The sequence below is a fragment of the Canis aureus genome, chromosome 6 (assembly GCF_053574225.1).
Source record: "Canis aureus isolate CA01 chromosome 6, VMU_Caureus_v.1.0, whole genome shotgun sequence".
Classification (NCBI taxonomy): domain Eukaryota; kingdom Metazoa; phylum Chordata; class Mammalia; order Carnivora; family Canidae; genus Canis; species Canis aureus.
This window is the reverse complement of record NC_135616.1, coordinates 34,333,794-34,405,882: the sequence shown is the minus strand read 5'-3', so window position 1 is coordinate 34,405,882 and position 72,089 is coordinate 34,333,794. Positions and strand designations below refer to the sequence as shown.

Below are 72,089 nucleotides of genomic sequence, written 5' to 3'. Positions count from 1 at the left end.
AAGCTGAAATCTGAAGACCACTTCTCAGGAATGTTGGAGGAAAGATCACTGCATGGGTGGCATGAATAACATCCAAGACTTTATCCAACTTATATTCTGTGATGAGACAGGATAACATTGAGGGAGATGATCCACATTCTTGATGTCATAGTCTTCAGGGTCAAATCTGGGCAACCCTGATGTGCTATGGAACCATGCAATTATAGTTCAAGCCTGGTATTTCTTGCAGAAGTTCCCTTTTAACAGATTTTCAGTTCAATTGACACATTAGAGTGGTTGAACATGATGGCCTGGAGCTCTGCCTTCTAAAATGTTTAAGATCTCTACCATTGATGCTCCTAAAAATACTATCACTTCAGGAACCATTAGATGTGGATATTTCCTATACAGAAATAGCACCTCAAATTGTGCCTTTTCATTTATTTTAAAGGCTTAAGAGTTCTCATTATATACACTCAAATAACTGATATAGAGGGGAGTGGGAATTGGGCAATTTGTTTAATGTGAAGTGAAATCAAATTTAAGAATCTTAGCATGGAATTATACATGGCTGAAGGGGAATCCAGATCTCTATATGTCCATACATCCATTTCTCACCTTTCTTTTCTACAACAGTGAAGCACAAAAATTCCCTTATTCATCTTGTGCATTTCCAAGAGAATGATTCTCCCCCCAGGGAGAATTTTACACCCTGAAATATTGTATTCCATGTGTAAGAGTCAAAAACTTTGAAGCTTTTCATAGGAGAGCCCATGGTGGTGTTTAAGCAACTTGTGGAGTCCTCTAAAGTGCCAGCAGATTTTATCCTGAACCTCACACAAGGGCAAGGTCATAAAACACCCAGACACTGAAGTCAACAAAAACAATTTTAGATCATTCCCAGGGCTCATTCTCCACTTCATTTCCTCCTGTTTGAGGAAATAGAGAGTTACAGTTACGTTTGATTTTTGGCTGAGTATAAAAATGTTATATAACAATGGCTAAATAACAATAATGGTTACATACGGTTTCTAATCCCCTGAGGCATCTTTTAAAGTAGATGTGGCAATCCTCATTTCATTAACTTAAGTAACTCTAAGCTTCCATTAATTACAAAAGATCAGTTCCCAACTGAATAATAAGAATTTTTCTATTATTTTAAGTGGTAGGAACTTCACTTGGCACTTTTTAAAAAGAGACCTAAACTATGGGAAAGGCTGCAGGTAAGCATCAATCAGTTCAGGAGCTACGGACTTAACTGCTGCCAGCATGTCTCATTTCCTCTTCATCTCATCTTGTCATCTGTTTATTCATCACTGCCAAACTGGGGCTCATACCCTCTTGACAGACAATATGACTTTTAAAATTTTAGCTCCAAATACCAGTCTTTTGTCATGTTTCCATATAGTGTAAGTTAAACAGGAATTTGTTATAATTTTCATAGGAAAATATTAGCTTAAATAGAATATTTCTAACTTAAGGGCTGTGTGTGTGTGTGTGTGTGTGTGTGTGTGTGTGTGTGTGTTGTATCATATCAAATCTGGGCAACCCCGATGTGCTATGGAATTGTTTTAATTTGGCTAGAAAATAATTTCTTTTTCTCTTTATTTTCCAAAGTAGTTTCTAAATTTTAGGTTGCCTTTTTGTTTTTTATTCTAATGTTTTCCTTTTAATATTTTGCCATTTCCTGTATAGAGCAGGTGCTTTGTTTCTTAATTTAATCCTGATAAATTATTTGGTGCTTTTGGAAATAGAATGATCTTTATTTTATTTTCTAATTATATGCTGTTAGTATATAAAACTACAATTGATATTGTATATACAGTTGATATACAAAGGTATATTGACCTTTTCTGATGCAGCTAATGAATTATTCTCGTGGGTCTTTTGTATGCTATTTGGGAGTCCTACATTGTCAGTCATGCAAATAGGGACAATTTTACTTCTCAGTCTTTAAGACTTTTACTTTCTTGACTTATTACTCTGAGACTTACTGAATTTTATCAAGTGGTTTTTCTATATCTACTGAGATCATTACATAAATTTTCCCTATTCTGTAAATGTAATAAAATACATTGATTTAAAAAAAATCATTGACATATACTTGGTATACAATATTATATTAATTTTAGGTGCACAGCATGGTAATCAATTCCATACATTACTCACTATTCACTACAATAAGTATGGTTATCTGTTACCATGCAACATAATTACAAAATTATTGACTATATACCCTATGCCATACTTTTTATCTCTTTTTTCTTAACTTATTTTAGAGAGAGAAAGGGAGAGAGCATGAGTGAGGAGAGAGAGAAGCAGACTCCCTGCTGAGCAGGGAGCCAGCACTTGGCTCCATCCCAGGACCCTGAGATTGTGACCCAAGTCAAAGGCAGATGCTTAACTAACTGAGCCATCAGGGCACCCCCGTGACTTATTTATGACTGGACATTTATACCTCATCATCCCCTTCACCTATTTTGCCCATATATCTATACTCCTCCCCTCTGGCAACCACCAATTCTCTGTGTTTTTGGATCTGTTACTGTTTTTGTTTTGTTTTCCAGATTCAACATAAATTATATGTTATGTGTCTTTCTCTGACCTATTTCACTTAGCATAATATTGTTTAGGCTCATCCAGGTTGTCATGAATGGCAAGATCTTATTCTGTTTTATTGCTGAGTAATATTCTATTATTATAATTTATATATTATATGTATATATACTTATATACATACATACTTATATGTGGTGTGTATATGTACACACACCACACACCAAACACTATTTGTCAACTCATCTATTGATGTACACAGTTTGCTTCCATATCTTGGCTATTGTAAAAAACATACTTCAGTAAACATGTGGTGCATTCATCTTTTCAAATTATTGTTTTTATTTTCTTTTTGTTTTGTTTTGTTTTGTTTTCATTTTCTTTGAGTAAATCCTTAGTAGTGGAATTACTGGATCAGATGGTATTTCTATTTTTAATTTCTTGAGGAATCTCTGTAATGTTTTTAATAGTGGCTGCACCATTTATATTCCCACCAACAGAGCATGAATGTTCCCTTTCTTCATTCTTTTCAAAAATTGTTAAAAAAAAATTGTTCTGTTTTTGACACTAGCCATTCTAACTAGTATGAGATGATACTTAATCATTTTGATTTGCATTTTCCTGATGATTAGTGATTTTGAACATCTGTTCATGTGTCTTTTGGCCATTTGTATGTACTTTTTTGGAAAAAAAATGTCTATTCAGGTCCTCCGTTCATTTGTTAATTGGATTTTTTGGTGTTGAGTGGTATGAGTTCTTTATATATTTTAGATATATCTTAGTGGATATATCAATAAAAATATTTTCTTCCATTCAATGGGTTGCTTTTTTGGTTGCTTCCTTTGCTGGCTAAAAACACTTTATTCTCATGTAGTCTCCATAGTTTACTTCGGCTTTTGTTATCCCTGCCCAAGGAGACCTATCCATAAATGTGTTGGTCAATGTCCAAGAAATTATTGCCTATGTCTTCTTTTAGGAGTTTTAGGATTTCCGGTCTCACATTTATGTCTTTAATCCATTTTTAGTTTATTTTTGTGTATGTTATAAGAAAGTAGTCCTGTTTTGTTCTTCTGTATGTAGCTATCCAGTTTTCTTTGCACCATTTATTGAAAAGAATGTCTTTTTCTCATTGCATATTCTTGTCTCTTTTGTCATAGATTAAATGACCATATAAATGCAAGCTTATTTCTGGGCCCTCTGTCCTATTCTAGTGATCTATTTTTGTGTCTGTATCATACTGTTTTGATTACTATAGCTTTATAGTATATCTTGAAATCTGGGATTGTGATGCCTCTAGCTTCATTCTTTCTCAAAAATGCTTTTGCTATATGGAGTCTTTTGTGGTTCCATACAAATTTTAGGATTATTTGATTTAGTTCTGTGAAAAAAAAATATTGGTATTTTGATAGAGATTGCATCAAATCTGTAATTACTTTGGGTAGCATGGACATTTTAACTATCAATTTATCCAATCCAGGAGTATGAAATACATTTCCCTTTATGTCACCTTCAATTTCTTTCATCAGTGTCTTACAGTTCTGAGTGTAGGTCTTTTGCCAACATTGGTTAAGTTTATTTCTAGGTAGACTTTTCTTTTTGGTGCTGTTTCCTGTTGATTTTCTGTCCAGATGATTTACCCATTGTGGGGTATTAAAGTCCTCTACTATTATTGTATTGCTTGTCATTTTCTCTGTTTATCTGTTAACATTTGTTTTACATATTATTCTTTTCTTGAATTGGTCCTTTTATCATTATGTAATGGCCTTCTTACAATCTTCATGTTAATATTTATATCAGACAAAACATACTTTAACATGGAATATCTTTTTCCATCCCTTCACTTTCAGTCTGTATGTCTTTAAATCTGATGTTTCTTGTAGACAGTATATGGAGGGGTCTTTTTTTTTTAACCTCTTCAGCCACACTCTGTCTTTTGATTGGAGAATTTAGTCCATTTACATTTAAATTAATTATTGATGGGTACTTATTGCCAATTGTTTTATGGTTATTTCTGTCTTTCTTCTCTGTTCCCTTCTTCTTTTCTCGGTGGTTTGATGATTTTCTTTAGTGTTGTATTCCTCTCTCGCTCTCTCTCTTAAGTGTATCTATTTAGGTTTTTTTTTTTTTTGGTTTGTGGTTACCATGATGTTCATTATCATTATAATATCATTGTAATAATCTCTATTTTAAGTTCATAGTCACTTATGTTTTTGATGTCATTTTACATCTTTTTATTTTGTACACCCCTTACCTAATTACTGTGATAGTTGATTTTGCTATTTTTTGTCTTCTAACCTTCATATTAGCATTATAAGCATCTGATCCGCTACCTTTATTATGTATTTGCCTTTACCATTTTTTTTCCTTTTATATATTTTCTTATATCTGTTGTAGCCTTTTCCTTTTAGCTTAAAGAAGTCCCTTTAATAGTTCTTGTAACAGTTTAGTGGTGATGAACTACCTTAGCCTTTGCTTATCAGGGAAGTTCTCTCTCCTTCAATTTTGACTGATAACCTTCTCTCGGATAGAGTATTCTTATGCCCCCTACTCTCACCCCCACCTCCCTCTTTCAGCACTTTAAATATATCCTGCCATTTTCTTCTAGACTACAAAATTTCTGCTATAAAATCAGCTGATAGTCTTATGGGATTTTCCATATACGTGAATATTTGTTTTTCTTTTGTTGCCTTTATGTTTAAAATTTGACATTTTAATTATGTCTTGGTGTAGATCTCGTTGGGCTCATTTTGTTTGGGACTCTGTGATTCCTGGACCTGGATGCTTGTTTCCTTCTCCAAGTTAGGTAAATTTCCAGCCATTATTTCTTCAAATAAGTTTTCTCCTTTCACTCTTCTCTTTCTGGGCCTTTATTATGTGAATGTGAGTTGATGTCTTAGAGTTTCCTTAAAATATCCTTAATTTTTAAAAGTTTTCTTTTTGCTGTTCTGTTTGGCTGTTTTCCACTACTGACAAGTCAGTGATCTATTCTTTTGTATAATAATAGTCTGATGTTGATACCCTTCTAGTGTATTTTTTTAGTTATTGTATTCTTCAGCTCTGTGGCTTATGGTTGTACTTTCTTTATACTTTCTCTTTGTTGAAGTTCTCACTGTATTTATCAATTTTCTCCCAAGTTCAGTTAGAGTTCCAAGTCATAAAGATGCTATCAGGTAAATTGCTTATCTTTATCTCTGTTTAAGTCCCACCCCTCCCTTTCAAGATTCTACCTTGTTCCTTTATTTAAAATATGTTCCTCTGTCTCCTGATTTTGCTTGATTCTGTGTTTGTTTCTATGTATTTTCCATAACAATTATCTATCCCTTTTTGAGAATAATTTTGTTTAGGACATAAACCTTAGTTTAACTCTGCCTTAGTAATGAGTTGTCTCCAGTACTGTCTTTTTGATGGTTTCAAACCTGTGGTGTTCTGAAACACAGTATCCCTGGAAACTTAAGCCTAATACTTAAGGTGTCCCTCCCTCTATGGGCTAAGCAGGCCCATTGGCTATTGTGGGTTGGTGCAATGGGGTAAGTCTGCTTACTGGTTGCCTAGGCTCTTCTGTGAGGGTGGAGAGGGTGTTTAAAAACACCAGGGAAGTTTTTAAAAAGAAATAAATGAATAAGTGCTTCATAAGTTAAATCCATTGTTTTCAGAGAACCAACCCTGTAATATTACAGTCTCTTAAAATTGAGTAGTTCTATATAATCCAGCATATCATCTCTCAGTTGCTGTTACATGTGCTCTAAAAAAGCCTGTATAATCCATACCTGTAGGTTTTGCTGTTCTATATCAATTTTGTCAGAGGTTTTGCTCATGTTATTCAGATTGTCTTAATCTGATTTTTCTTTTTGGTCTAGGTTTTATATAAATAGATCTGAAAGCCACATTAAAGTCGTCAGCTATGATTATGGATTGGTCTATTCTTTTATATTTGTCTGTTTTACTTTATATTTTTGAGTCCCTGTTATTAGACCTATGCCTATTTATAATCATTATGCATTTTTAGCTAGTTGATTTTTATTTATTTTTAATTTTTTAAATTTTAATTCCCACATAATTAACATACATTAGTTTCAAGTATACAATACAGTGATTCAACAATTCTATATCTTACTCAGTGCTCCTCACAATAAGTGTGTTATTAAATCCCTTCACCTATTTCACCTACCTTCTCTCTGGTAACCATCAGTATATTCTCTATATTTGAATGAAATAATGTATCTTTATCTGATTGACTTGCTTCACTTAGCATTACACCCTCTAGATCCATTGGCTGATTGATTCTAACATTAAGAAATACTTTTCACCTTTGTCCACACACTTGCTCATATTTTCTGTTAGAAATATAGACACTCCACTTATGTCTTTATTTGTGTAGTACATAATTTGCCAATTTTTAAAAGTAATCTCTATACCCAACATGGGGCACAAATTCACAACCCCAAGATTGAGTTGTATGCTCTACTGACTGAGTTAGCCAGCACTCCTTAATTGATCTAATTTCTTGTTTGGAATTTGTCCATATTATTTTGCTTCCTGTATACTTTATTATACCTGTGACATATTAATTTTTTTCCTGTAACATATTTATTCAAGTGTAATATGGATACAAAAAATTATAATTCTTCAAGATGAACAAACTCATAAATAGCTCCCAGATCAACAAAGAAAGTATTACCAGTGCCCTAAATCCCCCTCGAGCTTGTTTCAAGTTACTATCTCTTAGTGTAACCATTATCCTGACATTTTATACCACAAATTAGCTTTTTTTATTTGTTGTATTTCATGTAAAATGAATCATACCATACCTACTATTTGCGATGAGAGTCCTTTGTTAAACATTATGTTTGTGAGATTCATTTATGTAGTTCTTTGCAATTGTACATATGTATTTATTCTAGGATATTATTACATTGTATAAATATGCCAAAATAAACATATCCATTTTGCTGCTAAAGGCCATTTGGTAATTTCCAGATGCAGTAAAACTATTCACAAAGGAAGTTTTTGTTGTTATAGACTATTGTGCAGATCTTTTGTTGAACAAATGTTCATTTTTATGTTAAACATATACCCAGAAGTTAAATTGTAGCGTCACAGAAAATGTGTGTATTTAGATGCTATGAATGAGTTTTCTTAAGTGGTTGTACTGATTTACCCTCCCATTAGCAGTGCATGAAATTTCAGGTACTCCTTCTCTTCTTCAACAACACTGAGTTTTAAATAATGGTTTTAGTTTCTTTGATGAATATTGGACTATCAAATTTTTAATTTTTTTCTATGATAATTAAGTGGCTATTTAATTGATACATTTGCTGATTTCATCTGAAGTATCAAATTCATTGGCATAAAGATGCTCATCATAACCCCTTATTTTTAAGGTGTGTAGAATCAGTTATATTTTTTAGGTAACCTGCAAATAGTTTTTAATTTTGTTAATCATTTCGAAAAACCAATATTTGACTCTTGATTCTGTTTACACATCTGATTTCTATTTCACTATCAATTTAATTTCTTCCAATTTCTTTTTAATTTTCTGCTATTTCATGTTGATATTCAGGCTTCTTTCTCTTATTTTGCAGTATTTTCATTTAAAACAGGGTTTCTCAGCCCTGGCACTATTACTATTTTGGCACAAATAATTTTGTTGGAGGGAGTTGTCCTGTGCATTGCATTGTAGGATGTTTAACAGCAGCCCTATTCTCAATCTGTACATGCTAGTATTACCCCTCCAGTATGACAACTAAAAATCACTTCTGCTTGAGAATCACTGAATTAAGGCAATACATTTCCCTTTAAACACAAGTTTTGATATATCTTCAAAAATTTTGCAATTAATGTTATATAATTTCTAGTTTGATTTTTTTCTTCATTCCATGTATTATTTAGACACACATTTTCAGTTGTTGAGAATTTTCAACTTAATTTTATGGCAGTCAGAAAACACGATTGAAATCTTTTGAAATTTCTGAGGCTTTCTTCATGGTACAGCATGTAAGTTGACTTTGTATGTGTGAAAAAGAATGTAGACTCTTTTTGTTATGTGTAGTATTTTAACATGCCAGTAAGATCAAATTTATTGTGTTTTTCAAACCTTGTATTTTCAAGTCTCCCTAATGATTGTGATTTCTGGCATATGCAACTTTGAGTCTCTTTTAATGTGTTCCTATAGATCTGAAATATTCCTACATTAATCTCTAGAATTAAGAGATATCCATCTATTTCTAACAACACCTCTTGCATTAAAAAGTTCACTTTGTCTTATATTGTAAATATTTAATGTCCCATTTTCTCAACATTTGCCTAAATTTTCTGTCAATGTATTTAAATTTTTACACAATCTTTAATCAGTATTTAATTGGAATATTCAGTTGATTTATATAGTTACTGATAGACTTGTTTACATTTACCATTTAACAAGTGTTTTTTTTTTTTAACAAGTGTTTTAAATGTAACTTCTTTTAGGGCTTTTTGTTTGTTGGAATTATTCAGAGGTTTTTTGTTTTTTCTTTGTAACCTATCAGTTATACATTTTACTCTTGTTGATTAACCTCAAAATGAAAACATGTTCTTTTAACTTTTTATGCCTAATAATTATTTTTACTGCTTTTTAAAGACTAAAATTTATGAAAGTTTTAATCTCATATACTCAAATTTATTTGAATTTGGTTTTATGTAATTAATATTTTTAACCGATGTGTTTACTTTTATGTTTTCCATTTTGTACATCCAGGTTTCTGCCTAGGTTCCCTTGCCTTCTGTTTGATAAACTCATTTTAGTATTATCTTTATTTCTGGTCTATTAAAAATTTTCATTTGTTTATCTTTATTATTTTAAAGTACATTTTTGGTAAATATAGAAGTATAAGTTAGCAGGTTTTATTCCCCCTTAGCCTTATTAGAGATGCTAAACCACTTTCTTCTACTTTCAATGATTTCTTTTAGTAAGGTAATTCTCTTATTGCAGCTTAACAGCTTTATTGCAGTTCCATGAAAGTTAGTACTTTTTTTTTTTCCTCTAGATGCTTTTGTGATTTTTTTTTTTCTTTAGGCTCCATCAGTTTTACCAAGGAGTGCATATATGTGTGCACACCGATGCTGCTTTTCTTTATATTCTGTTTGGGGGATGGGATTTCAACAAGACTCAAAAATTGTAAAACTTATCAGCATTGGAAAATTTTGTCGTTTTCTGTCTTGATTACTACTTCTGCATATTTTTCCCTAACTTATATTATTCTAACTTTATATATTTATTTACCTTTATAATGTGTTTAATACTTCCATTTTTTTCTCCTTCTCTGTTTTTCTGTCCTTCAGTTTAGGTGTTTTTAACTGACCTACCTTTCAAATGCCCTCTATGTCTAATATGGCACAAGACACATCTGGAGAGTTTTTAATCTCATATTCTTCACTTATAAAATATCTATTATTTAAAATCCATTTCTTTTAACCCATTTTCTATAGTTTGAACATATTAAAGTCCTCTTCTAATAACCATTAAAGCTTTGTGTTGTTTTGCTAACCTAGGCTATCTTGACTATTACACAGTAAATCATTTCCTTTCACACTTGTTAAGTTTGCTTGGGAGATGTTTTTCCTTTTGTAACAGATTGTGAGATTCAAGTTTAATCATGGAGTTTTAATATTTAATAAACTTTATATTTTATATTTTTAGTTTGTATTAATAAACTTTGTCTTAGAATAGATTTGCAGAAAAGTTGCAAGAATATTGTAGAATTTTCATATACTCCACAGCCAGTCTAATAGTTAACGTTTTTCAAAATGTTTGAAGATCAGATGATTCTGTAGAAGTCTATGAAGAAAATATATTAATGACATCCACTGTACTGAGAGAAGTGTCTGGCATAAATTAGATCCTCAGTAAGTATTTCTTATGTTCACAAATGAAATGCAGATTGTGCTTAAATATTACAAGACCTTTGATGCAGGTAAAGTAAGATGTTTGTAATAAATTCTGTAGGCAATGGGAACCTTCTTTTTTTTTAAAAAAATTATTTGATACCCTGAAGAATAGTCAGTTTTTTTTAAATTAAAGAGATTATTCATATTTATCTTGGAAAACAACAAAAATAAACTCAAAAATTCAATACTGAGTTCCTCTCCTGAGACTTAAAATAACAAAAATTTCATGAGTCAATGTCATAAAATCTATAATCACAAATGTCAAACCCAGTTAATCTCAAATAGGGATAAAATGTGATTTGAATTTATTTTCTATTGGTTTCATAGTTTGGATGAGAAGTGTACTTCCTCCAGTTTATTTTCAGGTCATTAATGAAATGGCCATTTGAAATTTTTGCTTTAAGAGGAGGTAGCATTCCACATGGTATAGTTTTAGTGTCATTCAAAGGTCTTCCTAGCCGTTAAATTTCCTCCCAACCAGTATATAAAGGTAAACAAAGGGTGTGGTTTTGATAAAGGTAAGAAATTTATCCTCTCATTGCTTGTCCACATTTTAGGTACTGACCTAGTTAGTGGGTATAAAAAACTTTGTAGAGTCTATTGATAGTGAGTTGATTAGGTCCTGTATCAGGTCAGGCTAACCACACAGAAACAGGAAATAGAAATCTTGCATCTAAGACCTGGATTATATTAGGCTCCCCTTTGCTGGGGAAAAAATGAGACTGGCTAGCTGCCAGAACTATTTTCCTTCATGGTTCCCAAGAAAGATGTGCACAAAGAAGAAAAGGCCAGGCAAATCCTATACCATTTGTTGCTATAAGTCTTTGCCCCCAATCAATGTAGGCTCCTGGTGAGAAGTGTTTGGCCATGTGGAACTTGCAAGAATTTTTCTAATGAGACTAAGGCACTTCCTTTCCCATGGGAGTTGGCCTGGTTTCTGATAGCAATGGCTGTCTACATCTTACAAGAAATTAAGCATTAATGCCAGAACAAAGCAGGTCAGGCAGCCTCTATGGTTGCAGACCTACCTAATCAAACACCTCTATGGAAGAACAAAAAAAAAGAAAGGGAAATCCTAAAAGAGAAAATTTCCATCAAACATTCTATCCCTAGTACCTTGGCCTAAACCTAATTCGGCAGTATTGTCCTCTTCCTATACAAACTTCCCACCATTTGCTTCGACGTGGATGGAACTGAGGGTATTATGTTGAGTGAAATAAGTCAATCGGAGAAGGACAAACATTATATGGTCTCATTCATTTGGGGAATATAAAAAATAGTGAAAGAGAATAAAGGGGAAAGGAGAAAAAATGAGTGGGAAATATCAGAAAGGGAGACAGAACATGAAAGACTCCTAACTGTGGGAAGCGAACTAGGGGTGGTGGAAGGGGTGGTGGAAGGGGAGGTGGGCGGGGGGTGGAGGTGACTGGGTGACGGGCACTGAGGTGGGCACTTGATGGGATTAGCCCTGGGTGCTATTCTGTATGTTGGCAAATTGAACACCAATAAAAAATAAATTTATAAAAAATGAAGAAATAAAAAAAAAACTTCCAGTAAATTCCTCTTACTGCCCCTCCTCCTATTAATGACATCCTAAATCAGTGTTTTGGGTAATACTTGGTCTTTTGCTTTCATGTTCAATCAAGCACAATTTCTCCAACATTTATTAATCTAACTCTCGCTTTTTATTTACATAACAATCATGTTAGTTTGGCATTCAGTGTAATGGCTTCCTCACCTCATCATTTCAAAGTATCCCTAGAGCTCAGAATAGTGCTTTGCATGTAGTATATTCCTAATCAATATTTATTATATGACTGAATGAATGGATATCCCTCTCCCCATCCTAATCACAATCATTTTCCCCTGTCTGTATAATATACTAAAAGGATAGCTTTAATCTCTCAAGCTCAGAAATACTTTGTTTCTCATTCTATTTCCTCTCCTTTAATCACATTTTTGAAACAAAGTCTTATTACATTTTCCCAAATATCCTAATTCCACTACATTAACAAGCCCTGAATTCTCCTGCTTTTGTTTTTCCTCTAAAGCTAAATACAGGACAATATTTTTTATTCTTATTTGTATTCATTCCTCTTAACAGCATGGTGCCTTACACATTTATTAGCCACATAGTAAATGGCATATAGTAAATCTATTCATTTAATCAACATCAATTTTAAAGACCACAGTCGGAATCTCGGTGCACACATAGAACAATAAAGGACAAATCAAGGCATATTTTCAGTGATTTTCAGGGGGTTGATAGAAAAAAGTGACATTGTTAGGGACTGAAGTCACATACAAGACGCCTAGAAAAGGTGGTTCTTGAAATGACCCTTGAAGGTAACATTCTATGTAATATGCCAGAAAAATCACTATTATACCTCATAAATTAGACTGTGCAGCATAGGAAGATTCCAAACTGAGAAGATCTACAGGTATTTTTGAGAATATGGGCAGCAAATGAAGGAAAGAAGTCAGCACTCTAGCAAGATCCAGGTAGGTAGAATCCCAGGTGTCCAGAAAGAGTCCTGGACAGAATTTGAGACTGTGCCATTTCATTAAATCATGCCATCACCTGGGCTTTGCTTTTCTCCCCTGTGCAACAAATTATTTTTACTATGCGATCCTTTGGTCTTTCAGCTATAAGATTGTTGGGATCTCCTGATGCCAAACAGGCAAATAGCATAAGAGATAACCAACCCAGGTTTCTTCTACAAGGGCCAATTAGAGACAAATCATTTGAGTTGTAGAAAGCCTTTCACCCCTTCTGAAGTACTCTGAACGTTTCCACACTCTTGAGACTCTTGATGTATACAGTATGGAAGTGAGTGAAGGTTTAAACTGTTATTTGCTGTTAACACATACTGCCTAAGAAATAAAACGATCCCTAAGTATGATTTCTGTGTATAAACTCCTTGTAGCTATTATTGAGCTTGCAATAGGCTCTCCAAACTTCTATTAAAATATCAATAGTATTTTTCAGAGCTTAAATTGAGCAGTGATTTTATTTCAGGCTGATCCTATAAACCACTTTTCTTCGAAGATTCTCTTGTTGTTGCTAAAAATGAAAGCCATTCAAACGAGCAGTGATTGAAACAGTGAGAAAGGAGGGGAAAAAATCAATATCGCATTTTCCACGGCACTATCTCTGCTTTTGAAAAGAGACCATTAATAACGTGCTTATGGGAGAAGCAGCCAGTTGCTCAAAGTGCATTCAGGGGTGAGCTGAACGGATAGATTTCTGGGAAGCCTCTCGAGAGAGATTGCTGAGAAGTCAAAGCTCACTGGTGGAATCTGCAGCAAGCTGACTCAAGGCTGTCTCAGGCCCTGGAGCTAAATGCACTGCTTTGCAACCTTGAAGGCATTCTCTTCCATACCTCGTCTGAGCAATGAGACAGAATAGCATGGGGGCAAAGGGGGAAGAATAACCATCAATTACCTAGTGATTCATGGGCTTGTTGTGTTCCTAATCTGGTCCATTAGATCAAGATCAAACTCATCAACTGAGAATCCAAACTTTTAGTGATGGGTAATGGCCTTGTCTACATTTAACTTCCATTTCTCTCCAGTGTTCCACCTCTGCTCCAGGCTGTTTTCTAGGCACAAGAAAAAAAGTGCAAAGGCAGAAAAAAGTCTATAGTAATGCTTGAAATCTAAGAGATCTAGGGATAAAACATGTTTTGTAACTGTCAACTGATAGCTCCCCTCAAATGAAGAAATTTGAGAGCTATTTTTAAATATTCTGGCTTATTAAGAAGAAGGAAGGATTCTAATGTATAAAAGAATGTCAAGAGTGATAAAAAGAGTATTTTGAGAGAGGGAGATCAAAGCCAACATCAAAAAGGATGAAAACCCACCATGGGAGAATGAGTAGTACAAATTCATAGTCAGAGGAGATATAACACAGACCTATGGCTGAAGAGAATGAAGTGTTCTATGTTCCAAAGAATAATAGAATTTAAATACATCAAAGAATACCAGAGTCATTATTACTGACCCAGAAGGAAGAGATGTGCAATGAGTGTGGTCATTTCCTCCTCAGATTCAGAAATGCTTCTGACATGGGTAACTGAGAGGTAAGTGCACTATCAAACCCACCAAGGCTATATACTTAATCTGTTTTGATTGCAAGGAACCTGAAATATCTCCTAGTTGACAGTAATAAGTAGTAGTCATTATTATGGACAGGTAATTTTGTGAGCTCTTTACCTGGGCTTGAGAAGTGTTCATGAGTGCAAATCCCAGTTCAATACTTGTTTAGCCAATTGAGTGACCATGTATCAATTTTGTGACCTATTTATGTCTTAGTTTTTTCAAATGCAAAAGGGGAATAATATTAATATCTATCTTATCAAGTTGTTAAGCAGAATAAATGAGATAATGTAGGATCATATGTGCAGCCACTTATTAACTTGTTTATAAACTGTGCTCCTGGGAAGTTGCCCAAGATGTCAGCATAGGAAAAACCTTAAATCACCTTTTCCATGGACACACTGAATCTAAACCTTTGTATACAGCAATTTCTTATGAATAGCTGAGAGCTGAATAGCTAGCTTTAGCACAACAAACAATAAAGAGACCACATAAAGAAGGGTAGGAGAGAAAAAGACACAGAGATGATGGCAACACCCCTAGAGATGTGACACTTTGCTCATCCTGGGGAACACTCAGAAAAAATGTAGTAGTTTAAAGGGTGAAAACTATAAGTGAAGGATATCCATCCACTAATCATCCACCAAGTGGAAAACCATCTCAACTCTTTCTAAGGGCATAGAGAAGGGCTTTTTTATTAAATTTATTTTCCTCCTCCACTTTGACAATATGGGTAGGAAGCAGGATCTAAGTGCTGTAGCTGGAATGCTAGGGCCATCCCCATGAACACGAGGCCCGTAGACCACACCTCCAGCCAACCTGCTGGGGCCATCATAGTACTTCATTGGACTAGCCCTGGCCCATATCTATTCCAGGTTCAGCTAGCCAGTCAAATCTTTCAGACTCACACAGTCTGCACAGAGGATTCTCCTAAGTTCATTTCTTAAAGGTTAGGAGAAGTGTATGTTCTTCCTAATTCATGGAAACATAGAAATTCAAAGAAAATGAGGATAGAATGGAATATGTTCAAAATTAAAGATAAGATTTTTAAAAAGCCTAATGAAACAGAGATAAATAACTTACCTAATAAGGAATTTAAGTTAATGGTTATATTTATACTATTAAACCTTAAAAATCCAAGAAAACACAGACAGTAATGTCACTGACATCAGTCATAGCAACATGTCCTCAGACAAGGGGAGTAAAAGCAAAAATAAACCTATTGGGACTACATCAAAATATATGCAAAAGATATATCTGATAAGGGGTATTGCCCCCAAAATATATAAAGAACTAATAAACCCAACACCAAAAAATCTGATTAGAAAATGGGCAGAAAGCCTGAACATTTTTTTCAAAGAAGATATATGGATGGACCCCTCATTCATTGTTGGTGGGAGTGTAAGTTGGTACACCTCCTGTGGAAAAGAGTATGGAGGTTCCTCAAAAAATCATAAATTAGCATATGATGCAATAATTCCACTACTGGGTATAGACCCAAGAAAAACAAAACACTAACTCAAAATATAAATGCATCCCTATGTTTATTGCAGCATCATTTATAATAGTTAAGAAATGAAAGCAATTTAAATGTCCATCAATAGGAGGATGAATAGGGAAATTTTATAAACATACACACAATGGAATATTACACAGCCATAAAAATGGATGGCACCATGCCATTTGAGACAACATAGTTGGAACTAGGAATACTATGCTAACTGAAATAAGTCCAACTGAGATACCATGAGAGTCCACTAATAAACAAAATCTTTAAAAAAAAGTTATCAGAGATATATGCACCCTTTTGTTCATTGTAGCCTAATTTACAGTAGCTAAGTGTCTACTGATAGATTATTGAATAAAGATGTTTTATTTACACAAAATAGAATATTACTCAGTCCTAAAAAGAGTGAAATTTTACTATTTGTGATAATGGATGAACCCAGATATTAAGCCCAGTGAAATAAATACTGTATGATTTCACTTATATGTAGAATCTAAAGAAAACAAAACAAAACAGAAAGGGACTCATAGATATTGGAAACAAACTGTTGGTTTACCAGAGGGGAAGGGATTGGAGAGTGGTTGAAATAGGTAAAGGAGATTATGAGGTACAAACTTCCAGTTATAAAATAATTAAGTCATGGGGATGCAATATATAAGAAAGAGTAAATAATATTGTAATAAATTTGTATGGTGACAAATGGTAAGCAGACATACCTTAGGAACATTTTGTAACATATAAAAATAGCATATCACTATGATGCACACTTTAAAATAGTATGATATCTCATGTCAATTAGACTTCAATGAAAAAAATCATGAATGGGAGGCGGGGCGAGACGGCAGAGGAGTAGGCTCCCCGAGTCACCCGGCCCCGCCCGCTTACCTAGATAACCTTCAAAACACCCTGGACACCTACGGATTCGACCTGAGATTTAAAGCGAGAACAGCCCGAACGCTAGAGAGAGAAGGGTTTTGGCTTCTAACAAGGTGGGATGGCAGGAGGAAAAAAAATAAAGAAGGATCAGGTGGGGGGGGGGGGGGCCGCGAGGAGCCGGGCTGAGGCCGCGGCCAGAGCCTCCAGCTCGGGAGAGCCCAGCCCCGAGACGCGGGAGCTTTAAAGATCCGCCCGGATTCGTCCCGGATGAAAGGCGCTCGCAGGGAGCTCGGGCGGGATCCCAGGAGGGGCCGCGGAGCCCCCAGTCTCCCGGGGTCACTAACAGGAGGTGCGCCCGGGGGACAGCGCCCCACACCCCGCGGCCGAGCTCGGGGAAGGGCTGCAGCGCCCCGGCGGGGCCTCGGGAGAAGCCGCTGGGTCGGGGGGCTCCGGGGGAGGGGGCTGCACCTGCTGCCTTCGGGAGCCGAGGCCGGGAGCGCGAGTCCAGCGGCGCAGGCCCCAGACCCAGGGTGCGGGGGACACAGCCCAGGGCCCTGCGCTCCCCCCGGGACAGGGAGGCGGGGAGGGCCCAGGACAGCGAGGACGCTCCTGCCAGGGGCCCCGAGCTGTGCAGATCGGCGCCCCCGCCCCGGGAGCATTCAGGCCGGTGAGGACTAGGACTAGGAGCTGCGGGAGTTACTGCGGGAGCGGACTCCAGGGCTGGGGAGCTGCCGCCGCCAGTGTGGTCGTTCCTCCTGGTGTCACCTTGTGCCTGGGATGGGGCCGGGCCCCAGGGAACAGGGGCCTCACGGGGACAGCAGCTCCCACTGAGCCCGGCACCTGGCGGGGCGGGGGGGAGCTCCCCCAGGTGCACACACCTGAGAATCAGCACAGCAGGCCGCTCCCCTAGAAGACCAGCTGGAAGGACAGGGGAAGAGCAAGTTCTGGACCCAGCAGTGCTGGAAAGCTCCAGGGAAAGTCGAGGGATTTACAGTGTATAGAGCTAGAGGGTACTCATTCCCCCCCCCTTTTTTTTCTTTTTCCAGTACAACTTGTTTTTTATATCAGACTATAAATTTCTAATAGTTTCTCTTTTCCCACCTTAACTACAATATTTTACCACCTCTTCACTTTTAAGTTTCTTCTTTTTGACTTCCATATTTCTACAATTAGATATATTTCTCACTTCTGGATTCCCTTCAACATACTCAATTTAATTTTGGGAGATATATGAGATATGAGTTGTTTTGTGTTTTTTGTTTTCTCTGCCTCATGTTGTTCTACAATGGTGGAAGTTAATACCTTTTAAAACATGACCAACTTGCACCCAGAACCAAGTGGAATACCATGCTGGCTCGTTCTGTGGGATTATATTCTCTCTTCATTCCCATTCTGCCCCCCGCTTTATCTCGTTTATGTTTTGGTGCTCAATGGTGGGGCCCTCTACAAGTATTCTTGGTTTATATAAATTTGAGATTGAGTATCATCTAACAGACAAAACTTAATACACTCAGAACAAAGAGGATTACCCTCTAGGACCCCACAGGTAGACTACATTCTCCTTCCACTACAACTGTTTCACTACCACCGTCTCCCAGCCCCATCTCCCCTTTTATCACTTTTTTTTCTTTTTTCTCTTTTTCCTCTATTTTTTTCACTTTTTTCTTTTTTCTCTTTTTCCTCTATTTTTTTTCACTTCTTTTTTCCTTTTTTTTCTTCTTCTTTAGGATTTCTGGCCTTTTATTTTTTACTACTTTGTTTTAAAATTTGACTTTCACTTTAGTGGTCCTTTTGTTTTATTTCGTTCTGATCTTTGTTTTCATTTTCTGGTCTCTGACCTTGTCAGAATCATGTAGGGTGAAATTTACTTAGGCCGTGGTTGATATTCTTGACTCAGCCCACTTATACAGCAACTCTGCACTGAGCAAAATGACTAGAAAAAAGAACTCACCACAAAAGAAAGAATCAGAAACAGTATTCTGCCATAGAGTTACAGAATTTGGACTACAGGTCGATGTCAGAAAGTAAATTCAGAAGCAGAATTATAAAGCTCCTGGTGGTTCTGGAGAAAGGCATAAAGGATTCAAGAGACTTCATGACTGCAGAATTTAGATCTAATCAGGCCGAAATTAAAAATCAACTAAATAAGATGCAATCCAAACTGGAGGTCCTAATGATGAGGGTTAATGAGGTGGAAGAGTGAGCAACATAGAAGACAAGTTGATGGCAAGGAAGGAAGCTGAGGGAAAAAGAAAAACAATTCAGATACCATGAGGAAAGGCTAAGGGAAATAAATGATAGCCTCAGAAGGAAGAATTTATGTATAATTGGGGTTCCAGAGGGCACCGAGAGGGCCAGAGGGCCAGAAAGTGTACTTGAACAAATCATAGCTGAGAAGTTCCCTAATTTGGGGAGGGAAACAGGCATTCAGACCCAGGAGATAGAGAGGTCTCCCCCAAAAAATCAATAAAAACCGTTCAACACCTTGACATTTAATAGTGAAACTTGCAAACTCCAAAGATAAAGAGAAAATCCTTAAAGCAGTGAGAGATAAGAGATTCCTAACTAATACAGGGAGAAATATTATATTAGATTGACATCAGATCTCTCCACAGAGACCTGGCAGTTCAGAAAGGGCTGGCAGGATATATTCAGGGTACTAAATGAGAAGAAAATGCAGCCAAGAATACTCTATCCAGCAAGGCTCTCATTCAGGATAGAAGGAGACATAAAGAGCTTCCAAGATAGGCAGAAACTAAAAGAATATGTGACCACCAAACCAGCTCTGTCAAGATATATTACAGGGACCCTGTAAAAGAAAAAGTAAGCCCAAAGAAATAATTCACAAAAACAGGGACTGAATAGGTATTATGATGACACTAAATTCATATCTTTGAATATGAATGAACTCTGAACGTGATGGGCTTAATGATCCCATCAAAAGACGCAGGGTTTTGGACTGGATAAAAAACCAAGACCCATCTATTTGCTGTGTACAAGAGACTCGTTTTAGACCTAAGGACACCTCCAGCCTAAAAATGAAAGGGTGGAGAACTATTTACCATTCAAATGGTCCTCAAAAGAAAGCATGGGTGCAATCCTCTTATAAGATAAATTAAAGTTTATCCCAAAGACTGTAGTAAGAGATGAAAAGGGACACTATATCATACTTAAAGGGTCTATCCAACAAGAGGACCTAAAAATAATGAATAATTATGCCCCTAATATGGGAGCTGCCAAGTATATCAATCAATTAATAACCAAACTAAAGACATACTTAGATATTAATACACTACTAGTATGAGACTTCAACATGGCACTTTCTGCAAGTGACAGATTTTCTAAGCACAACATCACTGAAGAATCAAGGGTCTTAAATGATACACTGGACCAGATGAATTTCAGAGATCTATGCAGAACTTTCCATCTGAATGCAACTGAATACACATTCTTCTCAAGTGCACATGGACCTTTCTCTAGAATAGATCACATACTGGGTCACAAAACAGGTACCAAACAATAGATTGGTAAAAGATTGGTACTGTTCTCTGCATAATTTCAGATCACAATGATTTGAACTAGAACTTAATCAAGAAGAAATTTGGAAGAAACTCAAACACATGGAGCTTAAAGAGCATCCTACTAAAAGATGAATGGGTCAATTAGGAAATTAGAGAATAATTAAAAGGTTTCATGGAAACTAATGAAAATGAAGATACAAATGTTCAAAATCTTTGGGATACAGCAAAAGCAGTCCTAAGAGGGAAATACATCACAATACAAGCATCCCTCAAAAAATTGGAAAAAACTCAAATACACAAGCTAACTTTCCACCTAAAGAAACTAGAGAAAGAAGAGCAAGTAAAATCTACATCAAGCAGAAGAGGAGATATAATAAAGATTCGAGCAGAACTCAATGAAATAGAGACCTGAAGAACTATAGAATAGATCAACAATACCAGGAGCTGGTTCTTTGAGAGAATTAATAAGAAAGATAAACCATTAGCCAACTTTATTAAAAAGAAAGAAGACTCAAATTAATAAAATCATGACTGAAAGAGGAGAGATCACAACCAATACCAAGGAAATACAAACTGTTTTAAAAACATATTATGAGCTGCTATATACCAATAAATTAGGCAAACCAGAAGAAATGGATGCATTTCTGGAAAACCATAAATTACCAAAACTGGAACAGGAAGAAATAGAAAACTTGAATGGTTGATAACCAGTGAGGAAACTGAAACAGTCATCAAAAACCTCCCAACACACAAAAGTCCAGGGCCAGATGGCTTCCCAGGGGAATTCTACAAAACATTTAAAGAAGAAATAATACCTACTCTACTAAAGCTGTTCCAAAGGATAGAAAGGGAGGGAATACTTCCAAACTCATTTTATGAGGCCAGCATCCACCTTAATTCCAAAACCAAAGACCTTACCAAAATGTAGAATTAGAGACCAATATCCCCGATGAGCACAGATGCAGAAATTCTCAACAAGATACTAACCAATAAGATCCAACAGGACATTTAGAAGATTATTCACCATGAGCAAGTGGGATTTATCCCTGGGATGCAAGGTGGTTCAACACCCATAAAACAGTCAGTGTGATAGATCATATCAACAAGAAAAAAAAGTAATAATATGATCCCATCAATAGATGAGGAGAAAGCATTTGACAAAATACATCATCCATTCCTTATCAAAACTCTTCAGGGCAGCCCAGGAGTTTCAGCAGTTTAGCACTGCCTTCAGCCCAGGGCCTGATCCTGGATATCTGGGATGGAGTCCCACATCAGGCTCCCACATGGAGCCTGCTTCCCCCTCTGGCTGTGTCTGCCTCTCTCTAACTCTCTCTGTGTCTTTCTCATGAACAAATAAAATCTTAAAAAAAAAAACCTCTTCAGAGTGTAGGGATAGAGGGTAATTCCTCAGTATCTTAAAAACCATTTACAAAATCCCACAGCAAATATCATTCTCAATGGGGAAACACTGAGAGCCTTTCCCCTAAGATCAGGAACAAGATAGGGATGTCCACTCTCACCACTGCTATTCAACATAGTATTAGAAGTCCTAGCCTCAGCAATCAGACAACAAGAAAAAGCCATTCAAATTGGCAAAGAAGAAGTCAAATTCTCCCTCTTTGAAGATGACATGATACTGTATGTAGAAAACCTGAAAGACCCCACCCCCAAATTGCTAGAACTCATACAGCAATTTGGCAGTGTGGCAGGATACAAAATCAATGCCCAAAATCAGTGGCGTTTCTATACACTAACAATGAGACTGAAGAAAGAGAAATTAAGAAGTCAATCCCACTTACACCAACATAAGATAACTAGGAATAAACTTTACCAAAGAGTAAAGGATTTATACCCTAAAAACAACAGAACACTTCTGAAAGAAATTAAGGAAGACAGAAACAGATGGAAAAATATTCCATGCCCATGGATTGGAAGAATTATTATTGTGAATTTTATATATATATATATATATAATTATTATTATTGTGAAAATGTCAATGCTACCCAGGGCAACTTACACATTTAATGCAATCCCTATCAAAATACCATGGACTTCCTTCAGAGAGTTGGAACAAATCATCTTAAGATTTATGTAGAAACAGAAAAGACCCCGAATAGCCAGGGGAATATTAAAAAAGAAAACCATAGCTGGAGGCATCACAATGCCAGATTTCAGGTTGTACTACAAAGCTGTGATCAAGACACTGTGGTATTGGCACAAAAACAGACACATAAATCAATGGAACATAATAGAGAACCCAGAAATGGGCCCTCAAGTCTATGGTCAACTAATATTTGACAAAGCAGGAAAGACTATCCACTGGAAAAAGGACAGTCTCTTCACTAAATGGTGCTGGGAAAATTGGACAGCCACATGAAGAATGGAACTAGACCATTCTTTTACACCATACACAAAGATACACTCAAAATGGATGAAAGATCTAAATGTGAGACAAGAATCTATCAAAATCCCAGAGGAGAACACAGGTAACACCCTTTTTGAACTTGGCCACAGCAACTTCTTGCAAGATACATCTATGAAGACAAGGGAAACAAAAGCAAAAATGAACTATTGGGACTTAATCAAGATAAAAAGCTTCTGCACAGCAAAATTAACAGTCATAAAAACCTAAAAGACAACCTACAGAATGGGAGAAGATATTTGCAAATGACCTATCAGATAAAGGGCTAGTATCCAAGATCTATAAAGAACTTATTAAACTCAACAGCAAATAAACAAACAATCCAATCATGAAATGGGCAAAAGACGTGAACAGGAATTTCACAGAGAAAGACAGAGACATGGCCAACAAGCAGATGAGCAAATGCTCCACATCACTTGCCATCAGGGAAATACAAATCAAAACCACAATGAGATACCACCTCACACCAGTCAGAATGGTGAAAATTAACAAGACAGGAAACAACAAATGTTAGAGAGGATGTGGAGAAAGGGGAACCCTCTTGCACTGCTGGTTGGAATGTGAACTGGTGCAGCCACTCTGGAAAACTGTGTGGAGGTTCCTCAAAGAGTTAAAAATAGACCTGTCCTATGACCCAGCAATTGCACTACTGAGGATTTACCCCAAAGATAAAGTGAAACGGCAAGACACCTGCACCTCCAATGTTTCAGCAGCAATATCCACAATAGCCAAACTGTTCAGCCAAATTGAAGGAGCCTCGGTGTCCATGGAAAGATGAATGGAAAAAAAGAAAGAAAGATGAATGGATAAAGAAGATGTGGTCTATATATACAATGGAATATTACTCCGCCATTAGAAATGATGAATAGCCACCATTTTTTTTTTTGATGTGGACAGAACAGGAGGATATTATGCTGAGTAAGTAAGTCAATCAGAGAAGGAAAATCATTATATGGTTTCACTCACATGGGAAATATAAAAAATAGTGAAAGAGATTTTAGGGAAAAGGAGGGAAAATGAGTGGGAAAATTTAGAGAGTGATAAAACATGAGAGACTCCTAACTCTGGAAAACAAACAAGGGGTAGTGGAAGGGGAGACGGGTAGGGGGATAGGGTGACTGGATGATGGGCACTCAGGGGAGCACTTGATGGGATGAACACTGGGTGTTATACTCTATGTTGGCAAATCAAACTTCAATAAAAACATATTAAAAAATAAAAAATAAAAAATAAAAAAAATTGCTCTTGATATCCTCTATCTCTGCCTCAGGAAACCAGCTTCTCCTATAGTCTTGCTTATCACTCTTAATAGCAACTCCTCCCTAGTTAGTCAGGAGAAAGCCCACAAAATTAGCAGGAGCAACAACCACCAGAGCGAAGCAAGAATGGAATTATAGGTCTACCTTCAAAATATAAATAGAATTTAACCTATGGTATGGTTCTGGTCCAAACCATTATAATACTCTCTCCCCAGCTTTTCTGCAAATCTCCATATTTCCTTGCTTACGCTCTTGCGCGCACATTATTTGACCTTAACACAGCAGCCAAAATGATTCTTTAAAACGTGTCAAAGTATGTTACTATATTCAGCCCCCTCCAGTTGTTTGCCATATTTAATTCAATAAAGGGTAAGTTCTTGTTACCACTCCACCTTTGTTTCCTGGTATTCTCTCCTCTAGCTTTTCTTCTCCAGCCACTCTGGCCTTCTCTGCTGTCCATTGAATAAGCTAGACACATTCTTGCCTCTTAGTCTTCTTTTTTTAAAGATTTTATTTATTTATTTATTTATTTATTTATTTATTTATTTATTTGAGAGAGAGAGAGAGAGAGAGAAAGAAAGGCAGAAGCAGGCTCCATGCAGGAAATCTGATGTGGGACTTGATCCTGGGACTCCGGGATCACGCCCTGAGCCAAAGGTAGATGCTCAACCTCTGAGCCACCCAGGCGTCCCCGCCTCTTGGTCTTTAATACAGAAGTCCCCGTGCCAAGAATTTTCTTTCCCAACTATCTGTAAGGGTAACTCCCTCACTACTTTTAGTAGTTACTCAGTAATTACTTTCTAGGTGAGGTTTCCCTGTCTATCTAAAATGTAAAGCTTGCACTCCCCCATTATTAAATGATATAAATCCTGCTCTTGCTTAACTTTTCCTCCTTGTTACTTATAATACTAATAGTAATACTATGTATTTAACTTACTATTTCTTCTCTATAAAAAATGATGGCAGGTAATTTTACTTTTTTGCTTCCACCACTATATTCTCTGACAAGAAGGGTGCTGACAGATACTAAATTTTCAATAAATATTTGTTGAATTGGCTGGAAAGATGGCAGAGTAGTTGGACTTTAAGCTCACCTCACTCCATGGAGTGATATAAGTTATATGCCTGATAGAGAATCTAAAGTGATGATTATAAAGATATTCACTGGATTTGAGAAAAGAATGGAAGACATCAGTGAGACTCTTAAAAAGAGATAAAGAACCAGAGATGAAGAACACAATAAGTGAAATTAAATATACAATAACAAAAATAAATTACAGGCTAGAGGAGTAAATTACAGGAAGCAGATAAATTAATTAATAACCCGGGGGATAGAGTAAAGGAAAGTAATCATGCTGAGCAGGTGAGAGAGAAAAAATTTGAAATGAGAATAGACTTAGGGAACTCAGTGACTCCATTAAGTGAAATAACATTTGCATTATAGGGATACCAGAAGAAGAAGAAAGAAGAAAGAATAAAAAGAAAGAATGAAAGAAAGAAAGAGATAAAGAAAGTAAAAGAAAGAAAAAGTAAGAGAAGAAAGAAAGAAAAGAAAGAAGAAAGAAAGAAAGAAAGAAAGAAAGAAAGAAAGAAAGAAAGAAGCAGAACATTTATTGAAGAAATAATATTTGAAAACTTGTCTAATCTGGGGAAGGAAATGGATATCCAGATTTAGGAGGAACAGAAATCTCCCAACAAAATCAACCCAGGGAGGTCCACACCAATATACATAGTAATTAAAATATAAAAATTAGTGATAGAGAAATTTAAAAGCAGCAAAAGAAGATAATTACACACAAGGGAACCCCATGAAGCTTACAGAAAATTTTTCAGCAGAGACTTTGTAGGCCAGAAGAGAGTGACATGATATATTCAAAGTGCTAAAAAGAAAAGATATCTGTAGTCATGAATACTCTTTCCAGCAAGGTATCATTCAGAATAGAAGCAGATATAAATAGTTTTTTTTTTTTTTAAACAAAAGCTAAAGGAGTACATGACCACTAAAACATCCCTACAAGAAATGTTAAAAGGGACTCTTTGAGTGGAAAGTAAAGACCATGTAAAAGTATGAAAAGTAGGAAGCACAAGAATAGTAAAAACAAGTCTATCTGTAAAAATGAGTGAAGGGGCTCATAAAATGATGTAAAGTATGATACTATATATCTAAAATGTGGGGTGGGTGATGAGGAGTAGAGAATGGGTTCAAACTTATGTGGCCATAAACTTAATAGAGACTGCTGTATGCAGAAACACTCTATGAAAACCTAATGTTAGCCACAAATCAAAAACCAATAACAGATACACAAAAAATAAAGAGAAAGGAATCCAAGTATATTACTAATGAAAGCCAGCAAACTATTAAAGAAGAGAGCAAGGAAAGATCAGAGAAGATCCACAAAAATAACCACAAAACAAGTAATGAAATGTCTATTATTATCAATCACTTTGGTTTTTTTTTAAAGATTTTATTTATTTATTCATGAGAGACTCACACAGAGAAAGAGAAAGAGAGGCAGATACACAGGCAGAGGGAGAAGCAGGCTCCATGCAAGGACCCCAATGTGGGACTTGATCCCGGGTCTCCAGGATAGCAATATTAATATCAGACAAAACAGGATTTAAGCAAAAACTGTAATGAGAGACAAAGGATACTATATAATAAAAAAGGGGACAATACAACCAGATACAATAATTATAAATATTTATACACCCAATATGGGAACACCCAAATACATAAAATATTTAATAACAAACTAAAGGAACTAATTGATAGTAATATAATAATAGCTGGGGACTTTAATGCCCCTATTTAAATCAGTGAATAGATCACCCAAACAGAAAATCAACAAGGAAATGATGGCATTGAATGACACACTGCACCAAATGTATTTATCATATATATTCAGAAAATTCCATTCTAAAACAGAATACACATTCTTTTCAAGTGCACATGGAATATTCTCTAAGGATAGATCACACAGTAGGCCACAAAACAAGTCTCAACATATTTAAAAATATTAAAGTCATACCATGCATCTTTTCTGGCCACATTATGAAACTAGAAATCAACCACAAGAAAAAAATATGGAAAGAGCACAAATACATGAACTTTAAATTACATGCTACTATGAATGGGTCAAATAAGAAATCAAAGAGGAAATTAAAAATTACATGGAGAGAACAAAAACGAAAACACAATGATCCCAAATCTTTGGGATGCAGCAATAGCTCTTTTAAGAGGGAACTTTATAGCAATAGAGGGCCTACCTCTAAAAACAAGAAAAATCACAAATACACAAATAACCTTATACCTATGGGAGCTAGAAAAATAAGAACAAAACACAAAACCAGTAGAAGGAAGGAAATAATAAAGATTAGAGCAGAAATAAATGGTAAACTAAACACACACATGCACACAAAAGAATGGATCAGTGAACCAGGAGCTGGTTCTTTAAAAACGATCAACAAAATTGATAGGCCAGACTCATCAAATGAGAGGGAGTGGGATACAAAGAAAATCACAATGAAAGAGAAGTAACAATGGACATCATAGAAATAAAAAGGATTATATAAGAGAATATTATAAACAGTTATATGCCAACAAATTGGAAAGCTTAGAAGAAATGGATAAATTCCTAGAAATAAAATAACCTACCCAAACGGAAAAAAGAAATTTTTAAAAAATGAACAGACTGATTACCAGCAATGAAATTGAATTAGTGATCAAAAAATTCCCAACAAACAAAATTCCAGGACCAAATGGCTTCACAGGTGAAATCTACCACACATTTAAAGAATTAATGCCTATTCTTAAACTATTGCAAAAAATAGAAGAGGAAGAAAAACTTTCAAATTCATTCTACAAGGCCAGTATTACCCTGATAACAAAACCAGATAGGCATCACACACACACACACACACACACACACACACACACACGAACTACAGGCAAATATCTCTAATAAATATAGATGCAAAAATCCTCAACAAGGGGAGCCCTGGGCAGGCTCAGTGGTTTAGTGTCTGGCTTCGGCCCAGGGCATGATCCTGGAGTTCTGGGATCAAGTCCCACATCAGGCTCCCTGCATGGAGTCTGCTTCTTCCTCTGCCTGTGTCTCTGCCTCTCTCTCTGTCTCTGTCTGTCTCTCTCTCTGTGTCTCATGAATAAATAAATAAAATCTTTAAAAAAAATCCTCAACAAAATATTAGTAAGCTGAATCAAAAATACATTTAAAAATTATTCACCATGGTCAAGAGGGATTTATTCCTAGGATGCAATGATAGTTCAATATTTGCAAATCAATCAATACGATACATCACATCATAAGAGGATAAAAACCATATGGTCATTTCAATAGATGCAGAAAAGGCATTCAACAAATAAAAGCATACAACATCTGTTCATGGCAAACACACACACACACACACACACACACACAAGCAAACAAAAACAAACAAACCTTAACAAAGTAGGCTTAGAGAGAACATATCTTAACATAATAAAGGCCTTATTGAAAAACCAACATCTAACATCATACTCAAAGGGGGACAATTAAGGGCTTTACCTCTGAGGTCAGGAATAAGAAAAGGATGCCTACTCTCACCACTTTTATTCAACATACTACTGCAAGTCCTAGCCACAACAATCAGACAACAAAAAGAAATAAAAGCCATCCAAATTGGTAATGAAGAAAAAAACTTTCACTATTTGCAGATGACATGATACTATATTCAGAAAACTGAAGACTATACCAAAGAAATGTACTAGAACTGATCATGAATTCAGTAAGGTTGTAAGATATAAAATCAACATACAAAAGTCTACTGCATTTCTATACACTAATAATGAAGAAGCAGAAAGAGAATTTAAGAAAATAATCACATTTATAATTATACAAAAAATAATAAGGTACCTAGGAATAAATCTAACCACATAGATGAAAGGTCTGTATTCTGAAAACTATAACACACTAATGAAAGAAATTGAAGATGACACAAAGAAATGGAAAGACATTCCATGCTCATGGATTGGAACAACAAATATTGTTAGAATGTCTGTACTACCGGAAGCTATCTACAGATTTAATGGCATCCCTGTTAAAATAGCAACAGCATTTTTCACAGAAATAGAATAAATGATCCTAACATTGTATGGAATCACAAAATCCCTGAATAGCCAAAACAATCTTGAAAAAGAAAAACAAAACTGGAGGTATCACTTCAGGTTTATTACAAAGCAGTAGTAATTACAATAGCATGGCAGTTGCATAAAAGTAGACACACGGATCAAGGAATGAATATACAATGGGAAAAATACAATTTCTTCAACAATAATATTGGGAAAACTGGACCACTAGATGCAAAAGATGAAACTGGACCACTTTCTTTCACCATATTAAAAAATAAATGCAAAATGGATTAAAGACCTAAATGTAAGCCTGATTCCATTAAAATCCTTTAAGAGAGCACAAGCAGTAATTTCTCTGACATTGGTCATAGTAGCATTTTTTGAGATAGGTCTCCTGAGATAGGGAAAATACAAGCAAAAATGAACTATTGGGACTACATCCAAAAAAAGTTTCTGCATGGTGAAGAAAGCAATCAACAAAACTAAGACAACTTACAAAATGGGGGAGGATATTTGCAAATGACATATCTGATAAAGAATTCATATCCAAAATATATAAATAACTTCTACAACTCAACACCCCAAAACCCCCCAAATAATCCAATTAAAAAATGGGCAGAAGACATGAACAGACATTTCTACAAAGAAGACATCCAGATGGACAACTGACACAAGGAAAGATACTCAACATCACTCAACATCAGGGAAATGCAAATGAAAACTACAATGAGTTATCACCTCATACCTGTTAGAATGGCTAAAGTCAAAAACAAGAAATAGGTATTTGCAAGGACGGGGAGAAAATGAACCCTAATGCACACTGTTGTTGGGAATGTAAATTGGTGTAAACACTGTGGAAGACAGATCAGAGGTTCTTCAAAAAATTTAAAAATAACTATAGTCCAAGAAATACACTACTGGTTATTTACAAAGATTATGAAAACATTAATTTCAAGAGATATATGTACCCCATATTTATTGCAGCATTATTTACAGTAGCTCTTCTTTATTCATCAATCAATGGATAATTGGGCTGGTTCCATAATTTGGCTACTATAAATAGCTATACATTATTCAATGTTCATCCTGATAACCTCTAATCTGTCTTCCACATAATGGAATATTATCCAGCCATAAAAAATAATGGAATCTTGTTATTTGCATTGACATGGATGGATTTAGAGAGCATAATTCTAAGCAAAATAAACCGGAGAAAGACAAATACTGTATAAGTTCATTCATATGTGGAATTTAAGAAACAATAGAAATGAATAAAGAAAAAAAAAAAGAGACAAACCAAAGAAACAGACTCAACTATAGAGTACAAACAAATGGTTACCAGAGGGGACATGGGTCGGAGGATGGGCAAAATAGGTGAAGGGGATTAAGGGTATACTTATCAGGATGAACACTGAGTAATGTATAGAATTTCTGAATGACTATGTTGTACAACTGAAACTAATAGAATAGTGTGTTAACTACACTGGGATTAAAATTTCTTTTAAATGTCAAAAAAAGATTGCATAAGACCTAATTTCTGAGTACTGCTTTTCATGATATTTGTAATCCACTGATTATACTCTGAAATGCTAGTCTAACAACTTTGGAGTTATAAATAAGAAACAAATTTCTTTTTTATTGGTGTTCAATTAGAAAAAAAAGAAACAGAAATGCATATAACATTTTTTTCCACTTACAGGTCATTGTTTATAAAGAGAAGGAACTTAGGGTAAATTGCTACAAAGAAGTAATTCTGGATTATTTATGAAATGAGAAAAATGGACATATGAAAAAAGAGTAGAAGGCAATTTATGAAGATTAAGAAGGTGAGTTTGGCAGAAAGCCATTTTTTTTTTTAATCAGCAACTGAGGATGAAATTGCAGGAAGAAAAATACAGAGTATAGTATATCTCTGTACATACTATATGGATACTATCTAGAGGAGCAGGAATTACCAAGAATAACAAGCATAATATTGTAGATGATCAATAGTATTAAAAACACAGATTAGGTAGACTCCATTCTTTCCATAAATGTGGACAGAGTGTGGATAATAAACTAGTGTGGAAATCGTTAATAACTTCCATTCATAAACCTGTTAGCAAAAGGAAGAAAAGTCAATCTCATGAACTTTTTAAAATTAGGTAATATTTGTGGGTGGGCCTAAAATACGGAAAAGAAACAAGCTTAACAAAAATAGAGTGGGATAATTAAGGGGAATGTGTAAATAGAAAATTAATTTTTTTCTTAGAGGAGAGGATCAAGATAGTGTGAAAGAAGAGAATACAAATAACTACACTCTAGAAGTAGACTCCATGCCACGAAGGCAGTAGGTTATCATTCTGAAAAGATGTGTGGTACAGGACAGATAACAGTAGTGAGTGGCAGTAGGGGACTTACTTATCCCAAGGACTGTTGGTATTCTCTGCTAAAAGAAAAATCTGATACATTCTAGACTTTCCTTCCTGACAATTTCAGCAATCAGGAGGCTAAAGAGTCAATGAGAACAATCGCTACTCTGAAATTAATTTTCACTAGTGAGGAAGAAATGGTTGATGAAACAGAAGTGACAGGCACCCAGGGAGAAAGTGCCCATGTCATCTCAAAGTTTATAATAATCGGGATCCCTGGGTGGCGCAGCGGTTTAGCGCCTGCCTTTGGCCCAGGGCGCGATCCTGGAGACCCGGGATCGAATCCCATATCGGGCTCCTGGTGCATGGAGCCTGCTTCTCCCTCTGCCTATGTCTCCGCCTCTCTCTCTCTCTCTCTCTCTGTGACTATCATAAATAAATAAAAATTAAAAAAAAAGTTTATAATAATCTAGGAAGTAAAGTCTGATTATAGAAAACCTAAATCATAGACACTAGTCAAAGAGATTTCCAAGTATTTCAGAAAGCATGGTCTCTGAAAGAGGGTATAAAAGGGGGAAACTGACGACATGATTTCAATTTAATAATTAGTATGTTATTAAATATAAATTATTCTTATAAAGTATGCACAATTTATGTATTATACACACTATATGTTGTATTAGCATATATAGTGTATGATGGTTTACATTACATATAGATTTGTTCATTAAATGATGCTGACATTTGACATATATATTTAAAATTCACTACTAATCAATTAAGTAATTGAGTCTCAAGGAAATTAAGGGATTAAATCAAGGTCATTGAGTTGCAAAGCCAAGTCTCCTAACTATACCTCTTGCTCTTGAAAAAGCTTTTTTTTTATAAACACTATTGCCTCTTACATACAATTTTATGATCACCTAGAGGTATCTTAAAAATAAAAGCAACATATACAAAAGACACAAAAGAATGACATAAAATGGTAGTAAATTGTCATAAAGATAAAAAACTGAAATGAATTTGGGTTTCTAAAAATACCAAGGGTAATTTTTTTAAAAGCACTCAAATTTCTAAATAGAATAAAGACCACATAAAAGAGAAAGTCTACTGCTTAGCAAGAGATGGTGTCATGTTAATAAATACCAGAATAATTATCATCTTTCAACTTTATCTGTTTCTGTAGTCTCACTCAAGGAAGAAGCTCTTTTAATTAGATAAAGTAAAATAAAGATGTTAACTACTGACTTAAAAATCAAGAAGAGTAAGTTACTTAGTAACATCAGATAATTTCAGTTTTCCAGAACAAATGAGTTAAATTATAATGTACAAAAATAATTCAAAATTGCAATTATAAAAATATGATTAAAGATCCCTAATTAATGATAGAAATTAAAATTGGTATCAGAAAATGATATAGGGGCCAAAATATCCATATACCAAAAATGTACGCAGGACAAATTACTGGATTCTGTAAATACAAACTGTAGAACAACAAGGAACAGATAAATAAAAGTCCTGGCCTAACTTAGGGCTAAATTTCTTAACAGATTCATGTTAGGAAGGTTAGTTAGGAAAGGAGTAGTGATTAGTATGAGTTTTTCTATACCAAACTTGTTTCGTTACTAGTTAAAACAGTTGGATAGAATTTTTTGATTGGTAGATCAGGTAATGCTATAACAGTATGAATTTAAGTTTCTGGACATTTAATAGGGGTGGAAGAAAAAAAATATCACACACATGCACAGGAGAAAGAGAGGGAGGGAGGGAGGGGGAGAGAGAGATGATAAATAATACAGCAAATTGATTAAATGATTAAAAATTAATTTGTTTAAAATTCTGTATAAATTATTTTCCTAGGCCATCTCAGTCAATGTATACAATGAGTTCATGTTCTGTAATTATGAACACTGGGAGTTCTTCCTCAATCATACTCTCAACTTTTATTCAGCAACTTTTTGGAATGCCTGAAAGGTATCTCATACACACATGGAAATAAGCTTTTTTAAAAATATATTTTACAGGGGCACCTGGGTGGCTCAGTGGTTGAACATCTGCCTTCAGCTCAGGTTGTGATCCTGGAGTCCTGGCATCGAGTCCCACATCAGGTTCCCTGGAAGAAGTCTGCTTTTTCCTCTGCTTATGTCTCTACCTCTCTGTGTGTCTCTCATGAATAAATAAAATTTTTAAAATATATATATTTTACAATTATGTCTCTACCTCTCTGTGTGTCTCTCATGAATAAATAAATAAAATTTTTAAAATATATATATTTTACAATTATTAAAAACTAAATTATATAGAGGTGATTTCTCAAAGTGTAAATTAAATGATTTTCAAAAATTGAGGACATTTCTGTAACCAGAAAACAGATGAAGAAATATACTACTAGATCCCAGAAGCATTCTTTATGCCCTCTCACAGTCAATTCCTTCCCCAGAAAAATATCCTGATATTTAACAGCATAAATTAGTGTTGTCAGTTTTAAACCTAATATAAATAGAATAATGCAGATATACTCTTCTTTGTTTGTCTTTTAGTCAGTGTTATGTTTGGGATATTCAGACATGTTGCTTCTATGGCAATAGCATATTTGTTCTATCATATAGTATCCTTTCATATGATTATGGCACAACTTATGTATCCATATTACTTCTGATGGATATTTGAGTTTTCTTTAGTTTTTGGATTATTACAAACTGCCCTACTATGAAAATGTTTGCACAATCACTGCTTATACTAGATGAAATATATAACTTCAACAATCTGATATCAAATAAGAAAATTGGATTCATAGTTTAAAATTTAAAATAATTTTTAAAAAAACACTCAAACTCTACTGAACAATGAGTCAACAAAGAAATCAAAGAAGGAATTTAAAAATAAAACATGGAGATGAATGCAAATGAGAACATAATGGTCCAAACTTTGGGGGACATAGCAAAAGAAGTTCTAATAGGAAAATTTATATCAATATATAAATTAGAAATAAGAAATATCTCAAATAAATATTCTAACTTTATACCTAAAGGAACTAGACAAAAGAACAAAGTCCAAGGTAAGTAGGAGGAAGGAAATAAATAATAAGTAATGATACTATTAAATGAAATAGAGATAATAAAAACAACAGAAAAGATCAGTGAAACCAAGAGCTAGTTCTTTGAAAAAGTAAACAAAATTAATAAAATTTTAGCTTGACTCATCAGGAAAAAAGGAGGAATCAAAACCAGAAATAAAAGAGAAAAATTTAACTTATAAAACAGAAATATATAGGATTATAAAACACTATTATGAAAAATTAAATGCCAACAAATTGGAAAAACTAGAAGTAATGGATGATACCCTAGAAACATACCATCCTCTAAAATGGAATCAGAAATAGAACATCTGAACAGACTAATTACTAACAAAATTGAATTAGTAGTGAAAGAACTTCCAATAAACAAAAGTCCAGAACCAGATGGTTTCATAGATGAATTCTACCAAACATTTTAAGAAGACTCAATACCTATTCTTCTCAAACTATAAAAGAAGCAGCAGCAGCAAAGCTTCCCAATATATTCTAAGAGGCTAGTATTACTCTGATATCAAAACCAGATAATGGCACCACAGAAAAAGAAACTACAGATCAATTTCTCTGATCGGTATAAAAATCCTCAACAAATTATTAGGATACCAAATCCAACAATACATTAAAACGATTATTCCATGAGCCAGTGGGACTTACCCAGAGATGGAAGGATGATTTAATATTTGAAAATCAATCCATGTGATACACCACATTAAAAGAGGGAAGGATAAAAATTATATGATCATCTCAGTAGATGCAGAAAAAGCATCTGACAAAATTAAAAATTTGTTCATGATAAGAACTCCCAACATAGTGGGTTTAGCAGGAATATACTTCAATATAATAAAGGACATACATGAAAAACCCACAACTAACATCATATTCAGTGGTGAAAAGCTGAAAGCTTTTTTTCTAAAATCAGGAACAAAACAAGGATGTCTAATCTCACCACTTGTATTCAACACAGTACTAGAAGTTCTAGCTACAGCAATTAGAAAAGAAAAAGAAATAAAAGTCATCCATATTGGTAAGGAAAAAACAAAACTGTTGATATTCATAGATATATACTATACATATAAAAACCCAAAGATGCCACAAAAATACTAGAAATAATTCAGTACAGTTGGAAGATACAGAATTAACACAGAGTTTGATTGTGTTTCCATACAGTAATAAGTAGCAGAAAGAGAAATTAAGAAAAACAATCCTATTTACAATTGCACCAAAAAGGAAGTAGAGTGTTTTATGCTAAGTGAAATAAATCAGTCAGCTAAAGCCAAGTGTCATATGATTTCACTCATATGTGGAATTAAGAAACAAAATACATGAATATAGGGGAAGGGAAGGAAAAATAAGTTAAAAACAGAGGGAGGTATATCATAAGAGACTCTTAACTATAGAGAAAAACAGGCTTGCTGGATGGGACATAGACTAAAATAATAGGTGATGAGCATTAAGGAGAGCATTTGTTGGGATGAACACTGGGTGATAAATTTAAGTGATGAACCACTAAATTCTACTCATGAAACCAATATCATACTATATACCAACTAACTTGAATTTAAATAAAAAGAAAAAGAAGAGAAAAGCAATACCATTTATAATTGCACCAAAAAGAATAAAATATCTAGGAATAAACTTAACCAAGGAGACTAAAGACCTAAATGGTAAAAACTATGAAACACTGATGAAAGAAATTGAAGATGATACAAATGGAAAGATATTCTATGCTTATGGATTGGATGAATTTACATATATATATATATGTATATTATGTATATTACATATATATATATACATATATATATAAATTCATCCAATCCTTTATATATTCTAAATCTCTATATGACCCAAAACAGTCTATATGTTCCATGTAATCCTTATTAACATGCCAGCATCATTTTTCACAGAACTAGAACAAATCATAAAATCATAAAATTTGTATCGAACCACAGAAGACCCTGAATAGTCAAAGCAATCTTAAAGAAGAACAAAACCGGCACTATCACAATTCCAGATTTCAAGTTATACTACAAAGCTGTAGTAGCCAAACAGTATAGTACTGATCAAAAATAGACAGATAAATAGAACAGGATAAAGAGCCCAGCAATAAACCCATGAATATATAGTCAATTAATCTATAATAAAGAAGGCAAGAATGTACAATAGGGAAACCACTGTATTTTCAGTAAATTGTTCTGGGAAAATTGGCAGCTACATGCAAAAGAATGAAACTGGACCACTTTCTTACACCATACACTAAATAAACTCAAAATGGATTTAAGACCTAAATGTGAGATCTGAAATAATAAAACTCATAGAAGAAAACATAGGCAGTATTTTTTTTACTTCAACATTAGTAACATTTTTTCTAGATATATCTCCTCAGACAAGGGAAACAAAAGCAAAAATAATTTGTTGTGACTATAGTAAAATAGTAAATAGTAAAATTTGCACAGCAAAGAAAACCATCAGAAAAACTGAAAAGGCGGGATCCCTGGTGGCGCAGCGGTTTGGCGCCTGCCTTTGGCCCAGGGCGTGATCCTGGAGACCCGGGATCGAATCCCACATCGGGCTCCCGGCGCATGGAGCCTGCTTCTCCCTCTGCCTGTGTCTCTGCCTCTCTCTCTCTCTCTGTAACTATCATAAATAAATAAAAATTAAAAAAAAAAACTGAAAAGGCAACCTGAATAGAAGAAGATAGTTTCAAACAATATATCCAAAGTTTGGTTATTACCCAAAATATATGAAGAACGCGTACAACTCAGCATCCCTAAACCACAACTAATCCAAAGAAAAAATGGGCAGAGGACCTATAAGAGCATTGTTTTTCTAAAGATAGCATACAGATGACCAATATACATGTGAAACATATTCATTAGAGAAATGCAAATCAAGACCACAGTGATATTTTACCTGACACCGGTCAAATAACTAGAATAAAAAAGACAAGGAGTAACAATTATTGGTGTGGACGTGGAGAAAAAGGAACCCTCATGCAGCGTAGGTGGAGGCATAAATTTGTACAGCCATTGTGGAAAATAGTATGGAGGTACACCTGAAATTAATATTACACTGTATGTTAGCCAACTATAATTTAAATAAAAACTTTAAAAAATTAAAAATTGAAATAGCACACGATCTAGTAATTCCACTATTGGGTATTTACCCATAGAAAATGAAAACACTAATTTGAGAATATGTATGTTCCTCTATGCTTATTGTAGCATTATTTACAACAGCCAAGATATGGAAACAATCCAAGTGTCCATTGACAGATAAATGAGTAAAGATGGAAGGCATATATATTTATCTATATTTATAAATTAATATTCCTGTGGGTGTATATTTTTTTTTCTCAGCTAAAAAAGAATGAGATCTTGCCACTTAATGACAACATGGATGGACCTAGAAGATATTATGCTAAGTAAAATAAATCAGAGAAAGACAAATAACATGATTTCACTTATGTGGAATCTAAAAAGGTAAAGACAAACAAAATGCAAAAACAGAGTCATAAAGTCAGAGGACAAACTGGTGGCTATCAGAGGAGAAGAGGGTGAGGGGATGGGGGAATGAATGGGTTCAGGGGAGCGGGAGATACTGGCTTCTAGATATGAAATGAATAAGTCATAGGGTAAAGGCACAGCATAGGGAATATAATAGCATCATAAGATGACAGATGGTCGCTGCATTCATGGTGAGCATAGGGATAACACATAAACTTGAGTCACTGTATTGTACACCTGAACTAATGTAACATTGTATGTCAGCTATACTTCAATTTAAAGAGAAAGAGAGAAAGGATCAGCAGGAAGAGGAAGAAGGATAGGAAGAAGGCAAAGAAATAAAAAAAGAACATTCAAGGTCCAGATGGCTTTCTTGGTAAATTGGACTAGATATTTAAAGATGGAACAATGTTAATTCCACATAAACTTTCACAAATTAGAAGAGGAGGGAATACATGCCAACTCATCTTAGGAGGAAAGTATTCCATTGTTATCAAAACTATAAAAATATATAAGAAATTTAGGGGCACCTGGGTGGCAGAGTTGGTTGAGTATCTGCCTTTGGCTCAGGTCATAATCCCAGGGTCCTGGGATCGAGTCCTGTATCAAGCTCCCTGCTCGGTGGGAGCCTGCTACTCCCTCTGCATGTGCTCTTGTTCTCTCGCTTGCTCTCTCAAATAAATAATAAATAAAATCTTTAAAAAAAAGAAAAATTTAAACTAGAATTCAATATTCCTCGAGAACACAGATTCTCACAACTTCAACTTGATATTATATAAATTATTTAATACATAAAAATATATGACTCAGTGCGATTTTATCTAGGAATGTAAGGTTGAACCAATATTTTTAAAATAATTCAATGTATCAGTAAACTAAAGAAGACATGATTATTTCAATAGATGCAGAATAAAACTTTTGACAAAATTCAACATCTATTCATCATTAAAACTCTCAGAATACTAGGAATTGAAAAATTCCGAAGTGAATAGAAGTCATCCATCAAAAACTTACAGCTAACTTCAAACTTGATGAGGGGGGCCTGAGTTCCATCTAAGTCTGGTAAAAGGCAAGGCATTTTACCCTCACCACAACTATTGAGAATTGCACAAGAAACCTTAGCCAATGGAATAAAGCAAACAATAAAAGGCGTACATATTTAAAGAGAAAAAATAAAATTATATGTACAGATTAATAAGTGTAAAAATGAGTAAAGAAAAACTCATTTAAAATGGAGTCAGAAAGCCTTGAAGGGGGACGCTCTCACCCATTACCATACACCTCCACTTGCAACCCTAGTAGGAAGAAGTATACCTTGCCCCTCTAACAGGAAGAAGCTTTCTTTTCTGAACTCCGATAGAAAGAAGGAAGATTATGTCCTTACCCAGCAACAACCCAAGCAATGAGAACTGCCACAGTTCACCCAATGAGAAGCTGCCTGTCATCACCTAGAGCCTCTTTCAATGAACTTTCATTCATCACCTCTTTCAATGAACTTTCAACTTTCACCTTTTCAACTTTCATCACCTCTTTCAGTGAACTTTCCTTCCAAAAAAGCCTCATTCAAAAACTTGCTCCTTTCCTCTACAGAAGCAAGCCCCCTCCTCTTGTGTTCCGGGCTTGTCTGTGATTCACCATAGTTTTCATGTCCTGAATTTCAAAACTTCTATGGTTCCTAAATAAAATCCTTTTGTTAGTAAGCTAACTGGGTATTGTTAAGCTTGATATTACATGGTGTTGTAAATGAAATCCAAAGTCCACAAACCCCTGAGAACCAGCCACCCCTGGAATCCTCAACCCTCTGTGTTCTCCACTTCTGTGCATCATCTTTCAGTTCGGTAAATCTCCTCTCAGATTCAAGCTCCCTTCCTTTGGTTGAACTCTAACTTTATTTATTAATTTTTTTGTTGGAATTCAATTTGCCAACATATAACATATCACCCAGTGCTCACCCCGTCAAGTGCCCCCCTCAGTGCCCGTCACCCAGTCACCCCAACCCCCCCACCCACCTCCTTTTCCACTACCCCTTGTTCATTTCCCAGAGTTAGGAGTCTCTCATGTTCTGTCTCCATCACTGATATTTCCCCACTCATTTTTCTCTCCTTTCCCCTTTAATCCCTTTCACTATTTTTTATATTCTCTAAATGAATGAGACCATATATAATGTTTGTTCTTCTCCAACTGATTTATTTCTCTCAGCATAATACCCTCCAGTTCCATCCACAGCGAAGCAAATGGTATTTGTTGTTTCCGATGGCTGAGTAATATTCCATTGTATACATAGACCACATCTTCTTTATCCACTCATCTTTCGATGGACACCGAGGCTCCTTCCACAGTTTGGCTATTGTGGACATTGCTCCTATAAACATTGGGGTACAGGTGTTCCGGCCTTTCACTGCATCTGTACCTTTGGGGTAAATCCCCAGCAGTGCAATTGCTGGGTCATAGGGCAGGTCTATTTTTAACTCTTTGAGGAACCTCCACACAGTTTTCCAGAGTGGCTGCACCAGTTCACATTCCAACCAGCAGTGCAAGAGGGTTCCCCTTTCTCCACTTCCTCTCCAACATTTGTTGTTTCCTGTCTTGTTAATTTCACCATTCTCACTGGTGTGAGGTGGTATCTCATTGTGGTTTTGATTTGTATTTCCCTGATGGCAAGTGATGCGGAGCATTTGCTCAACTGCTTGTTGGCCATGTCTGTGTCTTCCTCTGAAATTTCTGTTCATGTCTTTTGCCCATTTCATGATTGGATTATTTGTTTCTTGGATGTTGAGTTTAATAAGTTCTTTATGGATCTTGGATACTAGCCCTTCATCTGATAGGTCATTTGCAAATATCTTCTCCCATTCTGTAGGTTGTCTTTTAGTTTAGTTGACTGTTTTTGATATGCAGAAGTTTTTATCTTAAGATAGATCAATATCAACAAGAGAAAAAAACAAGAACCACATGATCCTCTCAATAGATGCATTTCGAGAAAGCATTTGACAAAATGCAGCATCCATTCCTGATCAAAACTCTTCAGAGTGTAGGGATAGAGGGAACATTCCTCAGCATCTTAAAAGCCATCTACGAAAAGCCCACAGCAAATATCATTCTCAATGGGGAAACACTGGAGTCTTTCCCCTAAGATCAGGAACAAGACAGGGATGTCTACTCTCACCACTGCTCTTCAACACAGTACTGGAAGTCCTAGCCTCAGCAATCAGACAACAAGAAAAAGCCATTCAAATTGGCAAAGAAATCAAACTCTCCCTCTTCACAGATGACATGATACTGTACATAGAAAACCCAAAAGACTCCACCCCAAGATTGCTAGAACTCATGCAGCAATTCGGTAGTGTGGCAGGATACAAAATCAATGCCCAGAAATCAGTGGCATTTCTATATACTAACAATGAGACTGAAGAAAGAGAAATTAAGGAATCAATCCCATTTGCAATTGCACCCAAAATCATAAGATACCTAGGAATAAACTTAACCAAAGAGGTAAAGGATCCATACCCTAAAAACAACAGAACACTTCTGAAAGAAATTGAGGAAAACACAAACAGATGGAAAAATACTCCATGCCCATGGATTAGAAGAATTATTGTGAAAATGTCAATGCTACTCAGGGCAACTTAACACATTTAATGCAATCCCTATCAAAATACCATGGACTTTCTTCAGAGAGTTGGAACAAATCATCTTAAGATTTGTGTGGAATGAGAAAAGACCCCGAATAGCCAGAGGAATATTAAAAAAGAAAACCATAGCTGGGGGCATCACAATGCCAGATTTCAGGTTCTACTACAAAGCTGTAATCATCAAGACAGTGTGGTATTGGCACAAAAACAGACACAAAGATCAATGGAACAGAATTGAGAACCCAGAAATGGGCCCTCAAGTCTATGGTCAACTAATATTTGACAAAGCAGGAAAGACTCCTCACTGGAAAAAGGACAGTCTCTTTAGTAAATGGTGCTGGGAAAATTGGATAGCCACATGCAGAAGAATGAAACTAGACCATTCTTTTACACCATACACAAAGATACACTCAAAATGGGTGAAAGATCTAAATGTGAGACAAGATTCCATCAAAATCCCAGAGGAGAACACAGGCAACACCCTTTTTGAACTTGGCCACAGCAACTTCTTGCAAGATGCATCTATGAAGACAAGGGGAACAAAAGCAAAAAATGAATTATTGGGATCTGTTTTTATCTTTTGTGAAGGCATCATCCTTTGGCAAGAAGTCGTTTGTTTTTCTGAGCTGTAACTGAGTTTATAGAATCTTAATCCTCTAAATTCTCTCAGGAGTGCCCTCCTTCCAGAATTCTGGTTAGTTTTGTTTTTAAAAACTGTGTTCCCTCCTCATGCATATTTTTAACTAAGTAGACCAACTCAATAAAAAATAATTTAGAATTCCAATTGTCATTATGGGGAATTTTAACCTCACTTGCCCTTCTCAGAACTATATTAGAAAGCTGCGGCTCTAAAATTTGTTTAATTCTAAAACTACCTCTTTACAAAAATGCCATTTCTAAATTAACCGAAGTAAACAATTGAAAGAAAATTATAAAGCTGCTAAGCCCCCTTTCTTCTCTCCTCTATGCTCTTTGTCTCAGATGCTATCTTGCTAATTTTTTCTGTCTGCTTTGTCTTCACTTCTCCAGATGTGTGGCAACCATCTAGTGCCAATGCTTCACCCAGGCACCATCTTCCTCTTTGTCTTCTGTGCTGATCCAATTCCTCTATACCCTCTGCTTCCTCATTTTAACTTTCACTAAACTCCCCCTTTCCCTGAATTTCTCCCTACTTTCTCCTCCTGTGTACCTCTTAAAATCTGCCACTTTAAAGTCTGCCCCTTTGAGGATCCAAATATTAATCCCCTAATTTCTTATATATCCTGGACTAAAGCTGAACAAGGAGCCATAGATAACTATTTCCCCCAAATAATCAAAGATTCCTACAGATTTGCTGAGAAATTTAATATAGTCATTAACCTTTCTCTGACAGATCAGCTACAGCTAGTTCACATACTTATCAGTGAAGATCATCAAAGGCAGCACTGAATGCAGACTGCCAGTTGGGATAATCCTGAAAAATCTCTAGAGCTACGTTTAGACCCAGATAGGCTCCATGGCATTCTCCACTTCCCCAAACCCAAACTAAGTGTCAATTACAAGCTTTTCTCAGGCTAGCAGCTACTGCTGAAATTGGATTCCAAATGTCTCTTATGGCCCAACCCCTATATATTTACTTAAAACACAAGAAACCTGACTTTATATTTGGGAAGACCAGGATAATTTTAGCCTTTGTGGCCTTTTTTTAAAAAAATATTTTATTTATTTATTCATGAGAGACACACACACACAGAGAGAGAGAGAGAGAGAGAGAGAGAGGCAGAGACACAGGCAGAGGGAGAAGCAGGCTCCATGCAGGGAGCCCAACGTGGGACTCGATCCCGGGTCTCTGGGATCACGCCCTGGGCTAAAGGCAGAGCTAAACCACTGAGCCACCCGGCTGCCCACCGTTTGTGGCCTTAAATGAATATTAAGAAAACCCTCTGCCCTTGGAAATCCCAATGATCAACTTCCCATTTTCCTTTTTGTATGTGAAAAAGAAGGAAATGCCCCTGAAGTACTCATCCAAAAACATCAGGACTATCATTAATCCATAGGGTATTATAGCCAATACCCAGACCCTGTGGCAAAAGGATACCTTTTCCCCCTTGCTTTAGAGCCCTTCTTTCCACTGTCAATTGGTTAAGGTCACCAATAAATGAGTCATGGAGTCTTCTTTAACCATCTTTGTCTCCTGTGCAGAAGTTTTACTGAATTCTTTCATACTCAACACCTTTTAGCCAGCCACCTTACCTTCTATATGAGCTCCTCCAGCTAACTGCCCCTCATATAACTCTTTTTCACTGTGATAACATTAACCCTGTCACCTTCTTCCCTACTTTGTGGATGATACTCCTTATACCTGTTGGCTTGGACAGATCACCTTTTGACTGACTCCTCATGATGACATACAGGAAACTTATTTGGATAACACTACCTTATCATGGCTTATTAATGGTTCTTATTTAAGGAGTGAAATTTGCAGATATTATGCTGGGTATGCTTTGTAACTTCTTATGACATTGTTGAGGTTGCACCTTTGCCTTTTGTTACCTCATCCCAACAGGCTTGTATATGCTCTCACTCAGGCTTGTACTCCAGCTAAGAACAAAACCATAAATGTTTATACTGAGAGTAAGACTTTGAAGTAACTTATGATTTTGGATTGCTCTGTAAATAGCAAGACTTCCTTATTTCCAGTGAAAAAGAAATGAAAACAAAACGAAAAATGGCTCTTATGTCCAAAATCTGTTAGATGCCATATATCCTATCAGCCACTTTAGCTGTTACTAAGGTCCCTGGATATTCCAAGCTTGACTCCATAAAGACTCAAGGTATCCAAACTTAGTGATATTTTTGCCAAGAATGATGCTTTGAAAGGAACCAAGACCAAATCTCTGTCATGGTCCAAAGGGATGTTCCCCCAAATGATAATCTAGAAAACCTGACTAGAGATGCCCAACAATTGGCCCCAGAAAAGGAAAAACAACATTAAAAATCTAATAGTTGTCAGTTTGATATAAAGAAAGTACTCTGGTTTGGGCCAAATAACAATCTAGCCCTGCCAGATATTTTGAAATTTCCATTAATGATTACTATAAATGCATTGAATCACTGGTCTACTCATAAAATAATCTTTGTGAATGAATATTGGTAGAGAAATATCAATATGACCACAAAAAGTGTCTACTTTCTTGCTGCATCTACCCAAAACAAAATACAGGAAAACTTGTCTGTTCTGCTCCAAGTCACGTTGAATTGCCTGATGGACCACTTGAGTTTGAGAAATGGATTCCATACATCTACTTTCAGCTCATGGATATAAATATGTTTTGGGGATGGTTTTCAGGTTTCCCCTCAGTGGATTGAAGCTTTCCTTAGTAGGAAGGTACTGCTTCTTCTGTAGAAAAAATCCAGTAGAAAAAATTATCCCTTAAACTTAATGGTGACTGGGAAATTCACTGCTCCACGAGTTGAAGCAGACAACAGCTGGAGAAGACAGATTTCCCAGGATGACTGGACAAGATATATATGACTTTTTCTTGCTGCTGATTTTTACCTTATTTTCTCCTTCTTTTTCTTGGAAAGACAATGTTCTTATCCACATTTTACAATTTATTGCAAGCAAAGGAAGCATTTCTGACTGCTGGGGCTACCATCAGAAACTCTGATCTATTTACAATGTTGGAGACCTCTTGGTTTTACCTGTAACCAATTTCTCCTTAATCCTAAATGTCACTGTTGATTATACCTGTAAGTTGATGGATGTAACCTATTGCATTAGGATATGATGGCCAGATGTCCCTCTACCATGTTATAACCTTTCCTCAATCATAACCATATCAAATCAGCTAAATATTTCCAACTTTGCTAATCATACAATTTTTGCTCCTGTGGTTTCCCCCCTTCTCTAAGTGTAATCTGTCTCCCTGCACTCAAGGACAATACAAAAAGGATAACACCTCTCTGTAAGACTTTTGCAAAAAACTCCTTTAGAATAAGAGGGTCTCTCACAGAATGTCACCCCAACTCCTCTGATCTCTGGCTTGAAAGGGTCAATTGGGAAATTCCAGTTAACCAATCTATCAATAACCAGACCTTAGCTGGCATCCTCTGCTGTCCATCTAGTTTCATTTTCATCTGCAGCAGACAACATTTCCCATGGGCATATAAATGTTAAAATAGCTGATGAATTGGAGGTTAATGTTTATTGGGAAATTTAACTGTCACTGTTAACATCCATAACAAATCAGAAGCCTCCCATTGGTTCATACCGTTAAACTTCCACATCCACCTTAAATAGGAACTTACAGAGGTGTCCATGACTTCAGGTTTGCCTCCATAGAAACTTTCTCTCTTGGGTTGGTGTGAATGCCAATAAATGTATGGTCAGAAATTTATCTCAACATTAGGAAAGCTAGATGATTTCACAGTCAATCCAACAACAATCACTTGACTCACTAATTACAGTAGTTTTGAACAATTGCATGGCCCTTGATTACCTACTTGCTGAATAAGGAGGAATTTGTGCAATAGACAATGCCACCTTTTGCACATAGATAAATTCCTCTAGTGAAGTAGAAACCCAATTACATAAGATTAGGGAACAAGCACATTGGCTACAACAAATTTAACAATCCATGGTCCTTTGATGTCTTTAGCTGGTTACTTTCAGGTGTAGGCTCTAGTTGAGAACCATTGTACAAGCAGTATTTTCATATTGCTTTTGATTCTGTTTTGCATAATGATTTTTAAGTGTTGTAGCTATTGCCTGTCAAATCTCTGCATAAATGATATGCCTAATAGGGTGATGCTAACTCATTGCTTCAAAATCTCCAATGTTTACAACTCTGATAGATATGGACTATAGGTGGGAAGCACCTGAGAAGTCTCCCTCCTATATTTCCTTGTTACTCAAATGGCCTCCAATCTGCACATTTTCCCTTTGACCTGGGACACAACAACCAGGAAAAGTCCTTCCTAGCATCAAGGGATGAAACCACTAAATGTAGAAAACTTGGCTTTTGATCAGTGGTACTTTTGAGTAAGACCTTGATCAAAAAGGGGAAATGTGAAAATGAATAAAAGAAACCTCATTTAAGATGGATTCAGGCATTAAGGAGGGCCCTTACTGTAATAAGCCCTGAGTGTTACATGCAACAGATGAATGAATCACTAAACTCTGCTTCTTAAACGAATAAATAAATAAATAAGATTATAGTATTGGTTGCACCACCCTGTGAAGACGATAAAGTTTAATTGTATACCTTTTTAAATTGTATACCTTAAATGGGTGAACTGTGTGAAACATATGTTATATATCAATAAAGCTGTTTAAAAATAAAAATAAAGTGGAATCAGAAAGCTCTGAAGGGCTCTGAAAGCTCTGAAGAGCTCTTACACACAACCACTCACTGCCATATGCAGCAGTAGGAAGAAGTGTATCATGCATTTCTCAACAGAAAGAAGTTTAATTTGAGAGATATGGTTTTTTCACCCCAGCAGGAAGGTTTTTTTTTTTTTCCCTTGCCCAGTGACAACACAATAAGAACCACTGAAACTCAGACAATGAGAAGTTACCACAGCTCTGAACTCTTGCTCCCCTCCAAAGGACTTCCATTTCCAACGGTCACTCCAAATTTTCCCCTTCCCTCTCTTACACCATAGTTTGCATATCCCAAATTGCAATTCCTTTGCTATTCCCAAGTAAAGTCATTTTGCTGGTAAGCTAATTAGCTATCTTCTTTTGAAAGTTGACAGAAACTTTGAAGGTTGTGGAATACAAGGTAAATACACAAAAATCAACGTTGTTTTCATATATTAGTTTGAATGATTGGAAATTGAAATTAAATAATCAGCAGCACTTATAAAAACATAACAATACTTGAAATGCTTGGGTAAAAATATAATAAAATGTGTTCAAGTTCTCTATATTGAAAACTATAGAACAATGAGAAAACAAAGAAGGTAAAAATAAATGGAAAGATACACCCTGTTTGTATATTGGAAGACTCAGTATTATTAATTGTCCCAGTTTTTCTATAGATTCAATACAATTCTAATAAAAATCTCAGCATTTTTTATAGATGTCAATAAACTAGTTCTAAAATTTACATGGGGAAATAGAACTATAAAATAGCCAAAACAATTCTAAAGAAGCAAAATGTTGGAGAAGTCACAGTCGCAAATTTCAAGATTACTATAAATTTATAATAATCAAGATGGTATGAGATTGCTGAAAGCTTAGAAACATAGAATAGAGAATTGCAGAAGTAGACCCATACAAATATATTTAATTTTTGATAAAGAAGAGGAAATGCAATATAGAAATAATCTCTTTTCAATAAATGGTGCTAAAACAATTGCATATCTGTATGTAAAAACAAAACATCTTCATAAAAATAACTAAGAAGATCTGAAGTAAGATTTTTTTTGTTTTTAATTCCAGTATAGTTAACAGTGTTATATTAGTGTCAGGTGTACAACAAAGTGATTCAATTCTATACATTACTCAATGTTCATCATGATAAGTGCATTCTTTAATCCTATCACCTATTTCACCCACCCACCCCCATCTCCCCTCAGGTAACCATCAGTTTGTTCTCTATAGTTAAGAGTCTGTTTCATGGTTTGTCTCTCTCCTTTCCCTTTATATTCATTTGTTTTGTTTCTTAAATTCCACATATGAGTGAAATCATAGGACATATTTCTTTTCTGATTTAGTATTATACTCTCTAGCTCCATCCATGTTGTGCAAATGGCAAGATTTCATTCTTTTTGATGGGTGAATAATATTCATATACACAGATTTTCTTTATTTATTCATCTGTCAATGGACACTTGATCTGCTTCCATAATTTGGCTGTTGTTAATGCTGCTATAAACATAGGGGTGCATTTACCCCTTGGAATTGGTGTTTTTGTATTCTTTGTAAATAGTAGTGTGATTCCTGAATTATAGAGTAGTTCTATTTTTAATTTTTTGAGGAATTCCCATACTGTGTTCCACAGTAGCTGCACCAGTTTGCATTTCTACCAGCAGTGTACAAGGGTTACTTAATTTAAAAACCATAAGACTTCTAGAAGAAAATATAAGAGATCTGTATGACTTTGAGCTTGGTAATGAATTTTTAAATAGGACATCAAAACACAACTGTTAAAGTAAAAATAATAATTATAGATTAAACTTTTTCAAAATTAAAAGGTTTTGATCTGCAAAACACACTGTTAAGAGAATAACAAACAAACTGCATGCTGGGCAAAATATTAAGAATTTCTCTCTAGAATACACAAGGAATAACCAAATTTCTATAACAAAATTTTAAAAAGGAGGAAGATCTGAGCAGATACTTCAAGAAATATATATGGTTGGGAAAGAAACATAAAAAGATGCTCAGTATTTAGTCATTAGGCAAATTCAAATTAATACTACAATGCTACAATTTTTTTTTTTTTTTTTTTTTTTTTTTACTCCAGACCATTCACAGAGTTTTATTCAGGGCAACTTCCTGACAGGGAGCATTGGGCAGACAGACAATCCAGGTGGTACCCAGCCATTCTCTGCCCCATCCAGACCTTAATCCCCAGCTTTTATGGAGCAGGGGGTATAGTGGTCTGTGCACCAGTCAGCTCTACCAGTTACCAAAAGTGAAGCCTTTTGTGTGCCACCTTAGGAAGATCAAAACAAGCCTTCCCTCATTCTGATCAGGACACACGTTAACCCCCATGGGGCCCGGAACACATAACCCTCAGGGAAGTCATCTCATTGGCATAAACAAGATGGAGGGCTAAAGATGGAGTCCGCGTTGTCAGCCCTCCTAGACAATGAGAAACCACTATGTATCTGTTAAAGTAAAAACTAACAAAAACTGACAATACCAAATGATAAAGATACAGAGCAACAGGAACTCTTTTTTTCATTGCTAGTGCCAATATGAAGTGGTGGAACATTTTGGAAAACCTTTTGGTAGTTTCTTACAAAGTTAAACATACACTTACATAGGACTCAGCAGTACTATCCATAGGTGTTTACCCAAGGAAATCAAATAATTGTGTTCACATAAAAACTTGTATGTAAATGTCAAAAGCACCTTAATTTATAAATTCCCCAAACTAGAACCTGCCAAGATGTTCTTCAAACGTGAGCGGATAAACTGTGACATATCCATAGTATAGAATACTATTTAACAACAAGCAATTATGGATTTTAAACACACTTTACTAACTAAAAAAGACTCAAAAGCATACATTTTATATGATTCCACCCATATGATAATCTAAAAAAGGGGGAAATTATTGAGATAGAAAACAAATGAGTGGCAAAATGTTGAGAAAAGGTGACTACAAAGAGGCCACACAGGAAATGGTTTTAGCAATAAAAATAGGCCATATGTTAATATGATTTGAACACTTGATTCTATATGTTTATGAAACCCACATATCTTCTATACCACATAGACCAAACTTTACTGTTAGGCAACAGTAATCCCTAGAATGCTATAGAAATTCCAGAATGGATATGCACACTGTGATAAAAACCATCTGTTATCAATGGATGACATAGTCTAACTGAAAGTGTAAATAAAAAGGGAGCTAACCGACACATGAAAAATTGTTCAGTAGCACTCAGCATCAGGGAAATACAAATCAAAACCGCAATGAGATACCACCTCACATCAGTCAGAATGGCTAAAATTAACAATTCAAGAAACAACAGATGTTGGCAAGGATGCAGGGGAAATGGAAACCCTTTTACACTGCTGGTGGGAATGCAAACTGGGGCAGCCACTCTGGAGAACAGTTTGGAAGTTCCTAAAAAAGGTAAAACTAGGACTATCCAATGGTCCAGAAATTGCACTACTAGGTATTTACCCAAAGGATGCAAAAATACAGATTTGAAGGGGCATATGCCCCTCAATGTTTATAAGCAGCATCATCAACAATAACCAAACTGTAGAGAGCCCAAATGTCCATCCACTGATGTATATATGTATATATATTGTGTATATATATATATATATACACACCATTTCTTATTTATCTTTTAATATCTATATTTATATATATGATGGAATATTACTCAGCCATCAAAAGGAATTAAATCTTGCCTTTTGCAATGATGCGGATGGAACTATAGGATATTATGCTAAGTGAAGTAAGTCAGAGAAAGATACCATATTATTTCACCCATGTGGAACTTAAGAAGCAAAACATATGAACATAGGGGAAGGAAAGGAAAAATAAAATAAAACAGAGGGAGGCAAGCCAGAAGAGACTCTTAACTATAGTAAACAAACTGAGGGTTACTGGAGGGGAGGTTGGAGGGGGGATGGGGTAGTCAGGTGATGGGCATTAAGAGAATACTTGATGCAATGAACACTGGGTGTTATAGGCATCTGATGAATTCCACTCCTGAAACTAATAATACACTATGTTAACAAAATTGAATTTAAATTAAAAGTTAAAAAAAGAACTATATGAACAAACAGAAAATAAAAGGAGCTAATGTTTTACTGGAAACTGGCTAGAGACCAAAACAATTGTACATATGAACATTATATCCTATTGGTAAATGTGTTCTCACTAGGGTACAGATTAAAATTTCTAAAACTACATATATACTAGTGTTGAATAATTACAAGTAATGAGAGTCAGGGTTCTGTCAGAGAAAGAAGTTACAAATAAGCAAGGGGTAAAAAAAGCAGAATGAAGCCTGAAGTGGTGGAATGGAATCAGAAATATCAGCATAAATGCATGACCACAGTTACCTAGATATACACACACCTGCAAACACACACAGATACATACATCCAGGAAGCTGAATAAAGAGTATAGGGACACTGTACTATCTCTGCAATTCTATCTCTGTAATTCTTTTGTCAATCTAAGTCTGACAAAGGGAAAATTAAAAGAGATAACAATTGCAAATGACTTCAACAAGAAAAAAAAATACACTCCAATATCATTTTCCTTGGGAGAGTTTTTGGCAATACGTGCTTGTTTCTCTTTTGGTGTGCCCTTGAATCTTCAGGGTGCCAGCTCTACACTCGGGTCTGTGACACAGTGCATATGTTTGAGTGGCAGAGATATGTGTTAGAATGTCCTCTCTTAAAGTCTGTGTTCAAACTTACTGGGTCCCTACAGGGGCACTGCTTGTGGCAGAGTCTTATGATCTTTTATGAACATAGCTTCTGCTATGATCCTTCTTGCCATAAGAACACAAAGTCACTCAGACTGAGAAGAGGAACAGATGCCATGTGCTCCCTGCCATTCTCTTTATCGTTCTCTCTCTCTTCCAAAGGAGTCCATGCACTCAGCCCCTTTCATCTCCAGCCAGCAGAGGAAAAGTCTCCATTTGCTTAAACTGTAAATAAGTCCCCAGAAGATGCCATAAGTTCCTGAACCATCTAGACTATTATATCTATTTTGGTTTGGCTAAAGCTTTTTTGCAAGAATATATAAGAATAGGGACACTTAATTAGTTAGTCCATTACTTATATTATTATAGGCATGTAACTAGTTCAATATTTTCAGTTAAAAAGAAATTCCTATGTCAAACATTAAATTCCAGGAGATGAAGTGGCCTCTAGTAGCATGAACAGATGAGGAATGAAGAGAAGTTTGGGAAGTTAATGCTGATTTCTCAGGACAGAAAGAAAACCCAAGGCTAAGACTGGCAACATCTGAAGAGATAGCTTTCCAGTAAGCATGCTTTCATGAAAAATCTTAGAGAAGGATTAGTTGGTGAGGACAGAGCTACTGAGGAACTAGTTTTGAAGGAACCGTGACGATATAACAAAACTTCCTTTGTGAATACTCACCCATTTTACAACTACAAATGGCCCCCTGCAGTTGGGAGCACTGTAAAATTGAGTGTGAAATATTGTTCAAAGTGCTTTATGTATCTCTCCAGTTATTCTATGATTGTACTATTGAGGAAATGGAGGCCTTCAGAAGATGTACAACTGGTTAGTGGCTAAATCAGAATTTGAACCCAAATGGTGATACTCAGGATCCATTCCCTAATTCTCCATGTGATCTACTTTCCAAATAGACTTTTATTTCTCCCTCACAGTCATATACCGAAGGCATTTTCTATTCTGAATCAATATTGTTCATACAAGGGCCTCAATTTTCAAATTGCTCTTTGCCTCAGTAGCCTATTGAGAAAGATGCTTTTCCTGTAATAGATACTTGCTTTGTATCATAGGGTTGGAGAATATTAAGAGAATAATATTGAGACAAGATATATCAAAGTGCTTTGTAAATTCTAAAGTACCAAGAACTGTTAAGATGTCATTTTGGTCTAACAAGTGAGCTACCTTGAACATTGAGTGGGAGGGGTTCATTGTGAGTAATCAGGTTCCTGAGAATAAGCCAATCTTTTAAAAGAAGGGCAGAGACCTTTAGAGTAAGGGAATCACAATTAGTTAATAAGTGAAATAAATAGGAATCTCATGGCACTGGAGGTTGCTCCTGATACATATTGAGAGGAACTTATTCATCTGAAAAATCTAATCTACTAGGGAAAATTACTTTACTTCTCTTACAAAAAAAAAGTGAGAATTCTATATAATACAGAGGTTGATTTTTATTTCTACTGCATGTGGTATTAGAAATTTGAATTCTTTTATCAGCTAGAGAAACTTTAAAACCTTGCATTAGTACCAACTAATTAAAATATACAGCTAAATCTAAATCATATGAGCAGAGATGAATTGGAATCAACGTCTTTTTGGATTAATCAGAGCTGCTCAAGAACAATCTAATGAATACACTGACTGTAGAGTGTCACTAACAGATGATTATAGTGATGATTTTGCAATTTAGCACTCAAAGACCTGGAATCTCAATATCCATGGGGCCAATAATTTTTATCATTTAGAAGAGTTTCTGGTCTATCTTTCTGGAGGAAATGCTTTGGAGATATAAGGTTGATAGGCAAATAAATTTCATCCCATCAGCACATCTTATTAAGCCACAAAAGGAAGAAGGAAGGTTAAAAGCCTGTCATCATTGATGCCACATTTTGAGGCAGAGTAAAGAGAAAAAATGCCTTAAGATATCTTTGAATTGTTTCCTTAAAATACCCACTTGCAAATGTATTAAAATACATGAGAGCAGCTATTTCATGAATCAACCAATCAAATGAATGGGCTTTAGTTCACTGAGAGTGGATTTTCTCTCCTAAGTAGTAACAACTGTTAATTTCTAAACATAGACTCCAACCTCTTCAAGTCCATTTTCACCCTTGGTTTCTGTATCCAGGCAATTACTGAACCTTATTAATTCTACTCCTGAAATAGCTCTAAAGTATTACCTTTGATCTCCTGTTACTGCCACTACTGCAGATAAGGGGCCTACCATCTTTTACCAGTCATTTATCACTAGCCTGATCTCTTTACCACCTTGTGCCCTGAAACCCTCCCCCCAGGCCCCCAGTCTATGCTCTACTCTAAAACATTCAATGGCTCCCATCACTGATAAAATACACACTCTTTGGGAGGATATAAAGTACCTTGCTGAGTGTGGTCCTGGCCTCTCCAGAACCATGCAATACCTGACCCTTTTCCATACTTTGAATCCATTGCATTCTTCACCATCCTTCAATCCTCAAATATGCAGTGGTAATATTTTTGTATTTTATACCTCTGGTTCTTACTAATTGGAATTCCTTTAATCCATTTGCTTAATGTTTCAGGACTCAGATTCCATAATTTCAACTAATCAGTCCTTTGATTTTCATCTCTAGCCACTCTCTAATAATACATACCATTAGTCAATCACTGATTCCTATGTGACACTGATATCCACTTTCTCATTTATGCAACTAGAAGTGATCTTTTTGCTCCTTCCTATTCACAACATTTTGCATCTCATATACTTGATGCATCTCTTTTCCCATTTATATTTTGTACAAGTTTCATCTCAGTTGTAAAATATTGAGAGGAACTGTGGCTCATCACTCATTGCATCTATAAAGTGACCATTCATGTCTTACAAATAGAAGATGCTCTGTAAATATGCATTGAATTGAAATGACTTCAATTGAGGGGAAAAAAAAGGATGCTATCCTTTTGGCATCATTTCTTATACTATAATAAGGATTCCTTCTGTTTACACATAAAATAGAAGACTTTAATCACCCCAGTAATCTTTAACTTGGTAATGAAGGCTGTAAATTAATTTTTAAACAAAATTAAAGAAGATGGGATGAAATATAAAATAAAAGCATCATCAGAATCTTCCCAGGAAACAATATTCTTGACACCAAATCATGACATTACTGGGCTCAGTTGTTTATTTCTTTCTAGGGCAGCCCCTTGTTTTATGTCCCGAATAGCATTTCCCTAAATAAAACTGCATGAAACAAAATGCCATTATGATTTCTAACATTCATTTCCAGTGAAGTTCCTGTTAGGTTGCAGCTATAACTATGATGGAAGGGGTGTGAGTAAAGCCCGCTGCAGTAATAACTGTGTCTTCATACATCAAACCAAAGGATTATAGGAGAAACATCTACATAGAACAGGAAACTAACTGGAGTGGTAATGCCAGGCTGGCTTTAAAATGTGACAGAAAATAATCATAATAGGCCAGTATTAAGACTTGGAAAGTTAAGGTAAAGGCAGAAACCTTCCTATACATGTAAGCAAGCATTATTTTTTCTTCTGTATAACTGCTTCTGATAGGTACAACAGTCTTCACTCTATCTTAGCTCTGATGAACCCGAGGGACATGAATTTACTCTAAAAGAATGCAAAAATCATTAGTCTCTTAAATGCACATAAATCTTGAAGCTCAAGAGTAAAGAGATGTCAGAAGAGACACCTCTAAGGTAACTCCTACATGGAATTCCATTTCCCCCCCTCTTCAACTCTTTCATTCAATGGCTCTGATTCTTCTTTCACATTGCTGCTCCTTTAACTCATTTAGTCCCTTGTCATTTTTCTAGATTACAGCATTCACTTTCTAACTCATCTCTTCATCTCTGATATTGATACATCCAACATAAAGATGTCACCATCATGTTTCAAAGTGTCCATAAAAGCATATCATATCCTAACTTAAAAATCTGAATGTGATCGCCACTGCTTAAGGAAGTCCAAATTCTGCATCAGAATACCCAAGATTCATCAAGATCAAGACTTTCAATGGTTATTCTTCCCTCTTTGCCTTTGTCACAAGAATTTTTAGGTTCTAGAAATATTGACCTACTTGTGTTTTTTCAGACACACAATGCTCTGTTGTATTTCCTTGACTAACTGAACTCATACTTTTACCTCTGTCACAGACTCAACTTAAATTAACAGTAAGAGAGATCAGTTTAAATATAATTTATGGCATGTCCTTCATCTGCCTAAATCTTACATTTTCCCATTTATCTCACCATAGAGCAAGACCTCTTACCAAGGTTTAAACTGTGCTGTAAGAACTTGCTCCTAGCTACCATCCTTACCTTACCTCTAACCACTCTCTCCTGCTCAGTTTCTGTTCCTTGAAAATGACTATAGGGAGGTGGATTAAAATGGCAGAGTTGGAAGATCCTGAGTTTAGCTCCTCCCATAGACACAACAAAATCTACAACTACACATGGAACAACTGCCTCTGATCCATTGACTGATGAATGGATAAAGAAAATGTATCCCATTATATATATATATATATATATATATATATATATATGTATATGTATTATATATCCATCAGAAAAAGGAATGAAATCTTGTTATTCACAATGATGTGGATGGAGCTAGAGTGTATTATGCTCAGCAAAATAAGTTAGTCAGATAAAGACAAATATCATATGATTTCACTCATATGTAGAATTTGAGAAACAAAACAAAACAGATGAACATAGGGGAAAGGGAAAAAAAAGAGTGAGAGGGAAGTAAATCATAAGAGACTCTTAACTATAGAGAATAAACTGAGGGTTGATGGAAGTTGGTGGGGAATGGGGTAAATGGGTGATGGGCATTTAGGAAGGCACTTGTTGTGATGAGCACTGGGTATTGGTATGTAAGTGATGAATCACTAAATTCTACTCCTGAAACCATCACTACACTGTATGTTAACTAGCTAGAATTTAAGTAAAAATTTGAAGAAAAAAATAGCCTCTGAGAATGAACTGAAAATTTAGCAGAACCAATCTTATACAACTGAGGATATATATATTTTTTAAAAAGCCACATCAAGACAATTATTAGGAGAGGCAAACAGTCTAGTCAGGACCCACATCCACTGTGGCAACCCACAGTTAGAAGACATTTACAAACAGGGAGGTCTCTGAGGGGCAGAGTTCAAGTCTCACCTTGGTCACACCTACCCTGGGGACCTACACTGAGAAGATAAGGCCCCATAACACTTGGTTTAAAAATCAGTGGGGCTTAACTACAGAAGATCCAGAGGGCTATAGGAAACTAAGAATCTACTCTTAAAGATATTACACACAAACCCACCTGCTCTGAGACCTAACAAAGATAACAGTGATAGAAGTTTGAAAAGTGCTTGGGCCATACATGAAGGAGATTTATTGACTAATTTTAGGGCATGTCCAGAGGGACAGAGATCTGTAGAAATTTTCTTAGGGAACAGAGATGCAGGCTGTGCAATTTTTCTTATTCTTTCTATCTAGCTGGCTGGTGCTGGTACGAGCCATTTCTGATAGTCATCATCTACTTTTCTAGCACCACTCACATTGCCAAGTGTTCCCCTGTGGAATCACCCCACCCAACCCACCTGCCCCATTGAGGTATCCTTCCCAGGTGGCACCCTGCCCTGCCACTCCCATTGGGCAGCCTCAGGTGGCACCAGTATCCCACAAAGAAGCCCCCCACTATAGGGGGCAGTCTCAAACACTAAATAAAGTACCTACAACAGTCATAGGAGACCTCACAGCCAGCCACACTAGAGGCCTGCCCCTGCTCCACCCACCAGCATGTTTATAGCTATGATACACAGGCTTCTCAGCCAGATAGGATGGCAACCAGCCCCACTCACCGTGCACCCATGGTAGTCATGGCCAGTCCTGATAGCCACATTGGAGAAGCTCTGCACACCAGTGAGTCTGCATTCATGATGGCCCAGACATAATGGAAGGTTGCACCTGTCCTACAGGGGAGACCCATAAGGCACCTGGCTCAGGTGACTAGGGAAGTTTACACTACTGGCCCCAGAGAATACCTTCTGCATAAGGAACTCCTTCAAGACCAGGAGACATAACTGATTGACATAACACAAACAAAAAAGTTAATACCTATCATTCTCAAATATTCCAAGAAAAAACAGAAGAGGAAGGAGTGCTTCCAAACTTATTTTATGAGGCCCAAGTTACCCTGATGCCAAAACCAGAAAAAGACACTATGCATACATAAAAACTACAGGCCAATATTCCTCATAAACATAGATGAAAAAATTATCAACAAAATATTTGCAAACTAAATTCAACAATGCTTTAAAAAGATCATACATCATAATTGAATGGGATTCATTGGGATGCAAGGATAATTCAATACCTGTAAATCAATACAATGATGTGAAAGAAGAATAAAAATCATATGATCATCTCAATAGATGCAGAATAATCATATAAAATTCAACCTCCAGTTATCATAAAATCTCTTAATGAGGTGATTATAGAGGAAAGAAAGCTCAACATAATTAAGACCATGTGTGAAAAACCCTAGCTAACATCACACTCAATGGTGAAAATCTGACAGCTACTCCTCTCATTAGAAACAGGGTTGCCTACTCTCACCAATCTTATTCAAGATAGTATTAGATGTCATAGCTACAGCAATAAGAGAAAAAAATGCAAATTGGAAAATAAGAAAAACTCTATTTGGAGATGACATGATATTATATATAGAAAAACCTAAATAAGCCACCAAAAATATTAGAATAAAGTAATTCAGTAAATTTGCAGGATATAAAATTAACATATATAAATATGTTGCATTTTCATACACAAATAATGAACTATCAAAGAAATTAAGACAATCCCATCTACAACTGCATCAAAGAGAATAAAATACTTAGGAATAAATTTAACCAAGGAAGTAAAAGACTTGTACTCTGAAATCTATAAAACACTAATGAAAGAAATTGAAGATAATACAAATAATTGGAAAGGTATAACATGCTCATGCATTGGAAATATTAATATTGTTAAATCGTCCATAGTGCCCAAAACAATATACGTATTTAATGCAATCCCTGTCAAAATAGCATTTTTCACAAAACTAAAAAAATAATCCTATAATTTGTATAGAACCACAAAGACCCTGAATAGCCAAAGCAATCTTAAAGAATAAAGCTAGAAATATCATGCTACTTGCTTTCAAACTATACTATGAAGCTATAATAATAAAAACAGTATGTTTCAGACACAAAAATACACATATAGATCAATGGAACTGAGTTCAGAAAAAACTCACACTTATTTGATCAATTAATCTTAAACAAAGGAAGCAAAACTATACAATGAGGAAAAGATAGTCTCTTTAATAAATGGTGTTGGAAAAACTAGACGACCATACACAAAAGAATGAAACTGGATTACTTTCTTACATCATCTACAAAAATAAACTCCAAATGGATTAGACTTAAGTGTAAGATCAGAAACCATAAAACTTGTAGAAGATAGGCAATAAGCTGAAGGTCATCAGTCTTAGCAATACTTTTTGGCTCTGTTTCCTCAGGCAAGGGCAACACAAGCAAAGGTAAACAAATAGGATTGCATGGAACTAAAAAGGCCTTTTTCATAGAGAAGGAAGCCATTATAAAAATGAAAAGGTAACTTATTGAATGAAAGAAAATATTTACAAATTATACAACCAATAAGGAGTTACATTCAAAATATAAAGAACTCACATAATTCACATCAAGTGTCAAAAAATCTAATTTAAAAAAAGGGAAGAAAATATGAATAAATATTTCTCCATAGAAAACATACAAATGGCCAATGGACCCATGAAAAGATGCTCAACATCACTAATCATCAGAGGAAGGCAAATCAAAACTACAAAGAGATATTATTTCACACCAGTCAGAATGGCTAGTATTAAAAAGACAAGAAATAACAAATGCTGACAGAGAAATGATGAAAAAGGAACCTTCATGCACTGTTGCAGGGAATGCAAATTGGTGGAGCCACTGTGAAAAACAGTGTGGATATCTCTCAAAAAATTAAAAATAGAACTAAAAAATAAATAAATAAATAAAAAAATAAAAATAAAACTACCATACAATCCAGCATTCCATTTCTGGATGTTTACTCAAGGAAAATAAAAAACGCTAATTCAAAAAGATATATAAACTCCGATATTTATTGCAGCATTATTTAGAGTAAATGCAATATGGAGGCATCTTAAGTGTCCATCGATAGACGTATAAAGAAGATGTGGTGTGTGTGTATCAAGTATGTGTGTGTATGAGTTTAAATAATAAATGATAAAACATTAGTTAACCATAAAAAAGAACAAAATCTTGCCAATTGCGACAACATGAATGGACCTAGGTGTTATTATGCTAAGTCTGACAGCAAAAGATAAACACCATATGATTTCACTTATATGGAATCTAAAAAACATAACAAATGAACAAACAAAACAAACCAGAAACAGACTCATAAATACAGAATATAATCCAGTGGTTACTAGAGGCAAGGCGGTGAGGGGATTAAAAGATACAAACTTCCAGTTATAAAATGTGACATGGGGATGCAAGGTACAGCATAAGGAATATAGTTAATAATATTGTAACAACTTTGTGTGGTGACAGATGGTAGCTACATTTATGGTGGTGATCACTTCATAATGTATATAAAAGTTGAATCAGTATGTTGTACACCTGAAGCAAATATAATATTGTGTCAACTATACTTCAATAAAAAAGACATTACTGCATTGTTGTGTGTGTGCATCATTTCTAGTATTGCACATAAACACATCATTGATCTTACTATTATTTTTTTCTTTTATTTATTTTTTATTGGTGTTCAATTTGCCAACATATAGAATAACACACAGTGCTCATCCCATCAAGTGCCCCCTCAGTGCCCGTCACCCAGTGATCTTACTATTATTAATGGATTCAGTTTTGATTATTTTTCTATGCACAGATACACTGTAATGTGTTTATTTGAATATTAATGAATATGCGTAAGTATCTCAAGGTAAATCATGTCTTCTCATTTTGTTTTTTTTTTAAGTCTTCTCATTTTGTAAGTCATAATTATTAAGATTAAATTTTTATTATTTAGGTACAACGTACTTATATTATTTTTCTGGTTAAAAAATATGAATGATTGATAGGTTACCTTTGGGCCTCTGCCTAGTAGGTTATTCTTCTATATACCCCAGCTGGCTCCCACTGCCCATTCTAAAGATGTTTTATCATAAATCTTTGCTGACACCACTGTTATCCCTGGCATAAATATATTTGGGTTTATTTTTTTCTTTCTTTAACCAGAATGTATATTTCATGTAGTTGATGACCTTGTTTTGTTCACACTGTTACATCCCCCAAAAATGACAAGTTTCTGACATATAGTATGTGCTCCATAAAATTTTGTCAAACAAATGCTTGCTCTTTTCCATAATGTTTACCTTGTTACCTATTTATTCCACATAGCATAGTCTACGCATAACTCCTATGTGTAATGTTTTCCAACAGTTAACTAGTCTTTCCTTGTGTCTTTCAATCCTTTCTTGCTATATCCATATCAACCTATATCTCTGTGTGAGTGTGCATGTGCATCACTTTTAATTTACTATTTGCCTTTGGGCCTCCATTAAAAGCTGGAAATCCTTAGAGGATAGATGCTGTGCTTTATTTATCTCTTTCACCAGATTTTTTAATCACATAGAGCAATTTGTGGATATGATTAAACAGGAGTTAGATTATCTCAAATACCCAAGTGCATAGCTGTTAGGATTCCTTCCCTTTCTGTGAAGCAAATGAAATCCCAGAGCAGAAAAGAACATGGAAACCATTTTCTGCCAACAACTTGTATCCAATACTATCCTCTGGCTGCCTTCTTAAGACTTCCAACACAACACAAAATAGTGCCTTACATGGGATGGTTAGGAACAAGGGATTTTGAGAATCTCTAAGGCAAATACCTGCCCTGCAAGGTGTTGCCCATATATATATCAACTCAAAGAAAAAAGCTTCCAGTCCTTAGGTTTAAGCTTCCTTCTTCAGTTGAATGGCTTCTTTAGCAGCCTCAATTTTTGTAGAACCTAGAGGGCTGAATGCCTGTGCCACTTGTTGATAAATATATTCAGTGTGTACTGTGTCTGTGATGAGTGACCATAACAGTCTTATTTGTATAATCTCAAATTTAATGTATTCATGGAAGTCTTTGATTCTGTTTCTCCTCCCTATTCACAAATCCTATATTCCCATGCACATATAGGTTTGTTTTGGTTCAATGCAGACACACTCTTAGAACTCTGGTACAGATTTATGATGATGAAGGAAGTAAAATAGTATGTTATGTTAACCTTACTTGTAATCTCACTCCAGAGCTGGGACAAATGCACAATGAGTAATGTAATGTGACACTGTTAGCAAGCTTGATACAAGATTTAAGTAAAAGAGTATTATATAATGCCCCGAATTCTAAAGAAGTCTGTAGCGACCAGTAGAGTCTCAGTAGAAGAAACTGAAATTGCCATCAACCATGAGAAATGGGGGAAGATTTAGCTAAGCAGTTATAAAAGGTTAGGGCACTAGGTAAAATGAGGGGGGAAAAACCTTGACAACAAGGATATATGAAAGAACTCTTTAGCATAAGGTATAGATAATACAAAAAAAGCAATATAAGTAACAATTTACTTATAATCTTCAAAGATTATATTCTCTCCATCACTATAACCTCTAAATCTGGTGGTAGGGACACAAATAAAGTGCCTGTCACTCCCAAGGAACTACCATTTCACAAATGGAGGCAGTAAGTGGACATGGATGACCTGGTCCTACACAGGAACTGCTGCCTTTTTCCCGTTTTTGTTTTTCTTGCCCTGAAATCTAAAGATAAAAAGGTGTTTTCTAACTCTTCTGCTAAAAAGAATAATTCTGACCCCAGCCCTTCATAACCCTGTCAATGCAAAGATAGCAATCCTGAGCAGTGCTGCTTCCTAAATTTTGTGAACATGTAAGGTGTAGCTAGAGCAGCCAGAAGAAAGGCAGCTTGGAGGCTACAGAAAACTGAGAATAGTGCACATCTAGATTTCTAAGACTGGAGCATATCTGATTATTACAAAAGTAAAGAGCCAGGCATAAGCACTCACTCCCAGATTCTTCAAAGCACCAAAGTGGATAACCTTGGGATTAAGGGCAAGAAACACACTTGAATTCTCTTTTTTTTTCCTCTCTCTCTTTCTCTGTCTCTCACACACACACACACACACACACACACACACACACACACTGAATACCCTGCCTTTAAATAAAACATACTCATCCTAAGGTATATTTGGTACAAAATAGATAAGGATTGTTCACTAAAGCATAGGAACTTGTTTAAAAATTTAACATTATTGAAAACAGTAATATATACCTCTGACACCTTACATAGACAATATTAAGAACATTTAAGTTTCCATTGGTAACCTAGGATTATCCTCAGAAACCTTTGTGACTGCAATGAGAAGGACACTGAGCTGACCTTGGGTGATGCTGAGGCACAGGTGTCTGAACACCTCTTTACTAAATGACCCAGACCAAAGACACAGTAGCAACGAGCGGCTACTTAAAATCATCTGCCTTTCTTCCATCCCAGAGTGACTGTTAGCTGGTGGAGTGATGCAGGAGTGGCTTTGAAACTGGCTTAGTGAAACATCACTGAAACATCATTCACCTTTGGGGCTCCTCTTGTAGACCATGTCTAATGTCAGGTAGTTTGTGTTTTGCATTCGAACCTCCACATGAGTGGAGACTGAGGCATAGTTTAATTACACGACAGGGAAAGTACAAAAGGAACTCCTAAGGAAGCATCAAGGCCACCCATGCTTAGGGACAGAAGAGCTCCTCAACCGTCCTGCAGTATGGGCACAGGAGGAATTGTTACCTTTATTTTCACAATTCCAATTTGAAATCTAGATTTCAAAAAATCTGCAGGGTTAGGGAGTTCCTATTTTTGACCAACCTCGAGTTTCTTACTGTCTTTTGGTCAAAACTTAAAGAGGCAAGAAAAGGAAAAAAATAAAGCATAAACATTACAAAGTAATCTATCCTCATCTTTTATGCCATATTGACATCAGATGGTATCATGTTTTCTATTGTACAAACAGTTCAATGACAGCCAATGAGCAGTTATTTCATTCACATACTTAAGCACTCCATTAGAAGTTAGTGCCTGGGAATAGGGCCAATCCCTATGTTACAGGATTTTCCCATTTTTGAATGTATTATGTTACCAAATTGAGGACTTGTGTTAGGATTTGGGGAACCATGAAAAACAAATGGAAGGTGGCTAGAAACTTTGGACTTGAAATAACTATGGATTTATGCGCACGTGCACACCCACATGTACAATTAAAGTGTCTGACTTTGTAGCCGGCATAGAGGACTTTTCTAGAAATAAGAAGATTATCAATTAAGAAAGCATTAGAAAGCAGGTTTTCCTTAGAAAAGACAGATAAGAGAGTTATTTGTTTATGTAGTCAACACCCTTGCATGCTGCTCTTGTAGAGACAGAACACAGCAAAATAACACATTTCAAAATACCTGAGTTTTAGTTGGGCGGAAGGGGACAAAAGAGGGAGAGGTCTCAAAGCAAAGAAAAAGAAGTTACATTTAGAGTAATACCCTGTTCTGTTTCATTCTTGATAAAACAAATGCTAATTTTGTTTTTAAACTGCCAGTACACAGGCAAGTGATCCGAATCCTCTATACCTTTGAGAGATTTTCATCCTTTACATATTCCAATTCAACTTAAAATATTGTGCAATTGCCAAACCTCATATTTAAAATATGTGCTTATCATTCAACTCAGGGTAACATTAGCACACTGAAAACTGCATTCTAATTAATAAATCAGAACCTTAACCACGGAAACATCATTCACACATATGAGATGGCAATAGTGAGAGCCATTAAAAATAGTAGCATGCTGTCACCCTTCCAGGAAATATGGAAATATTCCTTTTTGGGGGTTATTGGCCTACATTATTTATCAATGTTTGGCTTTAATATATGGATTTACTCAACATTGAATGAATATCATATTTCTCCTAGAAGATACAGCATTAATTTGTGATCTTGGACAAACTGTCAATTGGATAACAAGCCCACTAGGGGGGCATGCAATCAATAATTTGTATACAGTGATTTCTTCCCTTAGGTTGTTTTAGGAAAATATTGCTTTTCTACTTTCACTCTCACTCATACGCACAAAACAAGTGAACACACAAATTACATTTAAAAACTCCACTTTTGAGAAAGGGGAACCGTCTTGCACTGTTGGTGGGAATGTGAACTGGCGCAGCCACTCTGGAAAACCGCATGGAGGTTCCTCAAAGAGTTAAAAATAGATCTGCCCTATGACCCAGCAATTGCACTGCTGGGGATTTACCCCAAAGACACAGATGCAGTGAAATGCCGGGACACCTGCACCCCGATGTTTATAGCAGCAATGTCCACAATAGCCAAACTGTGGAAGGAGCCTCAGTGTCCATCGAAAGTTGAATGGATAAAGAAGATGTGGTCTATGTATACAATGGAATATTAGTCAGCCATTAGAAATGACAAATACCCACCATTTGCTTCAACGTGGATGGAACTGGAGGGTATTATGCTGAGTGAAATAAGTCCATTGGAGAAGGACAAACATTATATGGTCTCATTCATTTGGGAAATATAAAAAATAGTGAAAGTGAATAAAGGGGAAAGGAGAGAAAATGAGTGGGAAATATCAGAAAGGGAGACAGAACATGAGAGACTCCTAACTCTGGGAAACAAACTAGGGGTGGTGGAAAGGGAGGTGGGTGGGGAGTGGGGGTGACTGGGTGATGGGCACTGAGGGGGGCACTTGATGGGATGAGCACTGGGTGTTATGCTATATTTTGGCAAATTGAACTCCAATAAAAAAGAAAAAAAAAAAAACAAACCAAAAAACAAAAACAAACAAAAAAACCCTCTACTTTTGGTCTAGCTCTATGATTTTGGAAAACAAACAAACAAACAAACAAACAACTTTCTCCAATGTGTTAGAACCTGGCAGTCAACTCTTGCTCTATCTTAAAACAAATACTCAATAAAAATAAATAAAATGAGGTGGGTGAGGGGATGGGGTGACTGGGTGACGGACACTGAAGTGGACACTTGACAGGATGAGCACTAGGTGTTATGCTACATGTTGGCAAATCGAACTCCAAAAAAATATATACCAAAAGAAAAGAGAAAATGAAAAGAGGACCCCAAAAATGGTGCTAATAAAGAGAAATCATTGAAAATATGAAGCCAAATTTAAGCCACTATGCAACAGTGAGAAAATAAATGGTTATGTCAACGTCAGTCTTAAATCTTGCCTCTTTTCCACCCCCTTCCCTTGTTCCCCACACCTCTAGGCTGTCACTTAACATTTCTGCTGGCTTTAGCTTTAGCCTTAGCCACAATTCTTTTACCCCCTTTCAAAATTCATGTTTCTCAGACAGCTATGCTCTTGCTGCCAGGACTGAGCGCCCACACTCTGAATACCCAGCCTGGATTTCCAATCCTGAGCCTGGTGCTACTCATATTATCTAACTTGTTCATTTTTCCTTATTTGAACCTATATGCTTGGACTCAAGCTACCTCTCAGCATGGCTTCCTTCTGGCTTAACTCTCAATATTTGCCAGCCCAAATTCCACCAGTGCAATAGTCTGCCCACATCTCTCAAATGGGGTTTTTAGTAAGATTATTCTTTCCATCTGTACCTAGAAGAAATTGAGACATATGCACCAGAAAAAAAGGTCACAGTGATTTAGAGTCTTTGCTTATAAAACCAGATTGCAGAGCTTGGTTTGAGCTGAGTCCATAACATGTGGGTGTCCTACTTTTTCCCACTCCATGCTTGAGGTATTAGGAATCACAGGGGGGAAAGCTGACTTTGCAGAGTCAGGCAGCTTCTTGCTGCTCCTGCCCCCAAACACAAGCAGAATGCAAAATCCACAACCTCTGAAAATTGATGCAGCCCAATGGAGAAACACAAAAAATTGATGATGAGCCTCAAGTTGTCATTCCTGCAGTTCAAAATTTTACTCTTCTCATGTAAAGGAATGAGTAACAGCAGCATCTTTTCCCTAGACCTTACCTCAGAGGGTAGGAGGTATTCGGAGAAATTCCTACTTTATAGCCTTAGGGCTGAATGAAGACAGAGATTAAGAATGATTTTTCTCAAAACCTCCAGACAAATTTACTTGACCCCTCTGCCTTCTTACTGTCTTGACATAAATGTATTTGTTACTACTGAATTACTTCTGACTTGAATTTAATCCCACAGAGATTGGAGAAAACAGTCTCTCAAGGAGCAAGCAAAATTTCTTCCAAGATTAAAAACCTAAACAGGCTTGAGTAATAAGCTGCATAATCGTATGTGTGAGTGCACACACACACACACACACACACACGACACACACACACAATACACGGTAGGTATTTCCTAAGTGATGAAAAAAGAAAAGGAACTTGATATTTCTTGGCTTTTATTCAGTTTGGAGGGAAAAGCAACAGAGACTTACTGAAGTTTATTCTAGTGAAAAGCCATGTGAGAGTCCTAGGAAAAGCTAAATACCTGGACTAACAAAGAGCAGGAACCACCACACCAGAGCTACAGGAACAGCAGAAATTATAACAGAAACAGGCTATGTGTCCTCACTCCAGCACAATGGTTTTTAGTGTATAGTTGCTACATCAGCAGCATTAGCATCCATCTCCTGGGAACTTTCTGTACAAACGATACTGATGCCCTGCCCACTAAGGTTTGAAAATCACTACTCTGGTTTACCACCATTATTTAATATGATTTGGCTATTTTCTGTAAGTTTGCTTCTCTCCATTTTGATAGAGGTTATCTTTTTATGATGATTGGGTCTATATAAGAATAGAAGGGAGATTAATATATTTTGGTCTATCTAAACCAGAGAGATTGGCATTTCCAAGATCACAAAGATGTAGTACAAATATTTTATTAAAAATGCTTTATAGGAAGTGATGCTTTTTGGACTGTTCTTTTAGTGTCTCCTCTCTCCAAGTGGATCATTGCAACTGTACAATAATTGAACACTGTGAGCATTGCATCTTTGTAATGGAAGGTGTCCCTTCTCCCACTGCAGAGAGCTGTCTCTGGGAGAGGAGCTGCCTTTGATGTGTTGGGAGGACTATCCCTGGGGGGAAAGAATATTTGACAGGCACATATTTTAGAAATGTTTTGCAGGTAAAATTTTCATCCATAAAATTGCATTAACATTTCAAACATGCGACCCTCCAGAATTCAAAGACGCAGTCTCCAGAGAGATGCTCCCTCCTCCTAGGGAGCGATATTTTTCTAGGGCAGAGAGAACATGATTTTCTCCAAATGCTTTCACCATGCCCCTGACCTCCATTTCAAAAGAAAACCTTTAACAAGCTGAAGAGGCCAGATATAGGGTGATGAAAAAGGAGGACAAAGATAGAAAAAAAACATATGCCCTCGGAATTATGACTTCTGCTTGGATGACAAAAATAAAGTGCCTGCCCCAAGATCTGCATGGAATCATTCAGAAAGCTTGGAAACAAATCGTGATTATTATGAAGCAGGAGACCAGACTCCTAATAAACCTTCAGCCATACATAGGCCTGCTTTTGATGATCTTCAGCATTCAAAATTGCCCATTTCATTTCCTTTGAATGGCCTATAAATAACACATCCATCCAGGATAGGGCTGCTTTGTAATGGATGTGGAGCAACTGAAAAGAATGTGGCTACCAGCATCTAATACCCCCCCAAAAAATCAATGGAATAAGGAAGAGACAGTTCAGATATGGACAACCCAGGCCTCATGGTGGGCCCCGAGCACACAATATGAAAGGAGGCTGCTCTGCTCTTGTGACTTTGTTGTATATCTCAACACCAGCTTTCATTAGTCTTAAGATGGATTTTTTTTCTTACTTAATATTTTTTATATCTATTATGATGAGCCTATGTTTTTGTTAGTCTGACTAAATTCAGGAGAAGAGTTTAGTTAAATAAATATGAAGTAATAAGATATTATAATTTTGTTATCAGTAGAAAACGACACCATCCCTTCCTGACCAAATGCTCCCTTTAAGTGGCTGGTGTGGTGCTGTGTTGTCTCATTTATAAATACTGCTGAGAAGAAGGCAAAACTATTCAGGTAGCACATGTTAGTAGAAATGATCATTTTGGCTTCCATTCACAAAGTGCCTAATATGTGCCAAATACTGCCAAGAAATCTGCATGTATTCCTACTAACCCTTATAAATGTGTAATGTAGGTATTACTACCTCTGATAATACCCTACTGGTCTATGGGTTTAAATGTTCCCTGGCTTTACTGTTTCCAGCAGCACTCATTTACTGCATATTTACATTGAGCTCCTACCAGGTGTCAAACACTCTGAGGTCTTGTTGTCCTTCTGCTTATATTGTTACAAATATTAAACAAACAAGTAAAATAATATTTGCTAGCAATAATGGTATCTAGAAAATTATAGTAGGGTAGTGAGCTTTCTACCAAACTGATTTTACCTTTGTCTTCACAACTCAGAGGCCCCATCAATTTTATATATCAAAGGCAGCTCCTCTCCCAACTGCTCAAGAAACTAACAATTGTTACCTCTTTCCTCAGTTCCCATTGCTATTGCATTAGCAAGTCCTTTTGGGTAGAATTCTAAAACATAAAGTTCACTTCTCTCCATTTACACTAAAGTACTATTACCTTGTCCATAATAGATCAAAATTGGAAACAATCTAGATGTCTTTCAGTAGATGATTTACTAAACAAACGTAGTTCATCCATGACATGGAATGTTACTCAGCAATAAAAAGGAACAAACTATTGATACTTGCAACGGCTTGGATGAATCTCTACAAAATTATACTGAATGAAAAAAGCCAATCCCCAATGGTCATACACTATATAATTCTATTTATATAACCTTCTTTAAATAACAAAATTATGGAAATGTAGAACACATTAGTGATTGCCAGAAATTCAGAAATAGAGGCAGGAGGGAAGTATGTGAGGCTACAAAAAGGCAATAGGAGAGTTCACTGTGGTCATGGAAATTTTCTGTGTCTTGAACATATTAATGTCAATATCCTGAATATGATATTGTAATATAGCTTTTAGTTTCTTAGCATCAGAAGAAACTTGGTAGAAAGTACAAGATTTCTCTGTATATCTTATAACTGATGTGAAATAAAAATCTCAAAATAAAGATAATTCTTTTTATCTTGTATTAAAGTGTCATCTTTAACATCAATCAAATGACCATGTATTTATGGCTTTGTTTCCAGAATCTCTGTTCTGTATTATTAGTCTATCAGTCTTATTCTAATACCAGAGTATTAATTAGTTTTTAAAAAGACCTATGTCTGACATATATTTTCAATATCATTCTTCTTTAATATGGTGTTGGCTATCTTTGGTCCTCTGTATTTTCCCATGTATGTTAGAATCAGCTATTAAATTTTCACCAAAAAAAAAAAAAAAAACGCATTTGGCACAATTTTGAGATTGTATTGAGTCTATAGATCATTTGAGATCATTGACAATATCAAGCCTCTTAAATCATAAGAATAAATGTTATTAATATAATTTTCCCTAAAAACACCATAGACATCTTCTATTAAATTCAATCCTACATATTCAATTTAAAAAAAAATATTTATTTTTCATGAGAAACTCAGAGAGAGGCAGAGACATAGGCAGAGGGAGAAGCATACGCCCTGATGGGGAGCCTGATGCAGGACTCGATCCCAGGACCCTGGGATCATGATCTGAGACAAAGGCAGACACTCAATCACTGAGCCACCCAGGTACTCCTCAAGTTTTATGGTATTATAAGTTGTATTAATTTTATTATAATTTGTTGCTGGTATGAAAGATGACTGATTTTATACAATGACCATGTATTGAGTGGATTTGCTAAATTGACATCCATGAACCAATAATTGTAGACTATTTAAAATTATCTACATATCAATAGTATTTTAGATGAATATAGTACTAGTTTTATTTATTTTTTCTAAATATGTTATGTTTCTTTTTCTTGCCCTATTGTTCTGTCTAGGAGATTTCATTTCTGCTACACTAACAATGAATAAACAGCCTGAAGATAATGATAGATCATTTCACTGCCTCTAGTAAGATAGATAGGATACCTGATGACTCTGCCAACTATGTCAGAGTACAGGCAGAAGATACAGTCCCCATATAAGAGGGTAAGAAAAAAAAATGGTTAAAGTATTAATGAATTGCTTAAGATGAATGTGGAGATTTATATCCACTTACTGACTCTTTTCAAAAGAACCTCCACCTGGTATTTGTAAGAAAGACTCAAGGCACAGCAAGAGACTAGAGAAAGACTCCCTAAGTCATGCAGGTGTGAAGGAGAAAATTGGTTGCCACTGTGGGAAAGAGATGAAGGTCCATCATCTGATGTTTCTTTCAAAAGACTTAAGCTACTGTAGTCAAGGCAAAAAAACTCATTGCTCCTAGGCATAGGTGAAGACCCATTACTACTGGGGAAAGTAGAAGTAAGAAAAAGTGTCATTGAATCCAGCCCACATCCCAAATCCAAAGCATCTGTGGTGGAACTTGAAGCATGTCAGTGTAGGGGTATAAATAATATTTACCTCAATCTCTCCTGTTCTACACAAGATGTCTTACAATTTAAAAATAGAAGCCACACAAATTAAGTGAAAACAAGTCATTATCAAGAGACAGGGCATTCAATAAAACCAGAATCAGAGATGACTCATGTTGGAATTATAAAACAGGGACCTTAAAAATGCTATGACTAACATGTTAAAAGATCTAATTGAGGGGCACCTGGGTGGCTCAGATGGTTAAGCATCTGCCTTTGGCTCAGGTCGTGATCTCAGGGTCCTGGGATCAAGCCCTGCATCAGGTTCCCTGCTCAGTGGGGTGTCTGCCTCTCCTCTGTGTCTGCCTCCCCACCACCCACCCATGCTCCCTCTCTCTTTCAGAGGAATAAATAAAATACTTAAAAAAAAGACCGAGCCAAAAAGGTGGGTAAAATACATAAATAGATGAGAAATTTAGG

The 72,089-nt window shown here is 35.8% G+C and overlaps 1 long non-coding RNA gene across 2 annotated transcripts; it reads left to right on the top strand.

Annotated features, from left to right (window-relative positions):
- Positions 1-14,425: 14,425 nt before the first annotated feature.
- Positions 14,426-71,265, top strand: LOC144315694 (uncharacterized). Of its 2 annotated transcripts, none has more exons than XR_013381492.1 (3): positions 14,426-14,540; positions 30,973-31,099; positions 71,094-71,265. It is a non-coding gene; the product is annotated as an uncharacterized LOC144315694 (long non-coding RNA). The 2 variants fall into 2 exon arrangements; XR_013381493.1 differs by lacking the exon at positions 71,094-71,265 and adding an exon at positions 33,649-33,787.
- The last annotated feature ends 824 nt before the right edge of the window (positions 71,266-72,089 follow it).